The following is a 72,089-nucleotide window of genomic DNA, read 5'->3' as shown; positions in this document are numbered from 1 at the left end:
ATACATATCTATGTTCCACCAATATAATTGGGGATGTACAAAAGATTATTTGGATGAAAATGGTGTGTAATCGTAGGTGTTTTACTAAAGAATCAAAGCATAGTGTCAGCATCATGATTAGGACTCTTCCAAAGAGGGAAAATCTACCATATTATAGACCATGGTTAAATAGGCAGCTCAATAACATCATCCAGGACCAAGAAGCTTTCATATTTTCATTGAGCGTCTTCAACAAATGACCTTTAAATGCAGACTTGATCCCTTTTGCTCTTACAATGTCTTCACGACTCCATCCACCATGTTATCAAACAAATGAATTGAAATACGGGAAGGAGAATATTTCTTTGCACTAACTTTCTCAGAAGCCCCTCTGTAGTCTTTCTGTTGAATCCCACTGGCTTGTATTAGGTCACATGCTTGTAGTGCTAACTTCAAAAGAGGCTGGGAGAGCAACAATCCGGTAATTTTACCTTTTATATGGGAGTTGGTCTCTACAGAAAAAGAAGAGAGGTTATAAACTAGCGTTATCTGCCATAATTAGAGACAGAGACATCAAGCTGAGAAAATCCCTCAGATCAAATATTATATTCTTTGTGTATTAACCCTTGTGATTCTATAAATCCATTGGAGAACAGCAGACACAGCTTGAAGAAAGGTCTTTGGACATCTTTAGTCTAGCTCTAAAATGGATAATCTTGGGATCCCTGGTGGCTCAGCAGTTTAGCACTGCCTTCGGCCCAGGGCGTGATCCTGGAGACCCAGGATCAAGTCCCATATTGGGCTCCCTGCTTTTCTCCATATGGGGCCTGCTTTTCCCTCTGCCTGTGTCTCTGCATCTCTCTCTCTCTCTCTGTGTCTCTCATGAATAAATAAATATAATCTTTTAAAAAATAAATAGGGATCCCTGGGTGGCGCAGCGGTTTGGCGCCTGCCTTTGGCCCAGGCGAGATCCTGGAGACCCGGAATCGAATCCCACGTCGGGCTCCCTGCATGGAGCCTGCTTTTCCCTCTGCCTGTGTCTCTGCCTCTCTCTCTCTCTCTCTCTCTGTGTGACTATCATAAATAAATTTTAAAAAATGTTCAAAAAATAAATAAATAAGTAAACAAATAAAATGGATAATCTAAATATGATTTTTATAGGAAAGAAAAAATTAATTAATTTATTTTATATCCCTTTTTAATTCTAGGACTCTCCATTCCCCATTAGGGCCTGCCTTATATAATTGGGGTATATGAAGTCAGATACGCCTCTCAGAAGGTTCCCCTGCTTCTGCTTGAGGTTTTCAAACTGTGAGACCCTCAGCGCATGAGCACTCTATTGTCCAGACTGTATTAGACCTCATGGTGTTTCAGGTTTCTCTTCTCTGTCCAGTAGTACTAGATCAGATAAATATCCAGAATCCCAGAGAACTTTCAGATCAATCCTAATAAATGCAAGAGTCTAAGACAAAGAGAATAAGAAAATAAAAATTGTCATAGATGGTTAATTTTAATAGATAAAGAAATGTCAAAGAAGAGCTTGCAGCAGTATTTAACACTGAAGAATCTAGGAGCATTAAACATGTACTTCATTCATGAGGATCCTAGAATAATCTTCTATTTTATCTAACAAATGCTAGTAGTCACTCCTACTAGCATTTCCTTCTTTCTTCAATTTAAATATATGTGTTGCATCCCTAATAGCCTGGTTGTTACCATGTTAGGGAGTGGGGGATCACTCAGTGTGATTTTCTCAGTGTTCTACTTATGATAAGGGACAGAGTGGTGGGAATGGTGTAGGATGGCGAACTTTATGTAGCCAGTGTCAGCTCTGCAGCACAAGGGACATCACTGCTTCCAGGCTTGAACCAATATTCTGTCAGCTGTGTCAATCTGCTTTCTCTACCATCTAGAAGGTCCACATCTAGGTCAATTTGAGCTGACATCTTCTTGCATGTTTTAAGTATTTTTTTTTTAACTAAAGTAAGTTAGAGAGTCTTTTCTATATAGACTTCAGTTGGCAAGAGACTGGGGAAACGTACATCTTCTTTGATCCAAAAGTTGCAGTGGTAGGTTTTAGATGGCATGTAACCTTATTATGCTAATTCTACACATAAAAATATTGAGTAAGATTAAATGACTTTTCAGGGTCACAGAGCTCAAATTTGGTTGAACCAAAGTTTGAACCCAGGTCTTCATGACACCAGAGAGCTGTTGATTCCTACATTACATCACAAGAGTCCCTGGATCTTCAAAATGCTCTGCATTGGTGTAGAAACAACTGCATTTAACTTCACCAAATCCAGAGTTAGTTATTGATCAAAGTTATATTTTAAAGAACTACATTTTTAAGGCAACATTCTGTGACTCAGAGTAGGAAGAGATATTAGGGAAACGTGGTCTTGTGCATGAAAATTTACCCAAAGGCCATGATGGAACCATTGATCTAAAAAGATAATAAAAAGAATGATGTTTTTTAATGAGGCATGTGCTAAACACACAAAGTGCTGTGTGTGTGTAGAGGAGAGAATAGAGTTCCTTGGTTTGAAAGAAAGTGGAATATGCTGCTCTCAGGGGTAATGAGATGAATATCTCCCTTGATGTCAGCATGCATTGTAGATACAGCCACTGTACATACTGGGTTTTGCCTTAAGAGTTCTTATTATAACTTTATCTTTTTCAATCAGGGTCACTCAATGAAAATCACAAAAAAATCTATAATTATTTCTAGGGGTTGGTAAGTTTTCACATACAGATATTATAATAAAAAAGAAATCCTTTGTCATACCAAATGCCCTACTTCTTTCTTGGGAAGATATAAGAACTGTCATCACATAATTATGGTTTGGTGGCCTACTTATTGGGAATATTAAGCAAATAAGTAAAGACTATTAAATTTTCTAAATCATCTAATATCTACAGTTAACTCTCCTCAGAATTCCATATGCAGCTCATGATAGGAAGTCCGAGAGTCTCCTGCAAATAGTGACAACGGTGCTAAGGATAATAATGAAAATTATAAGAACAACTTGCATGGCTACCTTTTTGCAGGGCTCTGTGGGAAGCACTGCCTAGATATTCACTAAACTGGCAGTACACATGCGTGTTAGAGAATGGATACATTTTTATCATTTTATACAGCACAAACCTTGTATGGAGAAGTTAAATAATTTACACAAAATAACATCTATAAAAGGCTAAGCAGAGACTCCCTCCCTGATTTGAGTCTACCCTCCCTAACCCTCACGCCTTTAAAAGTAAAATGCTGTGAATGTTATAAATATATCATTGTAACCAGGAATAAAAGCCAGGGGAATGAAAGCAAGCCCTCATTTATCCCTGGCCGGGGGTGGGGGGCAGTGTGGGGTTGAGGGGGGTGGGGAGTAGGGGTCTCATACTGTGAAAGAGGACTGCTTAGTTAATGATCTTGAAGTGGGATTCTGAATAGGACTTAAGTTCAAACTCTGGGTCACTTACCAGCTTTACGACTTTAGCAATTTACTCTCTGTGCCTTATTTATACCTCACTGATAAAAATGGAAATGGTAATAATAATGCCTGTTACTTAGCATCAATTGTAACATTAGAGTTAAATAATTTAAAGCAATAGATCATGCACATAACAAAAATTCAGTAAGTTATTGATAATACCATTTTAATGTTGCAGCCTCTGGCATAACCTACATTCTCTCCCCCATCTGAACTCAAATAAAATGATATTTAACCTTAAAATTTGAGGAATGATCATCCGTGGCAAGGAGCATCTCATCCTTAACCATGTAAACTTGAAAAATCCTAGCACCTCAAATCAATTAAGCCAGATGTTCCACACTTACACTGAGTTCCTGCTATTTACAAAACACTGGCCCTGGCATAGCTGCTGCAGGAGTAAAATACAAACAGATCCCGTTTTTGTGGCCATTTCAATATCCTTCATGATGTGGTATATTTCACACCAGGAGGTAAGACGCAAGACCTGTTTCTGTGGGCTTCGGTTTCAGAAGATGACAAAATAATTACTCATGAAACAATTGGAGAACAGACTGGTGATTTTAAGTACAAAGTACTGATTTTAAGTACAGCATTCAGACAAGATCAGAGCCTAAGAGAGGGTCCAAAAGGAAGCCTCTGGGAGGAATCCCTGGAAGAGGACAATCCAAAGATATAAAAAATATATTTTATTATTTATAAATAAATAGCTTATTACTTATAAATTTATAGTTTATCATTATATACAGAATAAATATAATTTAAATCTGCCTAAAATTATTTGGAATATGTTTTATTATGAACTCCTCCAAATATACAAAAATATATAATGAATAAAACACATTGCCTCTTAACTGTGTAATACCAATACAGTTGAAATGCTAAAAAAAAAAAAAAAATAGAAAAAAGAAACTCACTATGACTCTTTTGCTGCTTCACACAATCCTTACATCCTTGCAGATATATAAGCTTATTTTAAGTACTGAAAATGAACACTTTCAGTAAACTTATAAGCAGATTATTGACTTACTTGTATGATATGAATAAAAAACTATGTTCTGCATCTGTAATACAGCTCATGTAAAGGCAAAAATAGTTTATTTTGTGAACTCTGTATAGCTATTAAGCTCAGAACCCAGTAATGTTTACCTACGTTTGGCTAGAGAATGTGCTAAACTCTCTCTCTCATTATCTTAATTCTCATAAGGAAATTATTTTTCCCCAATTTTCAGATTTAAAAAACAAAAACTGTACTTTATCTTAGAGGCTGTGCAGGGTCAGTTGAGTACGTAAAAGAGATGGATTTATACTCGGTCCCTGATTTACAAATCCATTGCTGTGTCTCTGGTCCAGTCCTGACATTTTGCAGAAATGTGATAAAATTCAGTCTCTGAGGTTATGCTAAATGGGTTTCAAGTGCTAGCTTTAACATATGCTATGCATGTCACTTCAGGCAAGTTACCTGAACTCTTTAGGGCTTTATTTACTAATTTTCAAAATAGAGATAATATTGATAACTCTCTGAGCGTTCCAAATATTTAATGAAATCGTTTATTAAAAATGCTTAGCATAATTCTAACACACATAGTAAATGCTAAATAATGATAGTAATTATTGTTATTTCTTTTGTGAAGGTTATTTGAAAGCCCCAAAGCAAAATGCATTATATGAACGCTTGGAATATTCTGTGTCATTTGAGTGTATCCTGGATGCAAGTGAAATGGTTGGGGCTTTAGATACCAGGGAGAGCCAGGGCTACCTGCATGTAGTGGGGCTGACCTATTGCCTTTTTTTTTTTTAGGATTAGATAACCAAGAACTCTGAAGGTATGAGTCAACTCCTGATTCTACCATTACTACATGAAACCCTTGTCCTTCCCTTATGGAGAAATCTCTTCAGTCTTGAAATGACTTCCAAAATGCTGGACAAAGCTTTGGTTTCCTCAGAAAATTATACTAAAGAGTGAGAGTGGGGAATTAGAAAATATCTTTCCTGATTAGGAACTAAGTTAACTGGGGGCTTCCATCACCACCACCTCAGCATTGCCCAGCAACCTACCTCCATTCAGCTCCCTCCCCACCTAGAAAAATAAATGCTGAATCTGAATTAGGAATACTTTCAAAGGTTAAGGAGAGTTAAGTCTGAATTCTTACTCATTTTCAGAAATGAATATCATCATGCCTCATATCAGAACAAATTCTCAGTTGATTCAGGGAAACAGGCAGGCAATGCACTCATTTTTCCATCCAGTGAAGAATATGGGAACAGCAATTGAAGAGACTTTAAAAGGCATTTAGATAGACAGTTTGGATGGAAAATCTGTCATTTCCATATTTGCCTCAGCAATTGTGCTACTCTCACATTCCCCCTCACCACCAATAATGAGTTTTTTTACAAAGATTTTTCAGAAGGAAAGTCTTCTAGATATAGATAGTCAGAGTCATATTTAGTCTTCTCTATAAGGGAGAGCTGCTGTGGTTAACACATGTAAAGCCCCTGTGGATTTGTCATTCCAGGTGTTCCAAAATAGCAAGTTTGAATTAATTCACTCGTATTTTTATGTGTAGCCTGAAATATTGGATATTGTGACAACCAACTTCCACAAACCCCAGACAAATTTTTTTCAACCAAGCATAATAAGGAAATGACCAAGAGTATTTGAAGGGAAATGCTATATACTTTCCTCTCTGGTAGGAAGTACACAGAGATTAATGAGAACCTGCCTGGCTTTCTCTAGAGACTTATTATCATTTAATCCATTGTATATTCTGCTTTTGCAAGAAACTTCTTTGAATTTTTTATTGAGATCAATGAAAGTTACATTTTTGCTGATAGATTTGCTGGGACCACAGGCCATTTTTGAGCTTTCAACTCTGAGCTGACTCAAAGAAAAGGAAATGTGCTGTTTGTACCTCATGAGTGGAAGGTGATCAAGCTTCCCTATCCCTCGGATATAAGGGTTACTTTCCAACATTGTCATCAAGGTTCAAGCCCCATCCTACAGCCCTTTTCCTACCTCACAACCAAGCCTAAGCATTCAAATTATTATACCAGTCAAGCTGGTATTTTTGCTTTGTCTTCCTGCTTCTAGAAAGGACAAGGTCATTTTTCACTTCATATTTTTATTTCAAGCTCTTACAACTCTTCCCTGCTTGTCAGCTCTGCTCCTTTCCCAATTCACCTAATTGAATTTTTCTTCTTTCTCACAATTGGACTAGTTTGGGTTCTTCCTATTTCCATATAAGTTTTGTAATAAGCTTGTTAATTTATATTATTCTTCAAGTTTGCTGAAATTTTTATTGAGATAGCAAAGAACCAATAGTTAAATGAGAGTAGAATATCTTAATATTGAGACTTCCTGTGAAGCCTGAGCCACAGAATAGATCTTGAGCCCCATTCCTGGTGTGAAATACACCACATATTGTCACTCTAGGGGCATTAATTTAATAAAAAACAATCTGTAAAGTTCTTACCATAGGGCCTAGACTTGAGGCACAATTTATTTCCTTTGGCTTCTATCCAACTCTCCAGTCTCTTCTAATAAAATACTTACCCACCAGGCCACTAACCTTAAGGCACAATAAGGTTCTTGCCACTGTCATAACACTCAGCAAATTTCTTAATACTCTGTATTTTCTACATACCATTTCTCTTTGCAGCAAATGTTCAGCTATCTTTATTCACCTGGTAAGCTCCTACTAATCCTTCAAATCCCAGAAAATTGCAAAGTCCTTGGTATAGCCTCGCCTAAGTCTCCTGGAATGGGTGGAATAATTGTTCCCCTTATCTGGAATCCACACATTATTCTTTATGCCCATTAATTATTCTTAAAGTTTAGTACTAAAATGTGTCTATTTACATAATTCCGTCAGACTGCCAACATTACAATGGTGAAAGAAAACAGGGTTGGTTTGTAATTCATCTTTGTATCCCCAGCAAGTTGAACTGATTAACTATGGAGTTTAATGTACACAAATATTTTTCAATTTAATCACACACATTTATTGGGCATCTATATGAGCCAACCTTATTCTTGACACAAAAATGAAAATAAAAGTATAAAACATGTTATAGAAAAGAGCAAAAGTTTAGACTCAGAATCTCTGAATTACTATAGGTTGTATAATACTGGAGCCCAGTTTCTTCATCTTTCATATAGAATCACTAAGACATTCTTCCACACAGGAATTTTTTTAAACACTAAATAAAATGTGGCAATGGAAGCCTAAAATCTTCATATAATTGTACAATTTTTTAAGACATGACCCTTTGGGGACACCTGGGTGGCTCAGCGGTTGCGCATCTATTTGCCTTTGGCTCAGGGTATGATCCCTGGCCCGGGATTCAGATCCCACATTAGGCATCTTGTGGGGAGCCTGCTTCTCCCTCTGCCTTTGTGTCTGCCTCTCTGTGTGTGTTTCTCATGAATAAGTAAATAAAATCTTTAAAAAAAAGATATGACCCTTTGATTTTATGAAATTCATAAAGTTTACGTTGAATTTAATTGGGGTTCAAAGTCCATATATACTCAGAAAAATGCAGTAATTTCCATAACATGACAAAAATATAAGACACTATAAGATGTACCCAAAGAATGGAGTCATTAGTCTGTTTTCTAACAAGTAAGACAGGAATGACAATTGTGAGTTAAAACACTAAGGAGTCTACATAGAGGAGACATCACCAGAAGAATAAGTAAGATTCAAATGTAGGGAGTGAAAACTAATTATGTATCTGTGGGGCTCCAGGGGGCTGCAGCACAATGTGGATTTGCAGTGCATCTAGGACACAGTTTGAAAGAATATCTACTGGTTCAGTTTATATTCAGTGATGGGAAACAAAAGACAGCTACAGGTACAAAATAACAGCAGTTCCCTCCTCATAACATCATAGTTGACAAATGTCACTACACAACCTGAAATGTGGCTAGAGAATGGTGTGGATAAGAATGTGGAAATCACAAGAGGTGGCAGCTGCAGAAATGAAGCCTGGGAAGGATTCCTCAGTAGCTGTAGGCTCCCAACCCTGTGCATTAGAAGATGCTTTCCTCCACCCACTCTTTCACGTAAAGGCAGTTTCTGGTTCTTGATTACAATGATTTCCCAGGGTACAATTCAGTGATTCTATTCTCCCCTTTTCTCTCAGGAGTGCCCCTACACATTCTGTTTAATAATGGATGGATTGAATAATTTAGCCAGGCATTTGCATGCACATTGCAAGCCAGCATTACCTTTGCAGAGCTGTCAGTGTTAAAGTGAGGTTTTCTCACCACCAAACCTGATAAAAATAGAAATTAGAAACAATCATCATAAGCAAGAGCTGAATAAGGTTTCTGTAATTGGTTTTGGTGAAAGTGAAGGCTTCCCCTAACTGTCCTTCCTCAACCAGTGATTCAAAAACAACATCCTTCTGGACTTCTCCAATTTACTGTTCTTCAATTGCAGACTTAAAGCTTGTCTTTTCATCTCTTTCATTGACATAACATCTCAATCCTTTGTGTAGGTAATGCACAATCTGTACACTTAACAAGTTCAGAAGTCATTGGATTTTACTTTTGCTCACAGTAATGTTCTTCACTGCATAAGCACTGCACTTGGCAATCACCCACCCAGAGACCTGATTTTAATAGATAAATATGTATTTAAAGAGACAGCAATGTCCAGAAGAAAAATCATCAAATTAAATTCTACTTGGAAATAATTATGATCACAAATCACAATTTTATGTATTTATCTTCTTGAATCAATACAATGAAATTGGGACTTAACCAATTTTGTTTCTCAAAAAGCTAAGGATATTGGATATAGATATTTGGAAATAGCTCATTTTTTATCTTTAATGGTTTAAGTTTTTATTTAAATTCCAATTAATTAACATGCAATGTAATATTAGTTTCAGATGTACAATATAGTGACTCAACACTTTCATACATCACCCAGGACTCATAACAAGTACCCTCCTAAATCCCCACAACCTTCTTAACCTATCCTCCTGCCTACCACCCCTCTGGTAACCATAATTTTGTTCTCTACAGTTAAGAATTTGTTTCTCGGTTTGCCTCTCTCTTTTATGCCCCTATGTTCATTTGTTTTGCTTCTTAAATTCCATGTATGAGTGAAATCATATGGTATTTGTCTTTCTCTGTCTGTCTGTTTTTATTTAGCTTAACATAATACTCTCTAGTTCCAACCATGTCATTGTAAATGGCAAGATTTCATTCTTTTTTATGGCTGAGTAATATTCCAGTGGGGTGTGTGTGTGTGTGTGTGTGTCCTCTTCTTTATCCATTCATCAATTGATGGACACTTGGGCTGCTCCCACAGTTTCACTACTGTATATAATGCTGCTATAAACATTGGGTTGTTGGCATCCCAGTGGCTCAGTGGTTTAGCACCGCCTTCTGCTGATCCTAGAGACCCGGAATTGAGTCCTACGTTGGGTTCCCTGCCTGCTTCTCCCTCTGCCTGTGTCTCTGCCTCTCTATCTCTCTCTGTTTGTCATGAGTAAGTAAATAAAATCTTTCAAAAATGGGTTGCAGGATGCCTGGGTGGCTCAGTGGTTGAGTGTCTGTCTTTGGCTCAGGGCATAATCCCGGATTCCTGGGATCAAGTCCCACATTGGGCTTCTTGCATAGAGCCTGCTTCTCCTCCCTCTGCCTGTGTTGTGTCTCTGCCTCTCTTTCTGTGTCTCTCATGAATAAATAAATAAAATCTTTAAAAGAATTGGGTTGCATATATCCTTTTGAATTAGTATTTTTGCATTCTTTGGGAAAATACCTAGTAGTGAAATTGCTAGGTCATGGGGTAAATTTTATTTTTAATATTTTGAGGAAACTCCATACTATTTTCTAAAATGTCTGCACCAGTGTGCATTCCAAACAACTGTGCCTGAGGGTTCCCCTTACTCCACACCCTCACCAACACCTATGGTTTCTTGTGTTGTTGATTTTAGCCATTCTGACAGTTATGAAGTCATATCTCTTGTGGTTTTGATTTGTATCTCCCTGACGATCAGTGATGTTGAACATATTTTCATGTATCTGATGGCCATGTACAGGTCTTCTTTTGAAAAATGTCAAGACATATCTTCTGCCCCTCATTAATTAGATTATTCATTTTTAAGGTGTTGAGTTTTATAAATTCTTTATATATTTTGGATACTAACCCTTTATCAGTTATGTCATTTGCAGATATCTTCTCCCATTCCCTAGGTTGCCTTTTAGTTCTGTTGATTGTTTCCTTTGCTGCACAGAAGCTTCTTATTTTGATGAAGTCCCAATAGCTTATTTTTGCTTTTGTTTCTTTTGCCTCAGGAGACATATCAAATAAGAAGTTGCTACAACCGATATCAAAGAGGTTACTGCCTCTGTACTCCTCTAGGATTTTAATGGTTTCATGCCTCACATTTAGGTCTTTAATCCATTTTAAATTTATTTTTGTGTATGGTGTAAGAAAAACAACTTAATTTTAAAATTATGACACAGTAGACTAGTCCAGCTTTTTTCACAGAGATGGCTGGTAAGGTCCAGTTGGTACTGGCTCCTGGCAGTTTCCACAAATTAATAAGATACTAAGAAATAAGTGTTCAGAACCATAGAAAATCTCACTCAGAAGGCTTTGTGACTCCTCCATCTTAGCTGGAAATTACTTGCTTTTCCTTTATTTAAACCAACTCACTTTTAAGGAAGGAAGATGAATTTTTAATTTATCAGACTTTTATGAATATATGCTATATATTCAAGTCCATGGTAAAAATATTACTAGAGAACATTCACTATTTGGAAGGTTCTCTACTATGCCTGTTATAGGTTTGATTTGACTTCCTGCTCCATCAATCCTGGCTCCCATCTGTGGCATCATTTCCATACCCCTCAATTTTTACACTTCACATATACTGGCTTTCTTTTTCTACTAGTGACTATGCATTTTCTTACCACATGGCCTTTGCACACACTATTTCCTAAAATTAGAATCTTTTCTCTCTCCTTTCCTTCTCTATTCACTTAATATATTATTCTACATTCTTCACATTTTAGTTGAAACATCATTGGCTGATAGAAAATTACATTTGTCTATTATACATGTACTTAAAAATTCTATAATAAATAGGTCACTTTTATTACATTTTTAATTATTTCAATATTTATCTTTCCTGATTTAATATGAACACTACAAGGTCAATGTCTATATCTGTCTTGATCAGAACTCACCTCTTGAGCCTAAAACATTATTTAGAAAGGTCTGTTTTACTAGTTTTAGTTTTGTGTATCTACACAAGTGTTACCTCTTTTTAAATAGTTCTGAGAGAAGAATGATATATAGGACATTCAGAATTTTTTTTAATTTTTATTTATTTATGATAGTCACAGAGAGAGAGAGAGAGAGAGAGAGAGAGAGAGAGGCAGAGACATAGGCAGAGGGAGAAGCAAGCTCCATGCACCGGGAGCCTGATATGGGATTCGATCCCAGGTCTCCAGGATCGCGCCCTGGGCCAAAGGCAGGCGCCAAACCGCTGTACCACCCAGGGATCCCGACATTCAGAATTTTAATAAACAAACTTGAGACCTAACAATCATGTATGTTAGGATGACCAACACTCTTAACAACAACAACAAAATCAAGCACATATTTCTTTTTTTTTTTCAAGCACATATTTCTATAGGTAAATCTGACTCAATGTTCTTTTATTAGACATTAAGTTCTATGTAAAATATTGTATTTAGCTTTTCTTTAAGGTATGTATGTATTTATTTCAGAGAAAGAGAGAGAGACAGGCATAGAGGGACAGACGGAGAGGGGAAAAAGTCTTAAGCAGACTCTGCATTGAGCATGGAGCTCAACACAGGGCTTGACATGAGGCTTGATCTCATGAACCTGAAATCAGGGACCTGAGACCACAACCTAAGCCAAAAACAAGAGTCAGACACAACCCACTGCATCATCCAAGTGCCCCGTATTTAGCTTCTTGTTCTGATTCTCAGGAAGCTGGTAGTTTATCTTTTTACACTGTGAGGTTATCTTATCGAAGCTTTGATTTTCAAATAGAACTTTTTTTTTCACCTTTTATCATTATCCTGAATTTCTCCTCCTCCTCTTTCTCTTCTTATTCCTCCTCCAGCTCCTTCTCCTCCCCCTTTGCCTTTTTGTTTAAACCTTGCTTCATGTTATGATTTGTTTAAAGGTCATTTGTTCTTGGCAGTGGTACTATTTTTGATGGATTCCTGGATATTTTGTCTTAGTTTCTGCACATTTATTAAATGGTCTTTCAAATATTATTTAGAGTGTTTTTTAATGAATAATTAATACTAGTGAATAAAGTATAAATTCAGAGAAAAATTACATATTCACAAAAAGTAAATATATAAAACAGAAGTGTCTTGAGAGATGGTATTAGGTGTAAGTCATGTTTATCTTATGCCCAATGTCTAAAATGATACTTTTTCCCTTATAAGAGCTCAACCTTCGCTTGAAATGAAAAATTATGCCATTGATTCACTGCATTGTGGTGTGAGATGAAGAGAGATACAGCATGGAGTGCCTGAATTACTGATTTCTCAGATGTGACCCATGTTCTTCTTCAGTGTAACTGCACAGAGGAATTGGTATCAAGGTACTGAAATTTGTCAAAACCCCAGACAGGAGGGCAGATTAAGAAGCTAAAGGTCTTTGAAAATCCTGAGTTTGGGTTCCAGTTCTTTCACTTACTGGCTCTGACAACTTCAAGCAATTCACCTCTCTGACCTTCATTTTGCTCCATAGTCAAATGAAGATAGTAGCAGAATCTGCATTCAAGCTTTTATTCAATCAACATTTGTTGGGTGCTGACCACATGCATGCTGTTTTATATGCATTAGCTTATTTAGACTTCACATCAGCTCCATGGTTTGGTGTCATCCTTTTTACAGATGAGAGAAACTGAGGCTCAGAGAGGTGAATTTGCCCAAAATAATGCAGTTGAAAAAAGTGGCACAACTTTTCGTGTTCATCAAATGTTCCCTCAGAAACCAACTTTAAAAATGCAGCTGCACATTATGCTCCCATAGCATCAACTTACATATTTCAATTTCAGCAGGATAATCACATTATACTGCAATTACATGCAATATAAACATATAACACTATATGCCAAGAACAGTGCAATGTGCTTTGCAGTAATTATGTCATGTAATCTCACTCCCCTATAAGATATAATTATTATGTTCATATTTTGGATGAGGAAACTAAGGCACAAAAAATTTAAGTGATTTCCTTAATGTCATATATCTAACTCATGGAAGAGCCAAGGTTTAACCTCTATCTCTGTCTGCTTCCAAGTTCAAGTCCTTACTAATTGCTAAAATTCAGCTTACTAATAACCTTTCAAAGACAAAAATCATAAATAAAAGGAGATCTAAACAGAAACCCAACCAACACTACAACATCAAGAAATAGAAGGTGGAATGTCCACATAGTTAGAGGTTTTAAAATATAGTAAAAAAATCAAGGAGTATGTTTTCCAGGCTATGCTAATATCTTGGTAAACACTTGTTGACATGGACACAAGTGGGTCAGATGATCCCTAACCTAGTACTAGAGAAATTACAGGTGCTCGATAAGTATGTGCTACTTTATTGATTCACCCAATCTCTATCCCACACTACTCTAACAGGGAATCTCTGAGAAAATAAAACAATCTAGCTGTTTATTTGCATTAAACACCCATTTTCCTAATATAATGAATGAAGCTATACATTATCAAGTTGGTGCGTATATTTCCTCTCAGCCTGTGAGGCAGCATTAGCTGTAAGAAGAATCTAAAATAGAGGTAATAACTAATTTATCGGAGATGGTTGTTTGCAACACTCATTTGTTGCTGGGGAAAGTATACACAAATTTTCAAATTTGTCTGTATTCTTAGAGGACTGTAAGATGTAAACCTTCTCAAATATTAATAACCTCTGTCCAAAATACAAAATCTTATCCTTTTCTGTGATTGCATTTTGCTGTTCTTGGTTTCTACTACAACCAGGCCTTTTTCTTCAGTTAGGTAAATATGTTCTCTTTTTGTTGTTCTGTATGGGGCATTTGTGTCATGTGAGTACATGAGTGTTTGCTGTAAGAAATTTCTTTTGCTGCTTTAATAAGAGAGCATAATGCATTTATTTATTACAATAATAAACACAGCTGTAAAATGGACCATAAAAAATAAATGACATGAAAATTTCTGTAACTAATGTGTCAACTGTAATTGAGAAATAAATTAAATGATCCATCTGCTTCCCTCCATTGATTCCACTACTTTCTTCAGTATTTAGAATACGTAAAGTGAAGTCAGTATTATTAATGCTAATTATTCACTAACAAAAATGCCACATTGATATTGATTGGCTTTGTAATGTAATTTTGCCAATATCTAAGATACTATTATTCTTTCCAATACACTCACGTCTAATGAGCATATGAACTCTCTGTCTCATTAATATTGTTTTCTCTTTAATTGATACTATTAAGTTTTATCTATGTGGTTGACTTACGGGCTTTTGTGTAATAGGTGGAACAATAACCTAATCTATTGCAATGATTATGATTTCAAAGGAGAGAAGAAAATAAATAAGTAAATAAATAGATGTGTTTGGTGTGTATTAAATCATAAGATGTAACCTTTTTGCTAATCTGGTTCAATGACGAGAGTCAAAATAGCCAACAGTCATTGGAATGAATTTACAATATCACATATTTCCCTTCATTTTTAAGCATCTCACAATAAAATAGCATGTGTCAGCTCAGGGAAAATAAGGATTTATTTCTACTTCTTCAGTTTCTTTTTTAAATTAACCCTTCTTTATAGCTGAAGTCAGTTTTTCTTCTTAAATCTCCAGCCCCATTCATGTCACAACCAAGTAAATTATTTGCAACACTTCAGAGAGAAAATGTGAATGCAAAGTTGCATCTATAAATGATTTTTCTTCCAATGTTTCATTAATTTAATCATATAAATAATTCATATTAACTGTAATAATAATATGTTTTTAAAAATAAAATAGGGGGATCCCTGGGTGGCGCAGCAGTTTAGCGCCTGCCTTTGGCCCAGGGCGCGATCCTTGGAGACCCGAGATCGAATCCCACGTCGGACTCCCGGTGCATGGAGCCTGCTTCTCCCTCTGCCTAGGTCTCTGCCTCTCTCTCTCTCTCTCTCTCTCTCCTCTCTCTCTCTCTCTCTCTCTGACTATCATAAATAAATTTTAAAAAAAGACTTTTAAAAATAAAATAGAAATTACCCAGATATATCTACCCCAAGAGCTTCTTGTGTGTCTATACCAATTATTTATTGTTATAAATAAACCACTCCAAAATTTGACAAATTAAATGGATAACATTTATATTCCTGACAATTCTGTCATTTGGTTTGGGCTGGCAGGTTTGGAAGGAAGGGAGGAAGGAAGGAAGGAAGGAAGGAAGGAAGGAAGGAAGGAAGGAGAAAGAATGAAGAAAGAAGAAAGAAAGAGAAAGAAAGAAAGAAAGAAAGAAAGAAAGAAAGAAAGAAAGAAGAGAAAGAAGAGATCAAGCCCTCCTCCATCCACCCCACTCCTCACACCCCCGACATCCTCCTAGCCCCCCCCGCCCTCCCGCACCCTCCCTCCCTCCCGCCACCGAATCCGACAAGAAAGAAGAAAAAGAAAAGAAAGAAAAGAGGCAGGCTTTAGAAACTGTTTACTGTTTAGAAAAAACAGAAACTGGATTTTTATTTTTATTTTTTAACTCATTTATTTATTCATGAGAGACACAGACTGATAGAGAGAGGTAGAGACATAGGCAGAGGGAGAAGCAGGCTCCATGCAGAGAGCCTGATGTAGGACCGGATCCCGGGTCTCCAAGGACCATACCCTGGGCGGAAGGTGGCGCTAAACTGCTGAGCCACCCAGGCTGCCCGAAAACATCTTTTTAATCTGTCATCTAACTAGCCACGAAACACAAAGAAGAATTTCAATAAATATATAATAAATTAATTTACCTCACATCCCATCGATAAAACATACCAAAGAGCACATCTAATTTAGCCATTTAAAATGTCTTCTTTGGTTTCATAAAAGCTGTAGATAACCCCAAATTCAGAGAAGTATTTTATTTCTAGGTAACACAGGTAAAGAGCAACTGTAGAAGTTAAATAAGCTTAATCTAATTGACCTATCTCTATTAGAGGTTAGAATTAATTCTAACAAGTAGTTTCATGTATAGCACATGAAAAATAAATCACAGAAAAATGAGAATTCAAGCCCTAAAGATTGGCATTTCTAGTTGTATGTCACGTTTAAATAAGACAGTATATCTAAAGAGCTAAAATTCTCTCTGAAAACAAAATAAACCATTATATTTATCCAAACATTTATCCCCTCAGTTCTTTATATGCTTCAAGACTTAGAAATTTGTTCAGGTTACGAAGACCACAAATAGGATGGTCTCTTCCACAGATGGTGCTGGGAAAACTAAATGTTCACGTGGAAAAGAATGAAGTTGGAACCTTACTTCACACCATATGCAAAATTAACTCAAAATGGAGTATACATAAGAGCTAGAATTACTAAACTGCTAGAGGAAAATATAAAGAAAAAGCTTAATAACATTAAATTTGGTCATGATTTCTTGGATATGTCACCATAAGCACAGACAAAAAAAAAAAAAAAGCAACGAGTGGGCAAATGGGACTATATCAAACTCAAACTCTTCTGGAATCAAATCAATACAGTGAAAAGGCAACCCACAGAATGGGAGAAGATATTTTCTAATCATATATATGGTAGGGGATCAATATCCAGAATATAAAGAGCTCCTAAAACTCAACAATAACAACAAAACAATTTAAAAATGGGCAAAAGAGTTGAACAGACTTTTTTTTTTCTCAAGGAAAGTATATAAATAGTCAGCAAGCATATGAAAAGGTGCTCAAAGTCACTAATCACTAGATAAATACAAATCAAAACTACAATAAAATAGCACCTCCTAACCATCGAGATGACTACAATCAAAAGCATATAAATAAAATTCAGAAAATAAGTTTTGGGAATGGCATGGAGAAATCAGAATCCTTGTGAATTCCTAATGGGAATGTAAAATGGTGCAGTCACAATGGAATATAGTATTGAAAGTTTCTCAAAAAATAAAGATTGAATTACTATATGATCAGCAATCATATTTTTGGGTTTATATTCAAGCAAATTCAAAGCAGAATCTCCACGAGATATCTGTACACCCATATTCATTTTAGCATTTTTCACAACACCCGCCAAGAGGGGGAATCACCCCAAATGTCCATGGATGGATGGATGAATAAACAAAATGTGATATATACACAAAATGGTATATTATTCAGTCTTAAAAAAGAAGGAAATTCTGTCTCCTTCTACAATATAGTTGTGTACATTGAGGACATTACACTATGTGAAATAAGCCAGTCACAAAATGACAAATACTATAAGCATCTACTCATATGAAGTATCCGAAGTAGTCAAATGCATAAAAGCACCAGATAGAATGGTGATTGTCAGGAACAGGGGAGCCCAAAACAGGGGGATGTTCAATAGAGAAAGAGTTTCAGCTTCACAAGATAAAAATTTTAGAGATTTAGGGGATCCCTGAGTGGCTCAGTGGTTTAGTGCCTGCCTTCGGCCCAGGGCATGATCCTGGAGTCCCAGGATGGAGTCCCATGTTGGGCTCCATGCATGGAGCCTGCTTCTCCCTCTGCTTCTCTCTCTCTCTGTCTCTCTGCCTCTCATGAATAAATAAATAAAATCTTAAAAAAAAATTAGAGGTTTGTTATACAACAATGTAAATATACTTAAGATCACTAAACTAGCACTTAAAAATGGTTAATGTGGTAAATTTCATGTTATTTTTTTACTTTATTAAAATTAAAAAATATCAGTGTACACAAAAATTATCCACCATATTAGAATGTTATTTTGAAAAGAATTGCATGGAATATATTCTGTATTTGAATCAAAGTTATGTTCCTATTCATTAACTCAAAACCTCAGAGCTCTAGGGGGCATCTGGGTGGCACAGTCAGTTCAGGTTTTTTTAGCTCAGATCATAATCTCAGAGTATTGAGATCAAGTCTGATATAGGGCTCCATGCTCAGCAGGGAGTCTGCTTGAGATTCTCTCTCTCTCTCTTTCTATGTCTCTCTCTCTTCCCCCCACCTTCTCATCCCCCCCAACACACACACACCTTCTCTCAAAAAAAAAAAAAAAAAAAAAAACCTCAGAACTCTAAGTATAAGTCACTGACTGACACTTCTCTGCGGACCAGGTCTTCCACTAATTCAAAGCAAAATCTAGAATACTCTTTTCATGAAATAAAGGAAATTGACTCATACTTTTTTATTCTCTCCCAGATTTTCCTTTCCCCTCCTCTGGTCCTTCTCTCCCCATATCTCCTGGATACACGTTGCCCAGATTAACTGATCAGTTAATCAACTTGTATGTTGAGGATGTGCCTACCATGTACCTGGCATTGTTAAGATAAGAAATAGAGTAACCTGCTAGGTCGTACCTTATCAGGCTGGCAGGCCAGTCTCCAAGAGTTTCTGGAACTAAAAACTCCTTATGGATAAAAGCTATGAGTTTCTCTTGCTGCAAAGGCATAAAAAGAGGCCACAGTACTGTGTGCAAGCTTTGCATATATGCAATGCTTGACCAAAGGACAACATTCTCCACCAGCTTAGAACAGACAAAAATCACATATTCCAGACAAAGTCTTCCTCCATAAGTGAACTGACCGCTTGGGAAAAGCCCTGACACTGTGGGCACACATGAGGATGTTTTTTAATGTAAGGGACAGAAACACTATGATTGACTTAAATGATGAACATATTTATTGTCTTGAATAATAAGAAGAGATGGAGAGGCAGGCAGTTCCTGAGTCATTAAATACATACCTTAATGACAGCATCATGGCCCAGGTTCCTCCTAACTTTTGGCTTTGCCAACCTTAATGTGTTGGCCCCTTCTATGGCCATAAAATGTAAGCTGCAATTCCAGCTGGCATTTGTGGATAAGCAATGTTGTTCCAAAAAATGGAGGTGTCTCCTTTTTGTTGTTGTTAAGATTTTATTTATTTATTTATTTATTTATTTATTTATTTATTTACTTACTTACTTACTTATTTGTTTATTACAAGAGCGTGGGTGAGGGGAGGGGCAGAGGGCAAACTACCCACTGAGTGCAGAGCCTGCAGAGCTCTATCCCATGACCCATGAGATCATTACCTGAGCTGAAACCAAGAGTTAGACATTCAACTCATTGTGTCACCCAGGTGCCCCTGGAAGTGTGTCTTTTCATGGGTCTTTGTAAAAGATAAAAAGAAAAAAACAAAAAATAAACAGAAAAATCTCTTTCTCCTGAACACACCTTTAGCATATCTCTCCTCATATGGCAATCACATCTCAACACACTCATTGATAATAGAAATTGGATGACCCTATCTTGGCAGTAAACAATAATGTTTCCTGGGCTCTACCAATAAACCAGTTCTACAGTTTAAGATATATACAATTTTTTTTTCCTCTGGGACTCAACTTTCTTGTTTTCCCTATTGGGCTGTAGTACCTATTTTTAATCACACCTTTACTTGAAAAGCCTAATTCTATGTATTTGCTGACTGTAGGATTCTGGGCTAAATTTCAAAGGTTCAAAGGTGTTCAAAGGTGACTAAGTGACAGTTGTTACCTCTGAAGATCTTAAGTGACTAGGGAAAAAAAAAACAACAACAAAACATGCCATTGGATTAATGCTACTGATGCAAAACTGAGTAGCTAGTGGATCTTGAGACTAAAACTTAGATGAGATTAGAGACAGGAGGCATATAAAGAGAAAATAGTTTCTGAATGTCTACTCTGAGCATTAGATCACTGCCCTCCTGCTCCAAAAGCTAACAAGTTTTAGAATTTTCTGTAATTTGGAACAATAAAATTTCATGGAAAAAAATGTATGAACTGGAGAAGTCTTGAGTGTTTCAAAAATAGCCAGGGAAGATAAACTGATATTCTTTTGGAAGGGAAAAATATTCTTCATTGTAAAGTATTAGTTTCTATCAACAACCAGCACATTCAGGGGTTGGCATTTTCCTCCAATGTCAGCCCACATCATCTAGTTCCATAAAAATCTATCTAAGTGAGAATAGAAAGTGAGGATAAGTTAAGGAAATGTCACTTTCCTTGGACCCCCTGCAAGATGACTCCCCTACCATGTCACATGTGAGTTAATTGGCACAGATGGTTTTCATTAAATGTGTCATTTTCTGCACATCAGCTTAGGTTGTTTCATACAGGTGACTATAAGCTAGGCTGAGATGAGATGTGACGATGATAATGATGTTAAGAATGTCAACAATAGCAACATCTATAATTTATTGTTTCCTATATCACAAAAACACTGTGCTAAGAATGTTACATACATAAATTCTTTATAGTGTCACATGCACCCTGTTGAGGCTTGCTGAAGCTCTAAAGAATTAAATACCTTGCTAATAGAACTACGGCTTGAAAGTAGTGGGTCCAAACCCAAAGTCTATCAAACTATAGGCTGTGTCCTTTATTTTAGTATGATGTCATTACTCTACATCTTGTCTTGGAGTAACCCATGCATTTATAGTGTGCTGAACCCATGGCATATACCTAATAAGTATGAAGATTGTGGCAATGGAAAGCTGCCCACCCTTCTCTTACTGGCAGGGAGATTAGCACTTGTTTACTTGGAGAGCCTAAGGGGATTAGCTGGATGTTTAGCTCAGTTTAGATTAGGGCTTCTTAACCTCAGCATTATTGACATTTAAAGCCAGATTATTTGTTGTAAGGAACTGTCCAATGCATTGTAAAATGTTTTCAATTAGCAATAATCGTGCCTCCGATAAACCTCATTGGCTACGATACTGCCACTGTGCAAAGCTGTAAAATGTTTAGCAGTATTCCTGGCCTCTCTTACACTCTAGATGCCAGTAGCATCCCCTTCAGGTGTAACAACCAAAGACATCTCCAGACATTTCCAAGTGTTCCCTGTGAGGCAAAATCACATTCGGTTAAGAGACACTAGTATAGATCCTTGCAAAATAAGGTATTGATAAGGTAGAGGGACCAAACTGCTGTCTATGATTAGAACTATCAAATAATGCATTATTCTGAAATATGTCCTGTTCTTATGGATTAAATACATAATTCTGATTGATTAAAGAAAAAGACAAAGGCCAGACAAGATAAACTTTTCTAAGAATTGGATTAACTGAAGTTAAAGACCTAGCCATCTAGATTGGACATTGAATCAATGCCTGCTTCTTTAAAGAAGTTTAGTTCTGGGCCATGCTTAGGAACAAGCTGGTACAGTTGGCAAAAGGGGCTTGGCAGACCACTGGGCTGGCCACCAGCTCTCATCATCACATTCCCTTTGGCAACTATATGCTAGAGAGCAAGTCTTTAGGGAAGGACGTGAACAGGCATGCTTTTACTCTGTCTCATTTGGCATAATATACTGGTAAAGTAAAGAGTAAACAATAGGTCTTTGAGGTAGTCATTATTACTCCCATTTTAGCCAATATAAACTTGATATATAGAAAAGTTAATAGCTTCCCTCAAATTGCCAAACTAGCACATGGAGGAATAGAAATGAGAACACTCCAGTGCTTCAATTCAGGCTGCTTCAATTCAGTGCTATTCATAGTACTCAATAACCAACAACTGAATTCTTTCCATCAACAGGGAAGAAAATTAGGGAGTTATTAATCTTTTAAAAGTACATATAAGAACATTATATATTTCCTTAAGGAACATGAATAAACCTGGAACGAGCAGAAATAGACTACTCTCCAAAGGAAACAGGAAAACCACTTTACATCGGTCTTAACCTCCAGCTCTTGGGTTTCATGACTATCTTAAATATATTAGTAAATGTAAATTTGCATATATGTTTTCAGAACAATTATCAGCCCTTCTATCAGTCTTCTCAGGCCACCACTCTGCCTGGGTAGCTTTAACAATAGAAATTTGTTTTTTCAGGGTTCTAGATACTAAAATTCCAAGATTAAAGTGGCAGCATGGTCTATTTCTAGTCAAGACTCTTTCTGGCTTGCAGATATTTGCCTTATGGCTATATCCTCACATGGCCTTTCTTTGTGTGTTGGCTCAATAGAGAGAGAACTCTGGTGTTTTTTCTGATAACACTAATCTTCTTGGATCAGGGTTCCACATTTATGTCTTCATTTAACCTTTATTTCATTAGAGGCTCCATCCATCTCCAGATACACCCATACTGTGGATTAGAACATCCAACATAGGAACTTTAGAGGGACACAAATGTAACAGTCCATAGTTGTCATAACCTCCCATCAAGTTACATTGATAAGAAGGCATAGAATTCAAAGCCAGAGCAGTTATCCTGACTGTCCCTTGGAAACATTACTATATTATTTGCTCTTTGCAGTTTTTGTTTCTTTTTCCCACCTTTTATTTAAAAAAAAATGGAAGGAAAGATTTCCCCTAACCTGAAGAAAATCTCTTCTTTCAAATAAACTTGAAGGACAAAGCCATCTAGACTTTCCCCTTTGTTCCCTTGCGATGGGTGGGACTGAACTGAAACCATGACATCTTTTGCAGAAAACTGCAGAGATTCTACAGTAGGGGGCACACTCATTGCTTCCTAGGATGAGGCAGGTGGCATATATTATAGAGAGGGCTGCCGTACCATCATAGACAGTGGTGAGGTCTCAGACAAAGTGAAAAGTACATCATGTTTACAGAATACCTGAGAGGCAGTTCTGCTAACTCATTAGAGACACTGGGTCTGCAGTCAAACAAACTATTTTTGAATCTGGCTCTATTTACTATGTAGTTTTGGGTAGTTTTTTAATCACTTTGTGCCATAGTCAGTAAAGAATGAGCAAAAAGTCAATTAATACATATTTTGTACTGTTATATGTATTATATACTGTATTCTTACGATAAAGTAAGCTGGAGAAAAGAAAGTATTATTAAGAAAACAAAAGGATGAGAAAATACATTTATAGCACTATACTGTAAAGACTATATATAGGCAAAACACCCAGTGGTCTGGTGTATCTGCCTCTTGCTTCAAAAGTGTTTGGAGGGAACAGACCCAGGGATGTCCCTTCTTCCATCTTCCAACCTCCCTATATACAACCTCTTTTCCCGTCATAACCTTTGGAACCATCTTCTCAGCCAGAGAACACCATTATTTGAGCTTATTGTTTTTTTTTACTTATTTAAAAATTTTTATTTATTTATGATAGTCACACACACAGAGAGAGAGAGAGAGAGAGGCAGAAGCAGGCTCCATGCACCGGGAGCCCGACGTGGAACTTGATCCCAGGTCTCCAGGATAGTGCCCTGGGCCAAAGGCAGGCGCTAAACCGCTGCGCCACCCAGGAATCCCCTATTTGAGCTTATTGTTGATCAACCATGAGCTCCCAGATTCCTGAGAATTACTCCACTGTAGTAGAGTTGCTGTCAAGCCACTGGTCAACATGCATCTGCATACCTCCCACACCCACCTTTCTCTGGGCTTTTATTTCCACTGCAGCAATGTGGCTCCAGATAGCTGGGCCACATCTTTCTGGAGTTGGGAAGACAGGTGCAAGGGTGCCAGAGTCTCTTAAAGATGCAAAAACAGCCTGGTGGCAATACCACCCTCCAGGATGTACAGAAGCTGTCCCAAGATGAGTAGGGTAAAGCCATGGACTCCATGAAGGCTGCCATAGTTCTGAGAAAGAACCTAAACCAAGCCCTTTTGGATCTACATGCTCTGGGTTCCGCCAGCACAGACGCCCATTCCTGTGACTTCCTAAAGAACCACTTCCTAGATGAGGAATACTAATTGAAAAGATTAGGACCACCTGACATGTCCTCAGGCTAGCAGGCCCCCAAACTAGGCTAGGCGAGTATGTTTTTGAAAGACCCACTGTCAAGCTTGACCAGGAGTCCTCAGAGCCCAGCAACACTTTCGAGGTGCCTCTGGCATTCCACTCAGTGTCAGAGCTTCTGTCTAAACCTGTACCTATAGCCGCTAGGCAGCATTTTTTAATAATAAATTTATTTTTTATTGGTGTTCAATTTACCAACATACAGAATAAGACCCAGTGCTCATCCCGTCAAGTTCTCCCCTCAGTGCCCGTCACCCATTCACCCCCAACACCCGCCCTCCTCCCCTTCCACCACCCCTAGTTCATTCCAGGAGATAGGAGTCTTTATGTTCTGTCTCCCTTTCTGATATTTCCCACACATTTCTTCTCCCTTCCCTTATATTCCCTTTCACTATTATTTATATTCCCCAAAGAAAGAGAACATACACTGTTTGTCCTTCTCCGACTGACTTACTTCACTTAGCATAATACCCTCCAGTTCCATCCACGTCGAAGCAAATTGTGGGTATTTGTCGTTTCTAATGGCTGAGGAATATTCCATTGTATACATAGACCACATCTTCTTTATCCATTCATCTTTCGATGGACATTGAGGCTCCTTCCACAGTTTGGCTATTGTGGACATTGCTGCTAGAAACATCGGGGGGCAGGTGTCCCAGCGTTTCATTGCATCTGTATCTTTGGGGTAAATCCCCAACAGTGCAATTGCTGGGTTGTAGGGCAGGTCTATTTTTAACTCTTTGAGGAACCTCCACACAGTTTTCCAGAGTGGCTGCACCAGTTCACATTCCCACCAACACTGTAAAAGGGTTCCCTTTTCTGCGCATCCTCTCGAACATTTGTGGTTTCCTGCCTTGTTAATTTTGCTCATTCTCACTGGTGTGAGGTGGTATCTCATTGTGGTTTTGATTTGTATTTCCCTGATGGCAAGTGATGCAGAGCATGTTGGCCATGTCTATGTCTTCCTCTGTGAGATTTCTCTTCATGTCTTTTTCCCATTTCATGATTGGATTGTTTGTTTCTTTGGTGTTGAGTTTAATAAGTTCTTTATAGATCTTGGAAACTAGCCCTTTATCTGGTATGTCATTTGCAAATATCTTCTCCCCTTCTGTAGGTTGTCTTTCAGATTTGTTGACTGTATCCTTTGCTGTGCAAAAGCTTCTTGTCTTGATGAAGTCCCAATAGTTCATGTTTGCTTTTGTTTCTTTTGCCTTCGTGGATGTATCTTGCAGGAAGTTACTGTGGCCGAGTTCAAAAAGGGTGTTGCCTGTGTTCTCCTCTAGAATTTTGATGGAATCTTGTCTCACATTTAGACCTTTAACCCATTTTGAGTTTATCTTTGTGTATGGTGAAAGAGAGTGGTCTAGTTTCATTCTTCTGCATGTGGATGTCCGATTTTCCCAGAACCATTTATTGAAGAGACTGTCTTTCTTCCAATGGATAGTCTTTCCTCCTTTATTGAATATTACTTGAGCATAAAGTTCAGGGTCCACTTCTGGGTTCTCTATTCTGTTCCATTGATCTATGTGTCTGTTTTTGTGCCAGTACCACACTGTCTTGATGACACAGCTTTGTAGTACAACCTGAAATCTGGCATTGTGATGCCCCCAGATATGGTTTTCTTTTTTAAAATTCCCCTGGCTATTCGGGGTCTTTTCTGCTTTCACACAAACCTTAAATAATTTGTTCTAACTCTCTGAAGAAAGTCCATGATATTTTGATAGGGATTGTATTAAACGTGTATATTGCCCTGGGTAACATTGACATTTTCACAATATTAATTCTGCCATTCCATGAGCATGGAATATTTTTCCATCTCTTTGTGTCTTCCTCAATTTCTTTCAGAAGTGTTCTATAGTTTTTAGGGAATAGATCCTTTACCTCTTTGGTTAGGTTTATTCCTAGGTATCTTATGCTTTTGGGTGCAATTGTAAATGGGACTGACTCCTTAATTTCCCTTTCTTCAGTCTCATTGTTAGTGTATAGAAATGCCACTGACTTCTGGGCATTGATTTTGTATCCTGCCACGCTACCAAATTGCTGTATGAGTTCTAGCAATCTTGGGGTGGAGGCTTTTGGGTTTTCTATGTAGAGTATCGTGTCATCGGCAAAGAGGGAGAGTTTGACTTCTTCTTTGCCAATTTGAATGCCTTTAATGTCTTTTTGTTGTCTGATTGCTGAGGCTAGGACTTCCAGTACTATGTTGAATAGCAGTCGTGAGAGTGGACATCCCTGTCTTGTTCCTGATCTTAGGGGAAAGGCTCCTAGTGTTTCCCCATTGAGAATGGTATTTGCTGTGGGCTTTTCGTAGATGGCTTTTAAGATGTCAAGGAATGTTCCCTCTATCCCTACACTCTGAAGAATTTTGATCAGAAATGGATGCTGTATTTTGTCAAATGCTTTCTCTGCATCTAATGAGAGGATCATATGGTTCTTGGTTTTTCTCTTGCTGATATGATGAATCACACTGATTGTTTTACGAGTGTTGTACCAGCCTTGTGTCCCGGGGATAAATCCTACTTGGTCATGGTGAATAATTTTCTTATTGTACTATTGGATCCCATTGGCTAGTATCTTGTTGAGAATTTTTGCATCCATGTTCATCAGGGATGTTGGTCTGTAATTCTCCTCTTTGGTGGGGTCTTTGTCTGGTTTTGGAATTAAGGTGATGCTGGCCTCACAGAATGAATTTGGAAGTACTCCATCTCTTTCTATCTTTCCAAACAGCTTTAGGAGAATAGGTATGGTTTCTTCTTTAAACGTTTGATAGAATTCCCCTGGGAAGCCATCTGGCCCTGGACTCTTGTGTCTTGGGAGGTTTTGGATGACTGCTTCAATTTCCTCCCTAGTTATTGGCCTGTTCAGGTTTTCTATTTCTTCCTGTTCCAGTTTTAGTAGTTTGTGGCTTTCCAGGAATGCGTCCATTTCTTCGAAATTGCCTAATTTATTGATGTATAGCTGTTCATAATAGGTTTTTAAAATCGTTTGTATTTCCTTGGTGTTGGTAGTGATTTCTCCTTTCTCATTCATGATTTTATTAATTTGAGTCCTCTCTCTCTTTAGTAAGGCTGGCTAATGGTTTATCTATCTTATTAATTCTTTCAAAGAACCAACTCCTGGTTCTGTTGATCTGTTCCACAGTTCTTCTGGTCTCGATTTCATTGAGTTCTGCTCGAATCTTTATTAACTCTCTTCTTCTGCTGGGTGTAGGATCTATTTGCTGTTTTTTCTCTAGCTCCTTTAGGTGTAAGGTTAGCTTTTGTATTTGAGTTCTTTCCAGTTTTTGAATGGATGCTTGTATTGCGATGTATTTCCCCCTCAGGACTGCTTTTGCAGCATCCCAAAGATTTTGAACGGTTGTATCTTCATTCTCATTAGTTTCCATGAATCTTTTTAATTCTTCCTTAATTTCCTGGTTGACCCTTTCATCTTTTAGCAGGATGGTCCTTAACCTCCACGTGTTTGAGGTCCTTCCAAACTTTTTGTTGTGATTTAGTTCTAATTTCAAGGCATTATGGTCTGAGAATATGCAGGGGACAATCCCAATCTTTTTTTATCAGTTCAGACCCCATTTGTGACTCAGTATGTGGTCTATTCTGGAGAAAGTTCCATGTCCACTTGAGAAGAATGTGTATTCAGTTGAGTTTGGATGTAAAGTTCTATAGATATCTGTGAAATCCATCTGGTCCAGTGTATCATTTAAAGCTCTCGTTTCTTTGGAGATGTTGTGCTTAGAAGACCTATCGAGGATAGAAAGAGCTAGATTGAAGTCACCAAGTATAAGTGTATTATTATCTAAGTATTTCTTCACTTTGGTTATTAATTGGTTTAAATATTTGGCAGCTCCCACATTCGGGGCATATATATTGAAGATTGTTAACTCCTCTTGTTGGATAGATCCTTTAAGTATGAGATAGTGTCCCTCTTCATCTCTCACTACAGTCTTCAGGGTAAATATTAGTTTATCTGCTATAAGGATGGCTACCCCTGCTTTCTTTTGAGGACCATTTGAATGGTAAATGGTTCTCCAACCTTTTGTTTTCAGATTGTAGGTGTCCTTCTGTCTAAAATGAGTCTCTTATAGACAGCAAATAGATGGGTCCTGCTTTTTTATCCAGTCTGAAACCCTGCGCCTTTTGATGGGGTCATTAAGCCCGTTCACGTTCAGAGTTACTATCGACAGATATGAGTTTAGTGTCATCATGATATCTATTCAGTCCTTGTTTTTGTGGATTGTTCCCCTGAACTTCTTCTTAAAGGGGAATTTTAAGAGTCCCCCTTAGAAGGGAGAAGAAATGTGTGGGAAATATCAGAAAGGGAGACAGAACGTAAAGACTGCTAACTTGGGAAACGAACTAGGGGTGGTAGAAGGGGAGGAGGGCGGGGGGTGGGAGTGAATGGGTGACGGGCACTGGGGGTTATTCTGTATGTTAGTAAATTGAACACCAATAAAAAATAAATTAAAAAAATAAAAAAAAAATAAAATTAGCAATGCAGTAAAAAAAAAAAAAAAAGAGTCCCCCTTAAAATTTCCTGCAGAGCTGGTTTGGAGGTCACATATTCTTTCAGTTCCTGCTTGTCTTGGAAGCTCTTTATCTCTCCTTCCATTTTGAATGAGAGCCTTGCTGGATAAAGTATTCTTGGTTGCATGTTCTTCTCATTTAGGACCCTGAATATATCCTGCCAGCCCTTTCTGGCCTGCCAGGTCTCTGTGGAGAGGTCTGCTGTTACCCTAATACTCCTTCCCATAAAAGTCAGGGATTTCTTGTCTCTTGCTGCTTTAAGGATCTTCTCTTTATCTTTGGAATTTGCAAGCTTAACTATTAAATATCGAGGTGTTGAATGGTTTTTATTGATTTTAGGGAGGGTTTTCTCTATTTCCTGGATCTGAATGCCTGTTTCCCTTCCCAGATTAGGAAAGTATTCAGCTAGGATTTGTTAAAATACTGATTCTGGTCCTCTGTCCCTTTCGGCGCCCTCGGGAACCCCAATTAAACATAGGTTTTTCTTCCTCAGTCTGTCGTTTATTTCCCTTAATCTATCCTCATGGTCTTTTAATTGTTTGTCTCTTTTTTCCTCAGTTTCCCTCTTTGCTATCAACTTGTCTTCTATGTCACTCACTCGTTCTTCCACCTCGTTAACCCTCGTCATTAGGACTTCTAGTTTGGATTGCATCTCATTCACTTGATTTTAATTTCTGCTTGATTGGATCTAAATTCTGCAGTCATGAAGTCTCTTGAGTCCTTTATGCTTTTTTCTAGAGCCACCAGTCGCTGTATAATAGTGCTTCTGAATTGGCTTTCTGACATTGAATTGTAATCCAGATTTTGTAACTCTGTGGGAGAGAGGACTGTTTCTGATTCTTTCTTTTGAGGTGAGGTTTTCCTTCTAGTCATTTTGCTCAGTGCAGAGTGGCCAAAAACAAGTTGTATTGGGAAAAGGAGAAAAAGAGAGGAGAGAATGAAGGAAAGAAAAGAGAAAAAGAAAAAAAGGAAGAAAAAAAGAAAAAAAGAGAAGAAAAAGAGAAAGGAAAAGAAAGAAAGGAAAAAAAGGGTGGGGGAAGCAAAGAGAAATCTAAAAGCAAAACAAAGAAACAAAACAAAAGAAAACAAAACAAAAAAGACGGGGGAGTATCTTCTGCTTCGTATACTTTAAGTCCCTTGACTTCCCCTGGAACTTGTCCCTCTAGGTGGTCTTCTGGGGGAGGGGCCTGTTGTGCTGATTTTCAGGTGTTAGCACTTGGGGGAGCTGCTCTGCCCCCTGCCTGGTGCAGGGCTCAGTGGGGGTTGTTTACCCCGTGAGGCCCCAGGAGGAACAACCGCCGTGGCGGGGCCAGCTCTGGAGCCCTGGAGTCAGCCCCCGCAGTAACTAGGGAGCTCTCTGTCTGCAGGGCCTGGAGGCTCCAGGGCGGGGCCGCTGATGCTCAGCTGGGGCAGGAGCGTCCTTGCTGTCCTGGGCCCTCCCGGCCTCTGCCTGTCCCAGGGGGAGGCGGGATCCTGGGCTGTGTCCCGGCGCCCTGTGCTCCGGGGCCTGCGCTGTTGGATTCCCGCTCCCTCCCCGCAGCCCCCTCTGCGGAGCCGCAGCCGGAGGCTTGGCACCTTTTCAACCACCATCAAGCTCTCTCCCAAGCTATGGACCAAATGGAAACAATAAAGCTTTTTGAAAAAAAACAAAAATGGTGTTAAAATGGACCCATGCAGTTCAAACCCACATTATTTAATCATTACCTGTAAAACTCTTATCATCCTCATTTTACAGATAATAAAATTAAAAATCAGATTCCAAACATATCTGAGGTTATACCTGAGATTTAAAATGAGCAATGTGACAAAATAAATCTGTCCTTAATTATGGAAGATGTTCCCATTTCAGAAGGGGTTGCCATTGGAGAAATCATCATCAAAACATGGGAATCACATACTTTCAGAATATAGAACATGCCTAAAATTGGCTTTATGAAAAATTAATGTGCTGTCCTTATTTTTGTCATTGGTAAAAGTCTTGTCAAAGTCCAGAGCTGGCCTATAGACCTGCATTCAGGAACACACCACAAATTAAATGGAGGTTTTCTATTCTCATCCTATATTTTCCAAAACTTCTAGAACAAGATAGGTATTTTCAGGATGCCATTCACATTTCATTTTGCAAATAGCCTTCAAACTCATACACAAAATATCTGAATCCAATCTCCTCTGACTCCATTTAAAAAAAACTTTTTTTTTTTTTTTTACTTAACTCTTAATATTGAATTAAATGAACCAAGAAGCTACCACCCTCAAACACTGAACTTGGAAATGACCCTCAGGTAAGGAAGCGTCCTTAGCAAGGAGTCTAAGGATGAAATGAAAGGATCTGAAAATTCTTAGAAGCTACAAGCAAACTTTTACCAAAATGGTTATATCTGTTGTGGCTTTAGAACCCAAAGAGCTTTAAAATCACCACTCTAGGGATGCCTGGGTGGCTCAGCCGTTGGGCATCTCCCTTTGCTCAGGGCAAGATCCCAGAGTTCTGGGATCAAGCCCCACATCTGGCTCCCTGTGTGGGGCCTGCTTCTTCCTCCGCCTGTGTCTCTGCTTCTATATCTCTGTCTCTCTCTCTCTCTCTCATGAATAAATAAACAAATAATCTTTTAAGAAAATCACCACTCTAGTTTCAGTCAAGAGCTCAATAAATAACCCCAGAAAAATCACTTGAATATTATGCCATAGGGAAATAATGTAATACCTGAAGGATACACTTTTAATGTGATAATTATTGCATGAAATAAAAAGCTATATAAATCTGACCAAATATTACTTCTCTGACTCATTTTGCTAAAGAGAAGCTTATAACACTATTGATAATAATCAGTATACCATTTCATGAGAGTCCTTTTGCACAAGTTCCATTGCACTTTTGTTACTTAGAGGCTCTACTTTGATGCTTTAACTATTTTTATTCTTTACTGATCTTTTATTATTCTGTATCCATTGCATTCTATAAAGTTTTATCTTTAGCGTGTTCCAAAATCCAATAAAAATTTAGGTTAAAAATAAATGGTAATAGTTAAATTGCATTCTACCTGTTGATAAGTGGGTGGGAGTTCAAATAAAAAGTCACCTACCAAAAAAAAAAAAAAGAAAAGAAAAGAAAAGAAAAGTCACCTACCTGCAATTATTCATGTGACACAGAATCATTCCCAGGAAGATTAAGGATCATCAGTAGGTACTGTTCTAAATCAGAGAATCTCCTCTGAGTTGAATGGGAGAACCTGCTGTGAGGATGTCTTCCAATTTTAAAATATTTCCACCTAGGAAAAAAAAAATCCAATTAATGTGACTTTGTCACACAAACAAAAAGCTCTCCTGAAAGGATGACAGACACCAAGGACACAACCATTATAGTTCTCTTTCAGCTTTTCTGATTTATCCAAAATGATAGCAACCATACACACACATTGTGTGGACCTCAGTAACGCTTAGCTTTTAGATGATACTTAGGATTGACACTTATGGATACTTAATACGATGAAATCTATTGATTATGGCCCTGCTCCCATGGTGAATTTTCTGCAGAAGCTTCACAACTTGGTACTCAGGAAAAGTCTTTTATTAAGTTAAGCTCCCAAATAAGGATTCTACTATTTGCTCAAGGATTCTACTATTCAACTTGAATCTTTGAAAATCAAGGTAATGAGGTTGCAGTCAAGATGAAGATAATCTAGAAAGAAAAAAGACCTTTAGAGTTAGTTCCAATGTAACAGTGACCCCTCCAGTTCACTACAGTAGAGAGTACATAGCTAGCTCTCTTCATCATAGATCAAGAAATGATGCCTCCTTGACAAATGCTTTGAAGGTAGAGAAAGTTGATTTCCCTAACATCTTGATAAAGAAGTATTTCATATGCAGAGAAAACACATGCTCTAATTTAATGGGATCCCAGAAGATCAAGATTAGAATAGATAGACAGATATTGCATATTATCAAAACCAACCTCTACTTATGCTGCCATTCTTACTACGTACCCAGGCTATATAATGACTTGGGCAATTCTAGAACACCTACAATGATAGGAAGATCAGTATTTCCATATGGATGAGCAGTTCTAATAGTTATTTAATATGCATATATGCAAACATTTATTTAAAAAGTGCTTTTTAAAAATATATTTATTTATTTGAGAGAGAGAGTGTGTGTGTGTGTGTGTGTGCGTGTGTGTACATGAGCGGTGGAAGGGGCAGAAGAAGAGGGAAAGACAGGATCCTCAAGCTGACTTGTGCTGAGCCCAGGGCCATGAGATCATGACCTGAGCGGAAACCAAGAGTTAGTCACCCAACCAATGGAACCACCCAAAAGCCCTAAAAATTACTTTGGGACAAAAATCCTCCTGGACAGTTAACTGGATACATATGGACACACATTCAGAGAGGCTATATATTAGCAGGAGCTGCACTAAAACAGCAATTACAATAGCACATTCTCCCTTATGTTGAACTGAAATCTTTGCCTGAAACTTAATCACTATTCCTAGATTAGGAATTACCTAATTTAGGTAATTCCTATAGATTACCTCTCAAGGGCACACATCATATGTCTAATAATTTCCCACAGGTCAAATTCTTCAGCTACCATGATTTTATCAGGCTTCTCTTCTGTTGGTTAACAGCCTCCATTTCAATGAATTTATTCCTTGATTCATTCATTCACTCAACAAATGTGTATTAATTATTCATTATGTGCCAAGGCCTGGAGGTGCAGCAGAAAAAAAAATGTAGACATTGTCCCTACTAGATGACATAGTATTCTGAATCTCTTATTATTTTTGAGTAAAAATTCCTCTGTAATTGTCTCTCACTTACTACTTGAAATAACATCTAGTGTAAAAAGATATATGGGACATATCCCTGCCTTCACAGACCAAAAAATTTTGTAGCGTTAACTGTAGTTTCTGTATCCTTGTTAATATCATGAAATCCCAGGGAAATTACTTATATGGCAATATTTCTAATTGATGAGTTTCTCTATAGCATCAGTCTTGCAGACATATGAGATATGTGATTATCATTATACTAGACATAGGTAACTTAAATTGTTTAATAGAATACGTATCAAGTAATTTCAAAGACTGATTATAGATCATGAGAATTTCTCCTATGATGGGTTAGACAGCAAACTCCATTTACCAAACACACAAAAATTGATGCTTTATTCCTTTTTTTTTTTTTTTTTTGAGAACTCAAGACCTTTTAATTTTCCTTTCACTCTAATGTGATACTAAGGAGTGCAGGATAACCTAATAGCATGCTCTTTGCTCTTTGTTGTTGACTGCACCTCAGGTTACTGAGCCTTTAGTATCTATTGCTTCCATCTCACCCACCCATGTAACACAGTGGTTTGCTGCTTTCTCCCCATCAGAGACACAGGCTTTCTAGGAACCTCTCCAATATACTAAGATTTGAAGGGGAATTTTTGGTGGAGATTGACGTTTTTCTTCTTTTTCTTTACTCATTTTTCTTTTGTCATTCTTGTCTTTTTTCCTTTTTCATGGACAGAGTTCCCACCTTTTTTTAATTAAGTCCTCTAAAGCATGACATTTTCCCAAGCTTTTCTCTCTGTGCAATAAAATTGCATGAATTTTTAATGACTATTCTCTCACAAGAATATTTTGATATGACATCTAAATAAAACATAGAATTTTCAATCATTCCTTAACAACTTATAAGCAAATAGGGCACCGTTAATATTTTCATGAGTCTCACCTTATTGCTACCCCCAAGGAGAATGGGAAGGCTTGACAATGTTAGGGAGATGAGGTATCACTTACAAGATAGGACACATATGTTTGTAAACTTCTCAGAGATTTCTCTGTCCAATTTTGGACAGAATTTTAATCTAAAATTGCATCCATAGTAAGCCTCTCTCACATGGTCATGATTTTATTTTCTCCAGAGTGTTTTCCTTGATCTAAAATTAACTTTGTTATTTACTTCTTTTTTTGTTTATATATTCATTCCCCCTATCACAGTCCCACTTCCACTCCTAACTAGAAAACCAACTGTACAAAAACAGGCACCTGAGGGGATATTATTGGTCACTGTATCTCCATCTGGAACAAAAGTAGCAGGAAAAAAGTACACTCACACATGTTAAAAAATGAACCAGGGAAGATAGATTTTCCCTACTGGCTTATCCCAAGAACTGTCAACTGTTATAAACAAAGTGCTCATTCTTAGAATTCTGACTCTGCTTTCAATTAATAAACAGATATGTTGAGAATTATTGAGACTCTAGATCAAGATGGTGACTTACAAATTCCTGAACTTCCCTCCTCCTACCAACATATCAAATATGCCCCTACATATAAAGTTATTCCCTCTGAGAGAAATCCAGAGATAGGTTTAATGAGTCTTAGATCTCAAGAGGGAGAAAATGCCCAAACAGAAACAAGTATGAATATGTAAGGCTGAGACACATTTTCACGATAAGCCCCACCATTGGCACAGGACCATACAACCAGGAGGGAACACCTAACTCCCAGCAACTTGCTGAGGATCAAAGGATATGGGCCACACATCTGGAACCACAACCTTTACGGCTGCCACCTAGGGGATGAAACCCCAATTTATCTAGCTCCAATAACCAATGAGGCTTGCATTCATTAGTCTCTCAGGACTATAGCAAACGGAAAAGTAGCTTTCAACAGGGCATATTCACTTTGTCTATGCTTCCACCCCCACCTCTACCCCCAGGGCTTTCTGCTAAGGAAGCAGGAAAAACAAAAAGATCTCGCACTCTTTTCCTGACAGGAGATTGGCAACATGTTTTGCAAACTACTGCCTCGGGGTCTAACATCTAGCTGACATGCATCTCAGCTCTAACTATGATCTCTCTGGAATCCAAAAGAACTGGTGGGCATTATCACCACCTATCTTTATCTAGCTTACTTCAACAATAAAATAAAGTCGCCAGCATTTCCCTGGAAGGACCCTATCCACACACAGTCGCCCAACTTTTATAGCTGCTATCCAAAGGATGAGCCCCCAAATCACTTACCTCTGATGACCAATATGACTTGCAATCATGAGTCTCACAGGACTAAGGCAAAAAAAAAAAAAAAAAGTAGTTTTTAAATGGGTGAAGGAACAATTCCCATTCCTATACACTCAAACTCAGTATATAACCTCAACATAATAAAGGACATTTATGAAAACCCACAGCTAACATTATATTCCATGGTGAAAAGCTAAAAATGTTTCTTCTAAGATCAGGAATAAGACAAGGATACCTACTCTCACCACTTTTATTCAACAGAATACTTGAAGTACTTGCCAGAGCAAGTAGGCAAGAAAAAAGTTTAAAAAGCATCCAATTCACAAAAGTAGATGCAAAATTACTTTTGTTTGTAGATGAAAAACTGATCTTTTATACAGAAAACACTAAAGACTCTACCAAGAAATTGTCTGAACTATTAAAAACTCAGTAAAGCTGCAGGGTACCAAATAACTATACAAAAAGAAATTGTAGGGGGATCCCTGGGTGGCACAGCGGTTTAGTGCTTACCTTTGGCCCAGGGCGTGATCCTGGAGACCCGGGATCGAATCCCATATCGGGCTCCTGGTGCATGGAGCCTGCTTCTCCCTCTGCCTGTGTCTCTGCCTCTCTCTCTCTCTCTGTGACTATCATAAATAAATAAATAAAAATTAAAAAAAAATTAAAAAAAAGAAATTGTATTTGTATCCACTAATAATGAACAAGTGGAAAGAGAAATTAGGAAAGCAATCTCATATGTAAAGCAACAAAAATAATAAAATACTTGGGAATAAATTTAGCCAAGAAGGTGAAAATTCTACTCACTGAAAGGTATAAAATATTAATGGAAAAAATGGAAAAAGTCACAAATAAGTAGAAAAATATTTTATGTTAAGAGATTAGAAGGATTAATATTGTTAAAATGTCCCTACAACCCGAAGTGATATATAGATTTAATACAATCACTACCAAAATTCCAATTTCATTTTCACAGAAATAGAAGAAATAATCCTAAAATTTGTACAGAAGCACAAAAAATAAAATAAAATAAAACAAACACTTGAATAACCAAAGCACTCTGAAGAAAGAAAAACAAAACAAAACTGGAGGCATAACAAATCCTGCTTTCAAACTATGTTGCAAACCTTTAAAAATCAAGACATATGGTGTATTGGCATTAATATAAGACACAGTGACCAATGGAAAATAATTGAGATGCCAGAAATAAACCCATTCATATACATGATCGGTTACCTTTTGATAAAGGAGCCAAGACTACACCATGAAGAACAGATCGCTTCTTCAACAATTGGTACTGGGAAAACTGATACCTGCATATGTAAAAATGAATCTGAACCCCCTATCTTATACCATATAAAGAAATCAGCCAAAACCAATTAAAGATTTGAATGCAGTACCTGAAATCATAAAACTGGAAGAAAATATACGGGATGGGCTCCTTGAAATTAGTGTTGGCAAGGACTTTTTGGCTAAGACACCAAAAGCAAAGAGAATACAAGCAAGAATAAATCAAACTATATTTGATAAGCAAGCTATATCAAACTAAAAGCTTCTGCCTAGCAAAGGAAACAATCCATGAAATAAAAAGGCATTCTGTGGAATGGTAGAAAATATTTACAAGCCACATATCTGATAAGGTGTTAATATCCAAAATATACAAGGAATTCATACAACTCAATAGGAAAAAGTAACCCAAATAAAAATAAAAATTGGCAAAGGACAGGAATGAACATTTGCCAAAAAAAAGACATAAAAATAGCCAAAAGATACATGAAAAGATGATCAAAACACTAATCAACAGGGAAATGGAGGGCAGGTGGGGCAAGATGGTGGAAGAGTAGGGTCCCCAAGTCACCTGTTCCCACCAACTTACTAAGATAACTTTGAAATCATCCTGAAAATCTACGAATTTGGTCTGAGATTTAAAAGAGAACAGCTGGAATGCTACAATGAGAAGAATCTGCACTTCTATCAAGGTAGGAAGACGGAAGAAAAAATAAAGAAATTAAAAAGCATCCAAGAGACTTCATGACTGCAAAATTTAGATCTAATCAGGCTAAATTTAAAAATCAATTAAATGAGATGCAAACCAAAGTAGAGGTCCTAACGATGAGGGTTAATGAGGTGGAAGAATGAGTGAGTGACATAGAAGACAAGTTGATGGCAAGGAAGGAAATGGAGGAAAAAAGAAAAAAACAATTAAAAGATCATGAGGATAGGTTAAGGGAAATAAGTGACAGCCTCAGAAGGAAAAATCTACGTTTAATTGGGGTTCCAGTGGGCGCCAAAAGGGACAGAAGTCCAGGAAGTGTATTTGAACAAATCATAGCTGAGAACATCCCTAACTTGGGAAGGGAAACAGGCATTCAGACCCAGGAGAAAGAGAGATCCCCCCCTAAAATCAATAAAAACCGCTCAACACTCTGACATTTAATACTGAAACTTGCAAATTCCAAAGATAAAGAGAAGATCCTTAAAGCAGCAAGAGACAAGAAATCCCTAACCTTTATCGGGAGAATCATTAGGATAACAGCAGACCTCTCCACAGAGACCTGGCAGGCCAGAAAGGGCTGGCAGGATATATTCAGGGTCCTAAATGAGAAGAACATGCAGCCAAGAATACTTTATCCAGCAAGGCTCTCATTCAGAATAGAAGGAGAGATAAAGAGCTTCCAAGATAGGCAGAAACTGAAAGAATATGTGACCACCAAACCAGCTCTGCAATAAATATTAAGGGGGACTCTGTAAAAGAGAGGGGAAGTCCAAGGAAACAATCCACAAAAACAGGGACTGAATAGGTATCATGATGACACTAAATTCATATCTTTCAATAGTAATTCTGAACGTGAATGGGCCTAATGACCCTATCAAAAGGCGCAGGGTTTCAGACTGGATAAAAAAAAAAAAAAAAGGAAAAAAAAAAAGAAAACAACAACAACAACACAAAACCCATCTATTTGCTGTCTACAAGAGACTCATTTTAGACATAAGGACACCTACAGCCTGAAAATAAAAGGTTGGAGAACCATTTACCATTCAAATGGTCCTCAAAAGAAAGAAGGATCTATAAGCCATCCTTATATCAGATAAATTAAAGTTTGTCCCAAAAACTATGGTAAGAGATGAAGAGGGACATTATATCATACTTAAAGGATCTATCCAACAAGAGGATCTAACAATCATGAATATTTATGCCCCGAATGTGGGAGCTGCCAAGTATATCAATTAATAACCAAAGTTAAGACATACTTAGATAATAATACACTTACACTTGGTGACTTGAATGCAGCGCTTTCTACATCAAAGGTCTTCTAAGCACAACATCTCCAAAGAGCAAAGGATACAGCCAACCGAACTAAAAGACAACCTACAGAATGGGAGAAGATATTTGCAAATGACCTATCAGATAAAGGGCTAGTTTCCAAGATCTATAAAGAACTTATTAAACTCAACAGCAAAGAAACAAACAATCCAATCATGAAATGGGCAAAAGACATAAACAGAAATCTCACTGAGGAAGACATAGACATGGCCAACACGCACATGAGAAAATGCTCTGCATCACTTGCCATCAGGGAAATACAAATCAAAACCACAATGAGATACCACCTCACACCAGTGAGAAGGGGGAAAATTAACAAGACAAGAAACAACAAATGTTGGAGAGGATATGGAGAAAAGTGGACCCTCTTGCACTGTTGGTGGGAATGTGAACTCGTGCAGCCACTCTGGAAAACTGTGTGGAGGTTCCTCAAAGAGTTAAAAATAGATCTGCTCTACGACCCAGCAATTGCACTGTTGGGGATTTACCCCCAAAATACAGATGCAATGAAACGCCAGGACACCTGCACCCCGATGTTTATAGCAGCAATGTCCTCAATAGCCAAACTGTGGAAGGAGCCTTGGTGTCCATCGAAAGATGAATGGATAAAGAAGATGTGGTTTATGTATACAATGGAATATTACTCAGCCATTAGAAATGGCAAATACCCACTATTTGGTTCGACGTGAAGGGACCTGGAGGGTAATGCTGGGTCAAATAAGTCAATCGGAAAAGGACAAACATTATATGGTCTCATTCATTTGGGGAATATAAAAATTAGTGAAAGGGAATAGAGGGAAAGGAGAGAAAATGAGTGAAAACATCAGTGAGGGTGACAAAACATGAGAGACACCTAACTCTGGGAAATGGAAAGGGATAGTGGAAGGGGAAGGGGGCGGAGGTTTGGGGTGACTGGGTGATGGGCACTGAGGGGGGCACTTGGCGGGATGAGCACTGGGTGTTATGGTATATGTTGGCAAATTGAACACCAATAAAATTTTTTTTAAAATAAAAACAGGGAAATGCAAATCAAAACCACAATAGCATACTACCTCACACCTATTAGGATATCTATTACCAAAAAGACAACAAATAACAGATGCTGATGAGAATGTGGAGAAAAGTGAACCCATGTATATTGTTGATGGGAATGTAAACTGGCACAGCTACTATGCAAAACAGTATAGAGAGTCTTCAAAATATTCAAAATGGTAGTACTGTATAATCCAACAATCCCACATCTGGTTGTATATCCAAAAGAAACATAATCACTATCTCAAATAGATATCTATGTTTACTACAGCATTATTCACAATAACCAAGATATAAGAACCTAAGCATTCACCAACAGATGAATGGATAAAGAAAATAAAATATGATACATATACACAATTGAATTTCTTTTCAAAGATTTTATTTATCTACTCATCAGAGGCACAGAAAGAGAGGCAGCGACACAGGCAGAGGGAGAAGCAGGCTTTGCGCTGAGCAGGGAGCCCAATGCAGAACTCGATCCCAGGATTTCAGGATCACCACCTAGGTCAAAAGCAGACACTCAACCACTAAGCCACCCAGGTGCCCCTACACAGTTGAATATTATTCAACCTTATAAAGAGAAAAAGATCTGCCATTTGCAACAACATAGTTGAACCTGGAGAATATTATGCTAAATTAAATAAGCCAAACAGGAAATAAAATACTGCATGATATCACTCATATGTATGAAATCTTAAAAAAAATAAAAGAAAAAAAGAATTCATAGAAACAGAGAGTAGGATGGTTGCCAGGAGCTGGGAGGAGGGGACAAGAGGACAGGCTGGAAAAACAGACAGACTTTCTCTTTTAAGATGAATAAAGTTTAAGGATCTAATGGATAACATGTACCCAAACTGATAATACTATTTTGTATCATTGAAATTTGCTAAAGAAGTAGAAGTATTTCACCAGGAAATAAAAACAAAAAACAAAACAAAACAAAACAAAGAACACACAAGCAAACAAAAAAAAGGTAAATTTATGGGGTGATATACTATTAACTTGATAGTAGAAGTCCTTTCATAATGAATTCATATACCAAATCCTGATATTGTATACTTTATTTTTCTTTTTAAAGATTTTATTTATTTATTCATGACAGACACAGAAAGAGAGAGAGAGAGAGAAAGGCAGAGACATAGGCAGAGGGAGAAGCGGGCTCCATACAGGGAGCCCGACTAGGACTCCATCCTGGGACTCTAGGATCATGACCTGAGCCGAAGCCAGGCGCTCAACCGCTGAGCCAGCCAGGTGTCCCATGATATTGTATACTTTAAATTTCATTGACTGTGATGCCTCAAAATGTTTTAATTATTTACAATTGAACATGAAATTATGGTAGATAACAAAACAAAACAACAGAAAAAGAAATTAAGGTAGATGAAGAAAAGGAGAACTTTCTCAAGACCAGAACAGTAGCACTTCATGTGTCAAGTGGCTAGACAGCTGTCATTCTGCAAGCAGTAATCACTGAAGTTTGTAGACGCTGCTGAGCTTGGGAACTCCTGGAATAGTGCTTTCTTGTAGAGTTCAACAAGTGAAGATTTCGTACTAAAGATTGAGGCATTGTTGCCTAAAGAAGGAGAAAGCAAAGAAAGTAACAAAAAAAGCTGTCTAAAGTGTTTGTTGCATTGTGAAGTAATTTTGGGGGGATTAAAACGCAACAGAAAAAAAAAACCATTAAAACGACAATTTTGTCAATTATACCTCAATAAAGTTGAAAAGAGATGATAGATGATAGATAGATGATGATAGATAGATGATAGATGATAGATAGATAGATAGATAGATAGATAGATAATAGAAAAATCTGTCCATGGGGTATGCCTGCGTGGCTCAGCAGTTGAGCATCTGCCTTTGGCCCAGGGCATGATCCTGGAGTTCCAGGATAGAGTCCCACGTCGGGATCCCTACATGGAGCATGTTTCTCTCTCTGCCTGTGTCTCTGCCTCTCTCTCTGTGTGTCTTTCATGAATAAATAAACAAAATCTTTTTTTTTTAAATCTGTCTGCAAAACTACTACATTTAAGTTGTTTTCCACATTAAAATTTACAGTCTATATTCCTATATATTGCCTTACTTTGGTTAATTACATATTAGACACATGTGGTTGGGATAAGAATAGGCAGATGATATTTGAGCCACATGTGATCTCTTTTTCACCACTTCAGATTTCAAAATAAATTCTAAATTGCATTTCTGGCAGTTGTTTCTATATTTTAACCTTAAAAATATACATACTAATCATTTAGTTTACTGATACATTTTGAACAGATGGCTTTGGTGACCAGTTCTGATACAGACACTAAATTTATACTTTTTAAAAAAGATTTTATTTATTTATTTGAGAGAGAGAGAATGAGAGAGAACATAAGCAGGGGGGAGAAGAAGCAGACTCCCCGCTGAGTGGGGAGCCGGATGTGGGGCTCAATCCCAGGACTCTAGGATCATGACCTGAACCAAAGGCAGATGCTTAATTGACTGAGCCATCCAGATGCCCCAGACGCTAAATTTATTCTCATAGACTTTTTGAAAAATCTTATTTTCCCCAACTATAAATAATCGTATCAAAACTGAAAAAAAGTGGACCATATTTTATAGTCTGGGAGATCTTCATAATGGAGGAAAACAGATATTTAGTAATATTTTATAAATATATAAGAGATTTACATTTTATCAAGAAATGTTTGACATGGTCATGTCAAAATATATTGCCTTCTTATGGAATAATATTCTTCTACAGACAATACACAAGAAACAACCATTAACATGAGATTGGGTTGAAGTTTACAGTTTCCCTCATCAAAAAGGTTTTTTTTAATAAATATATAATTATACATCAGTCAAGGCATTTCCCTTTCAGTAGTATATTATGACTTACTGGTGGGGGTGGCGGTCATGTTTCTGCTGCTGCCTATGGTAACTTGTTTCTGTTACAAGTTTCCATGTACCCAGTAGAAGACATATTACTACATTAAAACTTCTTAACAATGAGAAGTAGGTGTCTGTCCCCCCTCTTACAAATGAACAAGTTCAACAAGGAGAGATGAGGTATAGTCTATCAATAACAGTTAAAGGGAGAAAGAGCAAATATTGGAACCCCCACCCTACAGGGATCACTGGGAGTGGAAAAACATGATAGTGAAGGCCCATGAGAGAAAAAGAAACCATGAAATTGGGAACTTAAGAATGGTTCCACCTAACCTTGCAACAAAACAAATGATACCTAGCAGTGTGCCTGGCTGGTTCAGTGGGCTAAAAGTCCAACTCTATTTCAGCTCAGGTCATGATCTTAGGGTCCTGGGATCACGCCCTGAGTCAGGGTCCATGCTCAGTGGGAAATCTGCTGGAGGATTATCCTTCACCCTCTCTCTCTGCCCCTCCCCTTGGTGCTCCCTCTCTCAAATAAACAAAATATTTTAAAAGAACTACACACACAAGTGATAACTGGGGTACCATGTTAAATTAATTCATTCATGGGCCATCTCAAATTCTTTGAGTTGTGTCCCAATATCCTAGAGTTCCCTGAGTATCCAAAAAGGTGTGGCTATAATTTAATTTCATCCATTCATTTGTGCACTTACACATATCGTCTTTCAAATATTTGAGTTCTTAGTAAATGTCAGGCAATTGGGCACACTTTGTCCTGCCCTGGAGAAATAGATCTCACCCTAGCAGGGGCAATAGTGAAGTGAACAAATTCAGACAAACACAGAGCTCCGACCCCATATACCTCTGAATAGTATTCAAACATCTCTCCTGTGTAAAGGTCAGTCCAACAAAATCCAAATCTTGGAAAATACCGCCTATGAAGTATAACCTCTTGAAAAACTCAGTTGTCTCTCATCTACACATTGTGGCAAACAAGTGAATCATTTAGCTTCATGTCTACAAAATGATTTCCTGATAACTTAAAATGATATTTCAAACATAAATTAGCCTCTCTCAAAGTCTTTTCTCAACTAAGGAAGATTTACAGCATTAATTAAATAGAAGAAAATCTATAGAGAACACTTTTGTTTCTTTGTATTGATTTACTAGCCATTAAAATACTTTTCAACTTACTAAGAAATAAAAAACAATCATAAAATAGAAAAGATTGATTTTTTAAAAAAATATAGTAAAAGGTTTTTTTATTGTTTTGTTTCCTAATATTCTTAAGCTTTTCAGGCTAATCAAAGTTTACATAATGTATCTCCTCAATTCTAAATCTGAACCTATGAAACCCAATTCACTATAAATCAGAGCTTCAACTTCTCTCTTCTAAAAAGAAAAAGGAAGAATAATGGAGGAATAAAACATGTGGTACTAAACATTATGATAGTTACCATAGCATTTCTCTTGAGAAAAGGTAAAAAAATGTGATAATTAGGTAAGCCTCCTCAGGACAAGAAATAGCACCCTAAAATGAAAGCACAGTCAGGAGAATATATATTACATAAGCACAAGCTGGCCAGTACCTTGGTTTCCTTTTTTGCCTTCTAAAAATGAAACACAGCTGCATTCAAGAAGCAAAGGGATGAAGGCACTTCCTGCATACAGATTTCTCACCTTCCAGCATCTGCTTAGAAAATCAGCTGTTTTCATCTGTGTTCGTACCTATTTAGACATTTATTACATTCTTCATAACCTTGAAGTTATTCCAAAAGAAAGAGAATAGCTAAGAAAGAAACCTAAACAAATTAAATAGAACCTATTCTTTGACATGCAAATGTGTTTTAGTTTTGCCCCACTGCGGTCTTATGTGTCATTATTATTAAAAATATCAAGCAATATTTTGCCTGCTGGGACTGTAGGTTTTACTCCTATTTTTCAATCTTACTCAGAACCTCTTACTGCATAATTTATGAGGTACAGCAGTCTTTGGTTGTTGTTTTTGAAAATTACAAACTATGAACCCCATGGTGGCATTTTACTAAATAGTTTTGTACATTTTGGCTTTTGAGCATTTATAGAATAAAATTACAAAATGAGAAACTCTTTTTGGATGATTATTCCCTTGTGTGCAATCTTCAGGAATGAAAATAATCTGTTCTTATTAATGTAGCAAAGGAGTCCTCTACTCTCAGATCATGAACTTTTTTTTTCATCTTTGGTGGCATAATCCTCAAACTACTTTATCAGTCGGGCTCTTTCTATTTCCTCACTAACATCCCTTCACCCTACTTTGCTGAGAAACCTATTGATTAGGAGTTACATGGAGATAACTTACTTGCTGAAAGCTTGAGTGATGTATTAATGCATCCTGTTTTCTCCCTTGCTTACTCTGTGGGGTTCTTTGAGTTTAATGAACTTGTCATGTGTGTTTGCAGTGTGCTAAAGCTTCTGAAAAAATAATTTCCTTTGTAATAGGCAAAATTTGAAGGGAATTCATGGGAGAAAGGTAACACTATATTTGGAAAAACCAAGACAGTTGAGGACACAGGTTTACAAATAAATTTTAAATTAGTTGTGTTTTGTTCCGTAACTCTTTTCTGAATAGTAGATTACTATAGTCAAAATTTTCCTGTCAGGATGGACAGAGTTGCTGTGAAGATCAAAAGAGTTAATATATGTTTTGAGCAGGGACAGACCCATGGTGAATGCTCAGCAAATGCTTGGTGTTATTATTGTTTCCCCTTATATGAGAGTCACTATAAACCCATCAAGAGGATTTGGGGTAAAAATTCTTTAAGAGGAATCTTGATTGTATCAGAAAACTTATAGGAAAAATGAATATTTAGATTCTAACTGTGATTAATAGCCAATATGGAAGATTCACTAAAATGGCTAAGTTCCTCAAAGTGTTAAACACAGAGGTACCATATAACCCACCAATTCCACTTCTAGGTATATACTCAAGGGAAATGAAAACATAATGTCTATACTTTTTTTTTTTTCATAATGTCTATACTGAAACTTGCACATGAATCTTTAATGAATCTTTATGATAGCATTAATCATAATAGCCAAAATATGTAAACAGTCCTGTTGTTCATCAGCTGGTGAATAGATAAACAAAACATGGTATATACATACAATGGAATATAATTTTGCAATATAAAAAGAATGAAATATTGATATTACTGCAATGTGTACAAACCATGTAAATAGTGTGGTAAATGAAAAAAAAAAAGCCGGATGCAGAGGAAAGATGGGAAGGAAGGAGTAAAGGAAGAAAATAAAAGAAAGGAGGGCAGGTGATATGTAATTAATGACATAGACAGTTGACCCTTAAGCAACATGGGGGTTAGGGCACCAAATTCCCACTGCAGTAAAAAAAAAAATCCATGTATAACTTTGACTCCCCAAAAACTTAACTACTAATAGCCTACTGTTAACCAGAAGCCTTACAGATAACAGAAACAGTCAATTAATGTATATTCTGTATGTTATATGCATTATATACTGTATTCTTACAATAAAGTAAGCTAGAGAAAATGTTACTAAGAAAATTATAAGAAAAGGAAAACACATTTATAGTATTGTACTGTATTATCAAGACAATCCATGTATAAGTGGACCTGCACAGTTCAAATTTTTGTTGCTCAAGGGTTGGCTATAATTGATACATACTGTCTTGTTCAGAAAGCAGTATATGGGGCTAGAGGAATAGTTGTTATATGGAATTTCAGGCACCAAGGTTAAGTAGGTGATGAAAAAAATTAAAAAAAAAATAAGTTTACTAGTAGCCCTCAAATGGCCCCAGAGTCAATAACTTGCCTTTTTCATGTATGTCTACCCTGCTTCTTCTAGCTCTAAGCACATGCTCTGTTTCTGATTTAACTCTTGCTCAGCCTTAAAGTGATACTGGCTGGTACCATGATCTTGACAACCCAGGACTTGTGTCTGTCTTTCAGAAGCAGTGTAGCCAGGGTTTTATTTCCTTGAGGCAGAAAGTATGTCTGTACTTCCAGTCTGAAGGCTTCAGAAAAACTATAGCTCAGACTAAACCCTCGCTCCCACTCACCTCCACCTACAGTGAGCTCTTGGATCACAGACAAGGCATGGTTGGAGGCCTGAGGGGTTCCCTTTCCAAGACCCAGTGGGCATATTACATACATCAGAAGATGTTCCTTGATGATGGACTTACTCTGCTCTCAAGTAGCCAAAATATCACCAAGGCTGAAGGCAGAGACAGAAGAGAAGTCTATTATACTAACCCAGGCAAGAAATATAGCAGGTGAAAAGCCCCTCAATGTGTGAGTGGGAGGGGGGATTGAAAACTGGGAAAATAAGTAAATGTATTATGAATAGGTGTCAGTGATTAATCTAGAGATGGAAGAGGGAAGAAGCTGTCTGGCTTAAATGGCCAAAGAGATGCTGATGCGGCTTATGGGATGATGAATTACAAAGAGGGGGTTCTTCAGGGAATCCTATGGAGGCACATGTAGTCAGAAGAGCCTGCAGGACTTTGAGTTGAGAATGGGCAGCAGCAGCTAGAATCCTGAGTAGAGATAGTGTTTAAGACCAGTTGATTTCTTTGAAATAGCAAAAAATACAGCATTGAAAGCAAGAATGTGGGAGGAATGCATGTCCTAATACATGAAATGAGTATCTTACACAGCACAGTACAGGAGAGGATGAGGGGAAATTGAAGGGAGGACAGAAAGATAATCTGCCAGTAAAGAAATACTCTTCCACAAGCCCCAGTCTGTTCAGGCCCATGGAAACATGTTTTGATTAAGTGCAGTCATCTCCTGGAAAAATGCATTGTTGATTACTGCTAGCTAGAAGTTGATTTTCTCTAAACTACTGAATTTAAGTGTAACAATTTTATCAGAGTCTAATGAGTTTGGGATGACTTTATGAATGCCCCATGGAATAGTCTGGTGACTTGGGGCCACACTTCAGATCATGTTCTACCTCCAGGCTATCCTAAACTGCCCTTTCTCAGACCGAACCTACCTTTCTGTTCATCTCCAGAGGGGGCTGTAAAATTTTTCATAAAGAAAACAGACTACTAGGGGGTTGGGGCTGGGTAGCTCAAACAGCTAAGTGTCAGACTCTTGATTTGGGGTCAGGTTGAGAGATTGGAACCCCACGTTGGGCTCTGCACTGGGTGTGGAGCCTGTGTAAGATTCTCTCTTTCCCTCTCCCTCCACCCCTCCCTACTTGTGCTCTCTCTCTTGAAAAAGAAAAGAAGAAAAGAAAAAAAAGAAAAGAAAGGAAAGGAAAGGAAAGGAAAGGAAAGGAAAGGAAAGGAAAGGAAAGGAAAGGAAAGGAAAAGAAAAGAAAAGAGAAAAGAAAAGAAAAGAAAAAAAAGAAAAGAAAAGAAAAGAAAAGAGAAAAAGAAAACAGAGTACGTTGGGGCCCCTGGGTGGCTCAGTGGTTGAGCATTTGCCTTTGGCTCAGGTCCTGATCCCAGAGTCCTGGGATCTAGTCCTGCATCAGGCTTCCCTACTGGGAGCCTGCTTCTCTCTCTGCCTCTCTCTCTCTGTGTGTCTCTCATGAATAAATAAATAAAATCGAAAGAAAGAAAGAAAGAAAGAAAGAAAGAAAGAAAGAAAGAAAGAAAGAAAGAAAGAAAGAAAGAAAGAAAGAAGAAAGAAAGAGAAAGAAAGAAAGAAAGAAAGAAAGAAAGAAAGAAAGAAAGAAAGAAAAAGAAAGAAGAAAGAAAGAAAACAGAGTACCTTGAAGGTGAAGGTGCCCTGATATTTACATGTCAACTGAGATATGCCTACTAGGACGTCATGAGTATGTTCAGAAATAGCCAGGTCTATATTACAGGAATATGAAGATGTGAAGCTGCTAAGATTGAACAAGAGCTTTGGATCAACTAGAAATTCAAATTCTTAGTGAGCTACAACAGGTTCTAAACCAGCAGCTCTGCCAAAGATTAAAATGAAAATAGTACCAAAGGTGCAATTGCTCATCTACTGGACTTTGTAGCTACAATTGCTCACCCAGAGAATCGCCACTATTAGCACCAGCATCCTGAAACAAAAGAGCCCCTGACAAATGAGTCACAAATGCTTTTCCTTGCCAGACACCAATGACTAAAGTCTGGAACAGAAGAAAATAATAAGCAAACACAAGGTCAATCATTTATTATCAGTGAGATAGTCTTCTTAATTAAATTCATAAATTCCCATTATTAAATTTAAAAGGACTTTGTGTTTCTTTACTTGTATATTAATTTCCTACATTTCACAGCAGGAACTCAATTAGTTTCTATTTCTATAGTTAATTAAAACAATAGATAATTAAATTAATTTTCAAAAAAATAGTCTGACTAGGTCCCTAAAATATATTTATTTATTAAATGTTTTCCCACATTCATTTTATTAATTTACTGTATGTTATTTTCATCTGTAGACATTAAATAAGGTTTCACATTTGGTTTTTGACATTTTTTAAAGCCCTGCCTCATGATAAATGGTATTTTTTTTCTTAAATTAAGATTTGTTGAATGTTATTCAAATTGTCCAACCATATAATTTTTAAAAATGCAATGTATGTCTGTGGAGGCCAGTCTGTAGCTCTTCTATATCTTTATTAAAATAATGTTCAAGTAACAATTTTAGTTTTCCAAACCACCTATATACCCAAAAATAATTTGTTGCTTTTTATCATCATATAAAATTATAACTAAAGCTTTCAAGACTATTAACTGGATGATTTTCCTTCTATTTTATCAGTGAATTCAGTATCTCCCATAATGTTCCTACTACCTCAGTTCTCTCTTTAAAATTGCATTTCTTTTAAGAATAAGGAGAAGATCAAATCTCTTTAGCTTAATGCTAGTAGAAAGCAGAGGGCAGAGGGTCACTGCAATCTTGGTAAGCAAAGCAGCTCAATTTTCAATGCTATTTTGACTTGTAGCAAATAAGAGGGATTGTTTCACATGCCTAATACAATTATCCTGTCCTCATGATACAAATCTGATATACTGTCAGGAATCACCTCAGCTTTCCTCCTGCTGAGAAGCCACAAGCTAATCTTTGGTCTTTCTTTTCTTTTTCTTTCTTTCTTTCTTTCTTTCTTTCTTTCTTTCTTTCTTTCTTTCTTTCTTTCTTTCTTTCTTTCTTTCTTCTTTCTTCTTTCTTTCTTCCTCTTTCTTTCTTCTTCTTCTTTCTTTCTCTTTCTCTTTTCTTTCTTATCACACATAGTTTCAGAACCCATGTTTTTGGGTAGTGTAAGAAAAGCCACGAGAAACACCTTCCAATTCCTCAAGACAAATTAACTTACCTTCCCAAAGACTTTTCCTCAGAATTTCTAGGTACTAAATATTATAAATAGTCTAGCATTATTTTCTCAAATCTGTCTACACCTGCCTATTTTGCAGAAAGATAAGTAAGTGGCAAGATATTCATATACAGTGAAACCACAGAAATAAAACTAAAACAAGGATGAGACTAGGGTGGTGCTAGGCTAGAAACTAGAAGCTTCAGGGCACCTGGGTTGCTCAGTGGTTGAGTGTCTGCCTTTGGCTTAGGTCGTGATCCCAGGGTCCTGGGATTGGGTCCTGCATCAGGTTCCCTTCAGGGAGCCTGCTTCTCCCTCTGCTCATGTTTCTGCCTCTCTCTCTGTCTCTCAGGAATAAATACATAAAATCTTAAAAAAAAAAATAGAAGCTTGACAAAGGCATAAACATGTAAGTATATAAAAGGTAGCTTATCCTTACATTTTGTTTTGATTTTTATCTTGATTTTATAGGAAGTGTTAAGAATTATGGAGAAATAATGGAGTTTGAATGTCAGTCCATTATTAACTGGTGTGTCTTTAGACAAGTAATTTAAGTTCTCTGAGATTCATGTTTTCCATTTATAGACAAGGCATATAAAAATATTTCTAGGCTGACGTAGGCAGCTCAGTTGGTTGAGCTTCTGACTTCTTGACTTTGGCTCAGGTCATGATTTTAGGGTCATGAGATTGAGCCCCACATCTTACAGGCTCTGTACTTAGTGAAGAGTCTGCTTGAGATTTTTCTTCTCCCTCACCTTCTGCCCCTCCTGCACTCTCTTTCTCTAAAACAAATAAATCTTTTAAAAAAAATCTTATAAGGTAATTGTAAAGTGTAGAAAACAGCCTGGTGTATGCAAAAAATTTCCTGATCCTATTCTCTTGCAACAGTGTGTATTGGCACATTTTCAAACCTAACTCTTCACATGTGCCTTTGGTGATAATGCTGGTAGCCACGGCGAAAGTTCTGATCTTTGTTTCTCAGACGTTGGGCAAAAGATTACTTGCAAAATAATTTATCTCCATTTTCAGACCTTGTTTGCTTCTAAACAATGTTTAGCCTATCTTCTGTCTGCTTCTCAGTAATGGTTTTTTGTCTGGATGACAGTATCAAGCTTTGTCAGGATTTGTGTGGAAGAAAGCATTCCTTCTAAATGGACAGGTGTATTGCTTGAATCAGAATAATGGATGACATAGAGATGGACTGTCTGGAGTGGTCTATCATTTTCATTATCTGAACATCACATAGTAATCGTCATGGTTTAGTAACACTGGCATTCTCCTCATCTCTCAAAAAATAATAATATTCCACCCATTCACAATAACATCCATTTTGGGGGGGCCTTAAAGTAACTTTTTATACAGATATTTTAAAAATAGAGCATTTTATTTTGTCCTTGCAAGTGTTCTTAAAAATCTCCATGCTATGCAGTATCACTCATCAAGCAACACAGAACTTATGGGGAAAAAGTAAAATTAGGGGCACAAGACTCAAAAAGTTCATAAGAGAAATATATATATTTCAGTAGCACAGTTTTATATATATTAAGGGTTACAAAACACATAATGTACTCTAAAGAGTACAGCTTATGAGTTATTGTAAAGTGGTAGAAGCAGGATTTTGTCTGAAATCAGATGAAAAGTTATCACACTGGGGTGCATGGATATAGCTCATGACACAGTGAATTGGCCTGGCTTGTAAATGTCTGAAGTGTGTGATGCGTGTTTGTTTTGTGGATTCCTACACAGCACTGTTCAGTTGGCTGCACTTCTCCAAGTCCACTTTGTATTTCACATGAACAGAAGTGTCCATAAGCAAACACAAAGTGTGTGTATATTGATACCTAATATATCAATCATGTTAGAAGAAATTCATGTTCTCAAAACATGAAATTATAGCAGAAATGACTGAATGTACTTTTTTAAAAAGATTTTTTTTATTTATTAGAGACACAGAGAGAGAGACAGAGACAGAGAGAGAGAGAGACAGACAGACAGACACAGGAAGAAGGAGAAGCAGGTTCCATGCAGGGAGCCCGACGTGGGACTCGATCCCAGGTCTCCAGGATCACGCCCTGGGCTGAAGGCAGCGCTAAACCGCTAAGCCACCGGGGCGGCCCTGAATGTACTTTTTCCTCGGAATAAGCACATATGCTATTTTAGATGACGGGAGAGGGTGGACAAAACATTCTCCAGTGAGTTTGGTGGCTTTATGCAACTAACCAATACTACCTATTTTAAGAAAACGACTATCATATCCTTTTCAAGAAGTAGATGAGATTCATGATTCATTGGTTCTATATTGGATTACGTTTATTTGATGATAAATGGTCAGAGAATAGATACCAGGTAAATTAAATACCATCTATGTTTGGTGTTAAATCTTTATTTAAAGAAAACTTATTTTCTAAGTTCAAATTTATCCCTGATTATATAAAATTCATCCTATTCCCTATGGCACTAATGTTACTGAAGTAAAAGTGGATTCTGGTGAGAAATGCATCGAGTGTCTAGGGAAAACTAGTCTAGGCATTATATATCCCTTGAAAAGTCAATGTCCATTCAGTAGCCATGTGTTTAGAACCCTCTAGATGTGGGAATAAAAAGCTCAGTGGCAATTATTCTCTGGGATCTCAGTGATAACCCAGGTGTTCTCATCTGAAGGTCTTACTCACAGACTCATATCAGAAATGAAAGATTTTCATTGAACACCTGTCTTTTGTTTTCCCTCTGGCTAACATCCTTGTTTACTTTTTTGATTTATTGAGAGTTCTTTTTTCTCATTATAATGCTTTAAGTACAATGTTAAAAATAGCATATTGTACTGAAGGGATTATCAGCATCAACAATGGCAATGACAACAGCAGACACATGAAAAAGACAGCAGTGTGATGCCATCTCCCTCCCACATAAATAAAATCTTCATTATCATCCTTGTCTCCAGTCCTTTGGAACAGAGGAGTGCTGGGAGATGCCCACATTCGGTTAAGAATGAGTCTTACTTAAACCACTAAATGGAGGAGTGAGCAACATTCTATATCAGAACAAGCAGCATGACTTCATCATGTCATTCTTTTTTTCCCCCTTGATCTCATTTCTAGAGCCATCCTGAGACAAATAATACAGCATGGGGCACCTGGTGGCTCAGTTGGTTAAGAGTCTGACTTCTGCTCAGGTCATGATCTCAGGGTCTGGGATTGAGCTTCTTGACAAGCCCCTGTTTTGTAGGGCTCTGTGCTCAAGAAGGAGTCTGCTTATCTCTCTGCCCCTCCCTGTGCTCATGCTCTCTCTCTCTCTCAAATAAATAAATAAAAATCTTAAAAAAAAAGTACAGGAGATTTTGCACTGCCACTGCGCTCAACTCTTGCTTCTACCTCCCAGCCCATTGCCTCATGTGCCGGCTGCCTTCCTTTGGATCCCTCATATTTTCTTTTCCCATAACCTTACCTCTCTTTTCCTGGCAAAACGTTGGTACTCTTAGCCCTCACCCCCTCATTTCTCTGTCTTGACCTTATCTCAGGTTTTCACAAAAAGGGATCAATAACAGCTAACAGGTAACAGTGGTCTTTGAAATAGGATGGTTCATGGTTAGCCCAGTAGAGTTAGGTTTTCCTCTCCAGTCTTGGCAGTTTCAGGATTACCCTGGGAGGTGACTCCACCTCTCTAAGCTTCAGTGACACCATTTCCAAAATAATTATGATAAGCTGTCAGGATAGCTTTGAAAATAAAATAAGCCATGTAGAAACCTAGCATATAATAAGCACTATAATAATGCTTTCATTTCCCCTATACTGATAATCTTTTGCAGGAAAGAAACAAAAGGCATTTAGGAATTAAAAGCTCATTTCTACCCTTTATAGGATAATACAACTATCACTCAAAGGCCTGAAATAGTGTCTGAGACCTCTGCTTTAAAGATTTCAGGTATGCTTTCCGATGAGAGGTGGTGAGGCCCCAGACCTCAGGCATATTAAAACAAAAGAAAAAACAGACAATGCTGACCTCAGCACTTATTAGCTGAGTTGCCTTGAGTAAGTTGCTTAGTACCTCTAAGCTTCATCTGTAAAACACAGATCAGAAAAGTGCCTACATCCTAGATGTGTGTGTATGTGTGTTTTGGAATTAAATGAGGTACAGTATTTAAGTGAATAGTTCAGTGTCTCATTTGTATGAAATACATTTTTTAAATGCATTTTGGGGGTTATTTTCATGGTGATGATGAAGATGGTAATGGTGATGGTAATGAGGAAGCTGGTGATGATGACGTCAAGGAGCATAAAAATGAAACTACCAAGACTTCAAGAAGGCTTAAAGTTCTTCAAACTTTTAGTGAAAGAGCTTATTTCTGCCATTATTATGGATAGTTAGTGAGACCATTGATATAAAATGTGCTGTGTGAATTTACTTCTCTACCACAGGATAAATGGATCTATCACCTGCTAACATAAGTTAAATATTATGAAAGTTATCAGAATAATTCACTGAGGGAAATACTAATTGTACTACTTTCTCTTGCTTTAGTGCTTCAAATAGTGATGGCATCATCATAAATTTAGTCATGGTAACTTAAAATATTTACTGTGGTCCCCTGAGACTCCACCTGAAATGAAATCTCAGGAAAATGACAATGCAGAGGACAAAACAATTGAATGTTCATAGGGGTTCTTTAAAATCAGCTCATTTTCACGGAGAGCACAGGAAATATTTCCAAAGCAGACTAATTATTAGAATAGTTAAATATTAACTTCAGATGCACATTAGTTTTTTCCTGTCCATCTTCAGGATTCTGTGTCATTCCTGTGTAGCCCATAAAGTATGATGTTGCATCACCTGTTCTGAGAACCCATGACAGGTATATATAAGACCTCAACTAGGTAAGTCACAGTCCAAACTTGCCACCTTATGGATCTTTAGATTTAAGGACTGGCTGGAAAAATGTGAGTCTGTAGAAATACTATGTTTCATTAACCTCATTCCCTCCACCATTCCCTCCACAACTAGATACATGTCTTACCTGCTAAACAAGTTACATTCCTCCTTTTCTAAGATGACTTTCTAAATTAGCTTTGTCTCCTCAAGAAAGTGTTTACAAATTGGGCAATTGGTTGAAGATTCTTTTCATGTACCTGGCATCTTCCCAAACCTCAGAGAAAATAATGTATTTGGGGCAATGTTCTAGCCTCTGTGTCCAAGAGTTACAGTCATATGTCTGTTGCACCTACCCCTCTGCCCAGCCCTTTGGTGGACATCTTTTGTTGTAGAACCACCCATTAGTAGGTCTTAGACCAGACTTGTCTAGGCATATTTTCTTTTCTTGCTAATAGCATGATGTTTTTATTATGAGTTTATTTACTTTCAGAAAAATAATTATACAAACCAATTTTTAATTTCTCAGAGAATACTCTTGTGGTGTCTAAACTTAAAGTTTTTCTCCTCAGATGGTAAAAAAAAAAAAAAAAAAAAAAAAAAAAAAAAAAAAAAAAAAACACACAAGACAAAGGCAAACAAATCATTTGCTCCTCTTAGCACATACTATCACCACTGTCCATTTATGGGTCATTAGGGGAGTTATAAGGGAGGAGATAGTAACATAGCCATTAACTGAGGATTGATAAGCTTAATGGGTAGTCATCTATTATCTTGGCTACTGTCACAAGATGCTTTGGGTGATTAAAACAAGGATTTGGTGTTTGAGAATAGAAGGGAAGCATTAAACAAAAGTAGAATTTAGCACCAAGGCTGAGACTCACCCAAGCTATCTGTGATGGTGGCTTGTATTGATTATTGTACAAGGAAAACCGTCTGGGGAAGGGGAAGGTAGTATTTGAAATTAGAATCCAGCCCATACTCTATTCACTGAGTGCTGTGCCTGTAGGAGGACAAAATCTGGCCAAAGAGGATGCCTTTTTTAAAAAAATTGGTATAGAAACAATGTAGGAGCTAGTTCAGGATCTGAATCGATGGATTCAATTCCAGTCAATTGCACTCATCCTTGTGGATGAGGAAAGATGCATTAAACAGAAAGGGTAATTTGATAAATAAATATAAGGAACCCTAATTCAGAACCTCAGATATAACAGAGCCAGAAGAGTGTGCTCTTACTCTCTCCCCTGTCTACATCCCCCTGTATAGTAGTTTCATTTTTCTCTCCCATCAAAGACTAGCTTTCTCCAGATGTCTAAAACATTAGACTGACAAGTCCTCTAAAGTTTTACAGTTTATAGCTTCTTTCCAGAGACAGGCAGATTTCAAGTTCTTTCCTGATTTGTTGTGTCAAATGCTTAGAGAAGAGACTACCTATATTTGAATATTTCCATCTTCTAGGGCTTTCATAACAGAGTACCATAAATTAGGTCGATTAAAATATAAAAAGATAATTGTCTCACAGTTCTGGAAGCTATGAGTTCAAGATCAAAACAGTGTTCTGGAAGCTATGAGTTCAAGATAAAAGTGTCATTAGGGTTGATTCCTTCTAACAGAATGGGGGTAGGATCTGTTTGAGGCTTCTCTCTCCTTGCCTTGTAGATGACTGTCTTCTCCTTCTATTCATGCCACTCTCTGTATACTAATTTCCCCTTTTTATAAACACATCAGTGGCATTGGATTATAGTTCATCCTAATGGACTCACCTTAATCTGATTAGCTCTATGAAGACCTTATATCTAGAAAAAGTCACATTCTAAGGGACTGGAAGTTAGGACTTCAACATATGAATTTTGATGGGACACAATACAACCCATAGCATATGTACGGGAGCACCCAACCCACAATTCCATGAGTGTTGTTAGCTAACACCTCTATTCCCCTATCCTTGGAAATTGTTCTCAGTTAAACAGAAGCTGCCTTGCTTACAACATTATTCTCTATTACTAAAAGACCAACCAGGTCACAGACAAATTGTGTCTGACTTGAAGGTACAAAAGTCCAACCTCTTTGCCTCAAAATTTGAACAGTGTGGTCAGTTTAGGCTGCAGAGCTTCTCATGGGTCTGGCTTTGCTTTTGTGACATCTTAGGAGTCTTGTGCATCCGGTTCATCTTCTTTACTCAATTGAAAACTCTTTCCATCTTTCATAATAATTTTATATATTTTATAATATTCATTATCAATAGCATTTTCATTAACATTTACCTTGATCTTGGACACCTGGGTGGCTCAGCAGTTGAGTATACACCTTTGGCTTAGAGCATGATCCCGGTCCGGGGATTGAGGCCTGCATCAGGCTCCCTGTGAGGAGCCTGCTTCTCCCCCTGTCTATGTCTCTGCCTCTCTTTGTGTGTCTCTCATGAATAAATAAATAAAATATTTAAAGAAAAAAAATTACCTTGATTTATCCATTAGATCTGGTAGCATAATGCTGGTATATTCTTGGTAATACGTATTGGGAAACCAATCTTGATAACATGAGGCTTACCATCACTTACACAAGGCACACTGAGCAAGCACAGAAAGCACAACCAATGAAGGGCAGGGTACTGACTTTCACTGAGATGTAAATGAACTTCTATTCATTGGATATTAGGCTAAAAAGTGTCATTAAGCTAGAAGATTAAAAGTGAAGTATTCATAATATGAGGGACAGTGCTTTGTTATCACAGAACACTATTTGTGGTGAAACATAGATGAAGAACAAAATCATCCTATCCCTTCTCTTCTCTAATTAGAAGATATCTTATAAAAGGAGAAATTCAGATGCGTTGGGGAGATTTTTGTTTTTAACAAGACAAAAAGAGAGTTTGCTTCAACACAGATTTCCACCTTTGTCAATTCAGGCATTGTGAATGCCTAATGTACCAGTTCAGTAAGTGAAATGATGAACATTTTGAATTTCTGAAAAGGAAAATTTATGAAATACATTTAAAAGCACAATAATCACAATCACTATAACAAAATGCTACAAGGAAATCATTCCATGGAGAGAATCTGTTTTAGTAAACTAATTCTGAAAATTTGTCAAACCATATTTATTGTTAGTATAAAAATAATGTTTCTGGAGAGACTGAAGAGAGCTTATTCTTTGAAGTGATATAATTTCTTCCCTACATAATTGTCTGAATCATTGTTTCTTGGATTTAATCTTGACAATGCTTTCTAACATTTGTGTTGGACTTTACAATTGAAAAGCACATTATCAAAGGACTCCTGGTTCTGGCTAAGATGGAGTGACTGTCTCCCTTTAGCCCAACTGAAGAGCCCTCAAGGTAATATAATGAGAAAGCATAGGAAGACCCGTTAAAATGGAAAGAAGGGAGACTTTCCAGACACCTAAGACTTCCAGAGCAAGATAGTAATGAGTTTCCTGGGTTTTCTCATTGCCTCCCATATTTCCTGGACAAGGCAGAAGCTTGCAGAAGCCTCCAGCCCTAAACTGCCAATAGGCACAGAAACAAAATAGTAACATCAAATTCCTCCAATGGAAAGCCTATCTCCCCTAGGCAAAGGATCAGAGAAAGGGGTGGCCTAAAAAATTGCAATACCCAAACTACTCCAACAAAATGCCAACAGGAAAACCATACATACACACTATAGCTGAAGCATCAGTGAAAGAGTGGGAACTGACCTACCTCACCTTTAGAGTAACGTCCTAGGGAAACAGGGAGCAGAGCTCCAATTTCTGTGCCCAGTAGTGTCTGTGAGGCTGAATGGGGGGCTGATTTTCAAACCCCTGCTCACTGAAATCATGTTGTCTCAAATCCCATGCTGAAATAGGGCAGAGTAGAAAGCTGATCTCCATTATTGCTACAGTAGAAGTACAGGGTACCCTAATACCCCTACCAGGGTGATATTCAGCAGAGGCTATAAGCTGAACCTCTATACCCACCCAGGTTTTAAATGGTGCTGGGTCATATGGTATTTTTATTTTTAATTTTTCAAGAAAAATCGTACTGTTTTCCACAATGGCTGTACCCACTGACATTCCACCAACATCACAAAGGATTTCTTTCTCTTTTCATCCTCATCAACAATGGCAATTTCTTGTCTTTTTTACTCTAGCCTTTCTGACAGGTATAAGATGATATCTTTGTGTGGTTTTGATTTGCATCTCTTGATGACCAGTCATGCTAAGCACATTTTCATGTTATCTGTTGGTCATCTGTATGCCTTCTTTGGACAAATGTCTATTCAGGTGCTCTGCCCATTTTTTTCATCAGATTATCTGTGGTGTTTTTTGCTTGTTTATTTGCTTTTGGTGTTGAGTTACTTTTTAAACTTATTTTGGATATAAGCCCTTTATTGAATGTGTCATTTGCAAATATCTTCTGCCATTTTGTAGGTTGCCTTTGTGTTTTGTCGATGGTTTCCTTCACTGTACAAATGTTTTTTAGTTTGGTATACTCCTAATAGTTTATTTTTACTATTGTTTTCCTTGTCTGAGGAGATACATCTAGAAAAATGTTACTAAGGCTACTGTTAAAGAAATTAATGTTCCTGTGAGATTATTTTTGTGTATATTGTAAGAAAGTGGTCCCATTTCATTATTCTCTGTGTAACTGTCCAGTTTTTCAGGACGATTCACTAAGGGATTATCTTTTCCTCATTGTATATCCTTCCTCTGTCCATTACATGACCAAATTAATTGATCATGTAAGAGTGAGTTTATTTCTGGGCTCTCTATGTGTCTTCTTTTGTGTTAGTACCATACTGTTTTGATTAGAAAGCTTTGTACCATATATTGAAATTTGAGATTGCGATACCTCTAGCTTTGATCCAATAATCCTACTATTGGGTATTTACCCAAAGAAATGAAAACACTAATTTGAAGATATATGCACCCTTGGTTTATAACAGCACTACTTATAATAGTCAACATATGGAAGCAATCTAAGTGTCCATCTTTAGATGAATGGCTAAAAAAGATATGTACACAGACACACATGCACACACATACACACACATATGCACACACTGGAATATTACCCAGCCATAAAAAAGAATAAGGTCTTTCTCATTTGCAACAACACGGTTGGACATGGAGGGTATTATGCTAAGTGAAACAAGTCAGACAGAGAAAGACAAATACTCTAGAATTTTACTCATATGTGACATCTAAAACAAAACAAAACAAACAAACCAAAACACAGACTTTTAAATACAGAGAACAGATTGATGGTTGCCAGGGGGGAGATAAGTGGGGAAATGGGTGAAATAGATAAAGGGAATGAAGAGGTACAAGCTTCCAGTAATAAAATAATTAAGTCAAGGAAATGAAGAGCACAGCATAGGGAATAGAGTCAATAATACTGTAATAATGTTGTATGGTGACTACATTTATTATGGTGAACATTAATGTATAGAATTGTTGAATCAATATGTTGAATATCTGAAAATAATATACTATTGTATGTTAATTATCTTTCAATAAAAATAAATTATGCTGAGAAATGGGATTAACTGGAACTCTGCTTCCTCCTTTTTCTTCCCCTGTATCAGTGAAACCCACTGCGAAACTAAGCTTCCACTCCAACCTGCAGCAATAAATGATGTGAATCAACTAGTGCTTTCCAGTTGTGTCTGAGGTACAATTCTGCTTCCAAAGGGTAAAAACACTCAATTTCAAAAATTATTCATCCTCATTTATAGATAAATAAACTAAAACTCAGGGAGTTAAATTAACCTGCCTAAGGCCATACAGTTGGTAATTCAAAGAGAGGTATATGGTTTTTAGATTTTTCCTGGGAAGACATAGATACATTTTTTTCACTCCCTTGAACTAATCCAAAAAGCCAGGCATTATTCCTATAACGTCTTCAATGCCATTATTTACTTTTACTTAAAGGTTAAGCTTTAACCCCACAGATAATCCCTCTCCCACCCCCACCCCCACCTTAGGCAAAACATCCGGTAGATCTTAATGCTGTTCTAAGAAGAGAAGACCAGATAGCTCCTAGATGGCTATAATCAATCAGATGAGGGTAAAGCCAATGACAGGTTTCTTCATTTCTCAGCAATGTGAAAATGCAGACTCAGATAGGAAAGCTGGTAATAATAACAAAAACAAGGAGTGAATACAGCCCACACATCACAATTGTCTATGGATCCACTGACCAGACCATCAAAGGAGATGTGGCTCTCCTTCATACAGGTGAAACCAACCAAGAGATATTAGCCTTCAGATATGAACAGCCCATTTACCCCAAGCCTGTTTGGAAAATATTTATAACTAGATCATCTACTGGTGTGAGCAGAATCAAAAGGGTCAAGTTGGTGAATCACTGAGAGATTCTATGACAGAGCTTGAAATCTCTTGCCTCTGTGTGTGTGTGTGTGTGTGTGTGTGCGTGTGCATGCGCGCACACATATATTCATTGTTTCCATTAGTTCATTTGCTGGGAAACAATAATTAAAAGACCAGAATTATAAGGTGATCCTTGTGTGGAACACAAATTTACTTTCTCTACAAATAGTCTGATTCTTTCCCACCCAAACCCCCTCAAGTCATAGAGAGGGTCAGGACAGAAAGTGTAGGTGACACAGAAAATCATCTCAACTATTAGGAAAACAAATAAAGAAATAACACTGACAACAACAAAACAAAGACCATTATCTGATAATGCCTTCTTATATAGGAAACATTGTTAGGCTTTTTCTCTAGCGCTTGAGACACCTTCTTAAGGTAAGAAATTATCCATGAAATAGATTTGGTCATTATAATATTGTTTGACAGAACTGAATTAATGTATGTTAGTTATAATAGATTATGTTTTGATAGAGCACAGGATCCTTAAGTATCTGGCTTCAGAGCCATCTGAAGTACAAGTTCATGAGGCTATTCAAAAAAGAACCATCCCGGCAAAAGCATTTTTATAGACTTGTATATCATCCCCTACCCTTCTCACAGTCCCTGGGCCCCCAGCCTTATCTGAACAAAGCTTTTAAAAAGACCCAGATTTGTTGCCAGTTAGCATAGGCATCTAAGAGGTCACGTATCCAAAGTTCCACAGAAATTAAATTTTGAGAGGAGAATAAAGCAGAGAGTAAAGTTGAAGCAGTGGATTGCACAGAGAAATGAGCAAAAGAACAGAAGCAGAAACAAGAGATTAAAGGCTATCCAAAAATTCAGAGAGATAAAGATTGGCAAAATAATAATAATATAATATATTATAGAAAGATTAGAGACAGGGAGAAGTAGGAAAATATTTTTACTCCTTATACTTTGCCAGCTTCTATATCCATATCCATGAAATCTCCTAAGGGACTGTATACTTAAAATAGTTCTCACTCCAAGCCCTATCCAGTTTAGGAAAATTAGTTTAAGCAAGTTTCTTTTCTTTGCATGCCAAAGACAAGTGGGTATTCTCAGGTGCACAGGGCCTTTCACCCAAGGTCATACCTTTCCTGGGGCAGTTTATTTAATTGTCAGCAAACTGTGGAGAAGATAATAGCATTTTCCTCACTGTTCGGGTACCCATAACATAAACTTTGCAAACCATCAAGTGAATGAGGACAAGAACTAAGAACGTCCCTGGCAAACCAGAGACTGTGATAACAAGAACTATTACAGCTGTGGGAAGCGGGCCCTGAGGGCCCATGACACCTTGGTGATCTGACCAAGATAAGGGGCAGGAGGTCCAGACCAGGTATTTCCTTTTTGCTTCTGAAGCTTTCTGATTCCTTTTTTTTTATAGTTTTATCTCTATTTAGCATTTTTGCTTATAACATTACAGCCAGAAAGGCTCATCTGATCCATGTTGCCATATAAATAATGACCAAAAGTTAGAATCAAAATGTGAGAAATGTAACTTGAGTCCTTAAAGTAAGAAAACAAACAACTTATGCAAGTTTAAGGATGATTTTTCTAACTTCAGGCCATTAATCATGGACAGGTCTGTCTCTGAAGCTATTAATCCTGACACTGCAGTTCTGGAACAAAGAGAAATAGCAAGCAAAGTGACCTACGTGTCTTTTCCCAGTGAGCTCAGGTGCCTGGCAACTGATATAGACATAGAAAGTGAGTTGCATTGTGTTGCTTCTCTGTCCTTGTGATTTTGAAAGGACTGGACTGAACCATCAGGAGGTCAAGTCACTGCTACTCTAAGGAGACTCTGAGTTACATATTGTAATGTTCAGAGATATTCTCTGGTCATCTCAGGAATGGAAAGGCAAGGCAGTAATTCTTTGCATCTATAAGAACAATATAGCCAACTGTCCTTTTCACTCTTATGTGCCTAGTGTGGGATTTGGGTAAAGGAAAAAGATATTGTCAGTTGGGACTAAATTTGCAACTGTATTATTGTCTATCCATTATCATCAACCAGTTTTGTGGCTATAAGCATGGACTCTGATTTAAATGCTAACTTTGTCACTCACTAGGTATATGACCATGGATAAATAAATCATTTAAACTTGCTCAACCTTACCATAAATGAGGATATTGACTACTTACCTTATGGGTCTATTGAGAGAAAAGTATGAACTAAATACATGTAAAGCGTACATAAGACTTTGGGCAAATTCACTTTTGAGAAGTACTTGCTATTATAAAAAAATAATAATAAAATTAGGACAAACTTAACAAAGCCATTCTCCAGGACCAAATGAGAAGTAATCTCAAAATGTTTTTTAAAACTTCTGTGAAGAAGAGGAGGAAGGGTATACACTGAGTAAGTGGTAGATTCAATTGTTTATTCAGGTATTTCACTCAGCCCTGTTGAAGGACTCACAATTAAACTACAGAATTCTGGATAAGTAAAGCATGTGTGCACACATGCCCATACACACCTAGATCCCTCTATATAAGATGATTTTGTCCTAGAGATCTTTTCATCTTCACAGATATATCTTCTTCAAATTTGTTAGTTGGCTACAAACTTGTTGTTTGTCTAGATGTATTATAATCCATTAATCTACAATGCACTCCATTTTGGTGGAGTTACTAGAAAAAGGTCGATGATTGTTGTGTAGCTAACAAGAAGATAAAGGAAATAAGAAAAGGCTGGAAATGTAACTAAATGCCTAATCATTCAGGGAACTGTAGAGACAGGCTTTAAAAGTCAACAACTTGCACATTCAGGGTTGACGAAGTGCTTTACAAAAATGTTATGCTGAGGCCCTTAAACAAAATGTATGAAAGCTCACACCCAAACTTAGCTAACCCATTATTATCAATGATTTTAAGAATTGTCAATCTTTGGGGTGAAAAACAATGAAATGGAATTGTTTCTTTTACTAAGTTTAGGTTCTATATTCAGCAGGTAATATAAAAATTGCATGTTGTCAAAATTATATTAGGAAAGTCCCTTGAGGCACCTAAAATGTATAATATATGCAGTTGGAAATATACAGCCCTTCACAGTAATATATATGTACCCTAAAGTGAAAGCACCACTGAATTTGATAAAGGAAGGAACAAAAAGAAAGTCCCTAGGCTTATGTCAGGGAAGTAAAACCATTCTGCTTTCAAGAAAACTGTCAAAACCCTGGCATTTTTCCTTGAGCAGTAGAAGGACCTCCCATACTCTACTTGTTATGTCCAGGTAAAAAGGGACCCACAGGTGAAAAATAACCTACCTCCACATGGGTTCTCACAGCACATTAAAAACACATTTATGAATAAAAAGTCTCTATTAGCTATACCCATATTAGAGCCTATGCCTTATAAAAATTAATTATGCATCAAGTTAAATTCACCCTGCTGCTGTTGGTGATGGTGATGCAGAGTGTCTTTTTCACTCTTGACCAGCACTGGGATTATGATGAGCTTCAACTATATTAACTCCAGCCAAGAGAAAATCATAAAACAATCTCCTCCCTGAAAGAGACACAGGCCTGTGGGAGAGGGTCATTGGTTGACCTGCAGTGTAATGTACTACTGCAGACATTCATTAAGCAGAGGTCCTGAAGAGATGGCCCTTAGCAGAGAAACAGAGTAAGGCTAGAAATGTGGTCGTTCTTTCATGTTGCCATATGAACTTTGCCTCCTGCCTGCTCCCAGCAATCAATCCAAACTTCCTCTTTTAAGGATGCATTAATCCAAGACAAAGATGCAGTAATATGGTCAGAACAACATAAAACTAGAAAATGTCAATGCTGGAAAGGGCTTTGTACTGAACTGCATCACTTTGTGAAGAAGGAAGCAGGCATAACAGAAACACAACATACTGAAGGTAACATTACACAGAAGGAAAAAAATATATATCTCCATTACCAGTCTTCCTTTTATATTTCGTATTGCACACGTTTGTTACTCTATTAATTTCACTTTAATTTTTTTCCTCAATCTAATGAACACATTAGTGTGTTATGTACTATTTATTTATTTTCTTGATTATTCCTTAAAATGTCCATGTAAAACTTCTGTATTTTGTTCAGGTCAAAGATTCAAAGAACAACAGAAGAAGCCAAGTGACTGATAAAGAGTTCGATATTCACACCACTGAAACAATCCAGCTTAATGCTGAATAGAGTGGGTAGAATGGAATTAACAGTTAATGAGAAATCTACTGTTGGCCAGATATTGTGTAGAGGTCTAGCATACATTCCTCACCTTGCAGAAATTCTGTGATATCAATTCTGGCATCCTCATGATCCTTTTATAGGTGAAGCAACTGAATTCCAGGCAGTTTAAGAAAATAATTCAAGATTTCCTAGCAAGTAAATGATAACTGAGATTTAAACTCAAGTCTACCTACTTCTGAAAAGCACACTATCTCAGCTCCCACACATCACCCCCAAGGCAAGAGATATCTTCTGCAAAGCTACTTTTTTTTTTTTTTTTTTGCATCAGAAGTAGATGCCTCATAAATACAGTTGGATTTCTTTCAAAATAGAAACAACATAAGGGTGGGAGATATGACTACCTCTCTGTAACATTTTGGCTTCTAAAAGCTTTTTGCAAAAACTACATAATAGGTCATTAGAAAAATGGAACAGATTTTTATATGCCATTTTTTTTCAAATGGGATAACAGAAGCCAGATGAGCTCTTGAAGTTCCCTAGGTAAGTTAATGGAGGGCCCAGCCTGCCAACCAGATCTCTTACCTCCAAGTCCAGATCTCTCTCTACCACATTATGCTGCTCAGAGATGTGAACAGAGGGACCCTTGGTGATTCTTACATTTCTAACAGTAGGTACTTTGTTTCCCCCCTCAGAGAAGTTAAATTGTTTCCTCCACGCAAGATAGGAGGGTGGAAGGTAAAATGTTTGTTCCACCACCAGGCTTAGGAGCTGCTAAAACATGCTGGATTTAGCCTTGTCTGTCTCCTTCCTGCCCTCAAGCCCTCTTACCTAGAGAAACTACAGTAGAAACATTTCATTGGAAAGTCTCCCCTTAGAGAAAGGGTCAGCCCTGGAGGAATTATAATATGCCTTATGCTGAGAGCTGGCTCAGTATGGTTGGCTATTCCAGCTCTGTAAGGACCAGTAGCAAAAGGAAAGGGTCTCACTGTGCCCCACTTGAGCACTGATCTGTTTACTGTATACAAGCTTAACCTCCAAATGGTCTCTGGGCTTTGCAAGTCCCAGGGACAGATACTCATCCTTCAAATAAATAAGTGAGCTAACATTAGTAAGAGCTTTACCAAGTTCTACCACATAAATAATCTAATTAAATTCTGAACTGAATCCAATATGTACTTTGCATTTTTGTCATATAGGGTAACTGCTTAGTGATGAAATTACTGAATTGACTTATTTGGCCTTGAAAATCCTATGCCCTTTTCTCCACACCATTCTTTTCATTTACTTAATCACTTCAGACTGTTTAAACCTTGGTGGTGGGAATTTCCCCTCAAAAGCTTTTGGAGACCTTACCTTTCAGTGTCTCAGATATCCAGGCAGTGACCAGCTCCTGAATGCTAGAGAGAGCTCTTCCATGAGGGAGATACTTCACAAAGAAGCAAAGACTAGATCACTCAGACATGTGCCCCCCTCTTTATTACTGTGTAGATAGGAGGGGCTAGACTTTGGTCTGATGCTCAGTGACTGCCATGTATGCTTTTGACTTGAATTTTCAATCTCATTTCTTCTCTCCATTTGGTACAATAGTCCATAGCTTCTTATCACCAATGTCACAATTGCCTCCCTGTATGCTAGTTCATTCTAGAGGCCTCCCATTCTTAAGAAGTTTTTGAATTTGTTGTTGCAGAGAGAGAGAGAGAGAAACTTAAGTGAGGGAAGCATGATGGAAGAGAAAGAACAGCAGATTTGGGCCTGCTGCTTTGTCCTCTAAATAAAACTCACATGCATCTTAATATAGTCTATTTGTATGAATCCTTAGATGTGATGCCATGCTACCTCTTCCAAGCAATTGCTCTGTCCTGTTTTCTGCATTGACCCTCTACAATTTGATCATTTCTATTAATCTACAATTTCTGATCCCATTTCCTGGATCTTTATAGTTTTTCTAGTCTCTTACTTTGTTAAAAAAAAAAAAGGCAAACTTCTGGGACACAGGTTGTGGTTCTGGGGTCTTGGGATGAATGCCTCATCAGGCTCCCTGCAACAAGCCTGGTTCTTCCTCTGACTATGTATCTGCCTCTCTCTGTGTGTCTCTCATGAATGAATGAATGAATGAATGAATGAATGAATAAATGAATAAATAAATATTTTTTTAAAAGGCAAACTTCTTCCTCTGGCTTATTGCATATGTTCCCTTGTCATTTCTGCAGTCATAACACTTACCTTTTATCTGTGTGCTCTCACTCTCAGTATTCCATTCCAACAACTATATATATAATCTCCCTTTGGTAAAATCTAATCACAAAACACCCTAACACCCAACACCTAGGCAAGGGAACAACAAACCACATGAGTTCTGGAGATCGCTACTCCTCAGTGGAACCTATATTCCTCTATAAATGGGATGTTGACTACATTATCTGAGGAAGAAAGAAGGAAAGGAAGGAAGAGAGGAGAACGGCTAGTTTGTACATGCAAGATGATTGATCAGAATCTGAGAGGTGAAATGAATTGAAGGAAAATAGAATCTACTATTTTAAATTTTACCAATGGAGAAAATAGTATGTCAGTAGAGCTCAGATAGAATGGGTCATGGACTCCATTGAGATCATATGAGAGCTATGAACATTTAACAGAAGAAAGTGTAAGTATATATAAAGTAGATATATGCATACAATTTCACTGAAGCCTATTCCAACCTTAGGTTAAGAGCCATGAAATTGGCATTCAGTGCAAGACTCAGTTCCACTAGTGTTTGGGCCACACATTTGGTACTTAATTTAGAAAACATGTATTTATGTTTATGTATTAAAAATCATCTTGATTTTCTCTAGTTGTTCCATGTGTAGTAAATTAGCATATTTGACTATGACACTTGCTGAATAGGTTTACATTAAATATGTAGAGGGAAAGAAGGAAATGTGCAATCATCTAGGTCAAATTAAATAGATAGATTTGTGTTACAGACACCATTTTACATTAAATTCAATCATTTCCATAAAGTTAGCAAAACCTTTTTTTGTTGTTGTTGTTAAATACATTTACCAATCAGCAAACAATAATTTATCACATGAAGTATTCTATTTTTAGGTGGTAATATAATGCCATATTGAGAGTTTAGATGATTGGAGTTCCACTTCATATCCCAAGATATTTGAAGTTGAAAGATTATCAGGTTAGGTTTTATATTAAATTGATAAAGTGCAAACTAGAGAAAGAAAGAGGTGCCTCTCTGCTTGGGTGATAAATGATAGTGCATCTAAAATGTTATTACAATTTCACTGAATCATGAAACATAGCAAATATAATTAATCATAAAACCATACCAAATCTGCTGAAGACAGATAAAAAAAAAACTCAGCAATATTCTAAAACCTAATAAAGGGGTGTTTAAAATGTTGCTTTAACCTTAAGTGTTTTTAGATGACTTTATATTCTTGTTTAAAACCAGTTTTGTTATATTCCACAATAAGAATATATAATGCAATTCACTAGGGCAGATAGAATTAGGCTCCAAATGCCTGGAAGTATCTGGAAGACAAATAAGTGAGAAAGTATCCAAATGTCATAAAATTATCAAACTCATAAATGTATTTTTATTAACATGTTCATTAGAAAGGCCAGTGAATGCTAAACCCTCAAGCTTTATCATGAAGGAGAAGTTGTCCAACTAATTCATGAGATTATAATTGCTGGTATAGCAAATGAAGTTATGAAAATTCACAGATGCCTTAGTTCTCCCTTGAATAAGGGGCTCAGTGTGGTCATTGTAAAGAGAAAAATTCTCAGGATCTTTGATATGAACTTAAGTAGACGGGGGACATAGGGAGAGGTTTGTAAAAGGGTAAAAAACTTTCAGCTGTAAAGTCTGAGGATATAATGTATAACATTTAACTATAGTTGATAACACTGTATTATTGTATAACTGAAATTTGCCAACAAAGGAAAACTTAAATGCATATATATGTACATATATATGCATAATTTTTAAAAATAAGTAAATTATATGTAATATAATAGTTACATTATATAAATAATGTATATAAGATATATACAAATATATAATAAACAAATATATGAGGTGATGGATATGTTAACTACATAGGAGAAATTCTTTCACAATGTATATATCTTAAAATTTTATTTTATTTTTAAGGTCCTTGAGAGCAAGAACCCCAACTATTTGGTTTGTTATCTCCAGTCCCAAGCACGGTGTGGGGTATACACAAGGGTTCAATGAATATCTTCTAATGTCCAGCAGCCATCAAGCATTTTGTGAGGACTCATGTCTCACATGTAGGTTTGATTCTAAGGTTGATGTGTGAGGTAGCAATGATAGTCACATATCTGAAGTTCCTTAGGGAGTTGCCAAATTGGAAACTAACATACAGTCTCTTTTCCTTCAGGGAGGTACTAGATCACTGTTTCTAAACTTACATCCAGATAAGGCTTGAGTTTAGGCACCAAGTATAGTACAAAATAATAGACCTGCAATTCGGTGGGGTCAAGTGAGGCCTAAGGGCCACAGAATCACTGTAGGGTAGTATAGCACTGTCTTGTCACTCATTTCTTTCTAAGTTCCGTGGCCAATTCCCATGTCAGAATGAGTGCAAGTGAGGGGACTTCACAGTAGTGCTGAACTGACCAACTATTGTAGGCAGGCTCAAGCTAAAGGGGCCTCAGGTTTTCACTACCTTGACAAATCAATCTCTTCCAGCTGGAGGAAGCTTAAGTGATCACCCAGCCTCTAGGGAGCCCAGCACAAGTAAGACACCTCATGGGAACTCTATTTATTGCCTTAGCCATGGTCTGTAGGAAAGAGGTTATGGGCCCCTTTTGTGGGGCATAGATCTGTGCTGCTAAGGTCTTTCTTGGAGTCATCCTTGAGTCTCTGCACAGGCTTAAATTGAGCCACTAAAGGCCCAGGTGCCAAGGAAGCCAGGGCAATGAAGCTCATTCTCACTGTTTCCAGCCAGGTATGAGAAGTGAAGCCTCAGTGGTTGAGGACCAACCATGTGGCTTTTTGGGTTCAATGACAGGCCAACCCAGTTTAATTTCACTTTAAACCTTGCAACTTGCAACTTCACCATAGACTTGCTGGGCAGCAGAGGGAAGGGGCCAAAGACCCTAGGCACAGTGTAGATAGGGGATGAAGGGGCCATCATGGAGGCCATGGTGGTAGCAGCTGATGGCAGCAGTGGAAGTGGCAGCAGGGTGGGTGGCAGCTATGGGGAGGTTGACTGGTCTCGCAAGAGGATGAGTTCCAGTTTCTTCAGGTTTTTTCTTCTCTTCTTGGCATCCTAGGAGTAGAGGTGCATGCAGCAGATGCTCCTCTTCGGCTGCTCCATGACCTGGTGCATCTCCAGGGCACCCATGCTGTTGCAACAATTCAGTTCCCTCTGGACTGCACAGAAGAACTTTGCTAGGCTTGTTTACTCTTGCGCACTATCCTCTGCACCAGCACAGGTTTGTGGTCTATGCTGCAGAAGAGTCTGCATGGTATGTGCTCAGTGTTGATGGCCCCTGTCTTTCCAAGTCTCCCTGGGAGATGATTTGGCAAAAAATCACACACTGGGGGAACTCACTGCTGAACTCAGCCAGGACCTCCATCTTAGAGGGGCTGCAAGCAGCCAGAATGGCATCAGGGCAAAGTGGTCTTTGGGAGGGGGTCACCAAGGCTTCAGGAATGCAAACCCTTCCACTTGTTTCAAGCTGGGAGTGGAAGGCAGCTCTCAAGGTCTGGATCAGGTCTCCCTGTGTAATGTGAATCCTCCAGGCAGGGGCTTGCAGGAACACACCTGTTGTCTCTCACACAGCCACTGAGTCCACATATCCTCCCTCTGCATGCTGCTATTGCCAGGATCGTTCTTTAGATATCTTACAATTGTATTTGTAAATTATACCTCAATAAAGCTGGAACTTCGGTAGCCTAGAGTCAATTTCTAATCTAAAGAATTCAGAGTCAAAAGACTCATGTCAGTTCCAGACTGGAACGAAAAGGAGTGTGCATTCCTAGTCCAAATTTTAATACCATTTCACTGGATTGTTTTCGGAAATTTATAGATTTGGAACTGGTAGGTAGAGTATATGCTGCATTCACTGGAACTCATTTTACTTAAAATGATAAAAATCTAATCCAAAATAGCTTAACAAATAAAACAAATAACAAAAGGAAATTTATATAATGCCCCATAAAAGTAGGAAGTCAAAGGAAATCTGAAATCAAATATTGAAATATCATGGGGGCTTTCCTTTGTTTCTCAGTGTTCAAAAAGGTA

At 37.4% G+C, this 72,089-nt stretch overlaps 1 non-coding gene and 1 pseudogene across 1 annotated transcript; one reads left to right on the top strand and one right to left on the bottom strand.

Moving 5' to 3' along the window:
- Positions 1 to 21,242: 21,242 nt before the first annotated feature.
- Positions 21,243 to 21,388, bottom strand: LOC119866629. The gene has a single exon (XR_005380807.1). It is a non-coding gene; the product is annotated as a U4 spliceosomal RNA (small nuclear RNA).
- A 2,518-nt stretch (positions 21,389 to 23,906) lies between these two features.
- LOC106557932 lies at positions 23,907 to 65,817 on the top strand (annotated as a pseudogene).
- Positions 65,818 to 72,089: the final 6,272 nt, after the last annotated feature.

The sequence above is a fragment of the Canis lupus genome, chromosome 28 (assembly GCF_011100685.1).
Source record: "Canis lupus familiaris isolate Mischka breed German Shepherd chromosome 28, alternate assembly UU_Cfam_GSD_1.0, whole genome shotgun sequence".
In the NCBI taxonomy this organism is placed as follows: domain Eukaryota; kingdom Metazoa; phylum Chordata; class Mammalia; order Carnivora; family Canidae; genus Canis; species Canis lupus.
Note: the sequence above shows the minus strand (reverse complement) of the source record. Positions and strands in the feature narration are given on the sequence as shown.